This window comes from Cryptomeria japonica, chromosome 6 (assembly GCF_030272615.1).
Source record: "Cryptomeria japonica chromosome 6, Sugi_1.0, whole genome shotgun sequence".
NCBI lineage: Eukaryota > Viridiplantae > Streptophyta > Pinopsida > Cupressales > Cupressaceae > Cryptomeria > Cryptomeria japonica.
In genome coordinates this window covers 169,466,148-169,538,236 of record NC_081410.1, presented here as the reverse complement: position 1 = coordinate 169,538,236, position 72,089 = coordinate 169,466,148, and positions in this window count along the sequence as shown.

Here is a 72,089-nt window from a genome sequence, read left to right as displayed (position 1 = left end):
GTGCTTGTAATTTGCTTGGATCTTAGTTTAGATATCTTACATTTTCAGTTTGAGTCTCCTTTGGCCTCTTTGAGGTAGTTGTAAAGTTGAAATCAGAAGTCTACTTTGTCATTTTTTGCAAGTGGCCCATTGTACACACACTAAGTATAAAGTGACAAATGATCATTTTGGGGGGATGTCTTGTGTGATTGTGCTTCTCTTTCCTTGTGCTCTTTCATTTTTGTTGCTGTGAGTCCTCACAAATTTCCACCTTTAACTCCACATAACTATGCAGCTTGGAAAATTAAAGCATGGAGCAAACTAATGGAAAAAAGACTCACGCATTACATAGATGGAACAATAGCAACACTAGTAGATCCTAAGGCTGATCCTAATGCTCAATTAGAATGGCTCACTAAGAATTGCATGGGTCTTGGAACTTTGTGTAAGTATGTATCAGATGACCTTATTTTTCACATTGAGAAGTGTTCTATAGTCAAAGAGGCTTGGGATATCTTTCAGAAATTGTATGGTCAAGTTGATGAAATAAGAGGCTACAAGATTGACAATGAGCTCACCAATTTGGATCCCAAGGGTTTTGATACAATACAAGATTATGTCACCAAATTAAATGAGCTAAGAGAAAAGATTAAGGATTGTGGAATTCACAAAAAGGATGCTTAGTTGATATTCAACTTTTTGGACAAGCTTTCACCAAAATATGCAGCATTTGTTTCTAGCTTCCAAACTCATCGTTTGAAAATGGGGAGTTCCTACACTATGCCTACATTTGACGCTTTCATAGAAATGTTGATGAAATAATCTAAGTTGTTGAACATGGGGATTCTCAAGTCTTCAAAATCCAAGGTTTTGGTGGCTAATCAAGGGAGTCAAGGCAAAGATTCCAACAAGAAGAAGAAGCAATCTAAGTCAAAGCCACAACAAGAAAAAGGACAATCATCCTCTCCATCACAAGGAGATTTTTTATCATCTTCCAAGAAGGGGAATCCACCTAAGAAGGATAAACCAACTTGTTCTTATTGCAAGAAGTATGGTCATGATGAGCATCGATGCCACACCAAGCAAGTTGATGAGTTGACACATCTCCTTAAGAAGAACAACATCAATTTACCATCCACCTACAACAAGAAGGAATCATCTTCTTCTACTTCCTCATAGTCTAAGGGAAAAGGGAAAGCATTTATGGCTAAAACAGGTTCTTCACAGTAGTGGATACTTGACTCAGGTGCCTCTTATCACATGGGTTCTACAAAGGAGCAATTTTCTTCATTGGAGCCATCAAAGGTACCTCACATTTAGATAGGTGATGATACACAAGTTGAGGTTGAAGGGAAAGGTTTGGTTTCCATGGATGATGGAACATTTGAGAATGTTCTTTATGTTCCTAACTTGTCTACCGATCTTCTCTCTATCTACCAAATCACTCACTATGGGAATGGGAAAAAGGTTGAGTTTAAACCTAATTCAGTTGTGGTAAAAGAACTTGATAATGATGCCTTGGCAGCAGTGGGACAAGTCAATGACAACTCAAGGTTTTATTCATTCTTCCACTTTGTGCCAAGTTCTCCTTCTAGGGCCTTGCTTACTCATTCAAATTCAAAAAGTAATCTATGACATGCGTGGTTTGGTCACCTCAACTACCACTATCTTCAACAGCTTAGCACTAAAGACATGGTCATAGGTCTACCTCGAATCAGTTTTTCAGAGGGTGTATGTTCAAGATGTTGCATGGGCAAGCATCTTGAGGAGAAGTTTGATAAGGGGAAAGCTTGGAGAGCTTTGGAAGTTCTTCAACTTGTTCACAAAGATAGAGTAGGTCCATTCCCATCACCTTCATTGATGACTACTTCTGCTTCACTTGGGTCTATTTTCTTATTCATAAGAGTGAAGTGCTTGACAGATTTCTAGACTTCAAGGCTCATGTGGAGAAGCAATCAGGGAAAGTGGTCAAGATTCTTTGCACAGATAATGGAAGGGAATATGTGAACAAAATACTTGAGAATTTTTGTACATTTGAGGGGATTGATATTCAGCATTTAGTTGCCAACACTCCATAGTAGAATGGAGTTGTAGAACACAATATTAGTACTCTCAAGGAAATGTCTAGTTGTAAGATACATGCACGTTCTCTTGATCCTGCCTTTTGGGCAGAGGCTATCAATTATGCTACACTCATCCAAAATCGGGCTCCTCACAAAGCTTTGATAGGTATTACAAATTTTGAGGCTTGGGCTGGTAAGAAACTGATTGTGAGACATTTCAGAGTCTTTGGGTGTCCAGCATGGGCTCGCATTCCTCCACAGAAACTCAAGGCACTAGAACCTTAGATTCGGCCTTGTATTTTTGTTGGATATCCCGAGGGTGTTAACGCATATTGATTGATGGATCCAGAGACACATGAGGTGTTTATTGAGAGGAGTGCTCATTTTGAGGGAAACTCTCCTAGCTTAACAATCTAAGTCAAAGCCACAACAAGAAAAAGGACAATCATCCTCTCCATCACAAGGAGATTTTTCATCATCTTCCAAGAAGGGGAATCCACCTAAGAAGGATAAACCAACTTGTTCTTATTGCAAGAAGTATGGTCATGATGAGCATCGATGCCACACCAAGAAAGTTGATGAGTTGACACATCTCCTTAAGAAGAACAACATCAATTTGCCATCCACCTACAACAAGAAGGAATCATCTCCTTCTACTTCCTCATAGTCTAAGGGAAAAGGGAAAGCATTTATGGCTAAAACAGGTTCTTCACAGTAGTGGATACTTGACTCAGGTGCCTCTTATCACATGGGTTCTACAAAGGAGCAATTTTCTTCATTGGAGCCATCAAAGGTACCTCACATTTAGATAGGTGATGATACACAAGTTGAGGTTGAAGGGAAAGGTTTGGTTTCCATGGATGATGGAACATTTGAGAATGTTCTTTATGTTCCTAACTTGTCTACCGATCTTCTCTCTATCTACCAAATCACTCACTATGGGAATGGGAAAAAGGTTGAGTTTAAACCTAATTCAGTTGTGGTAAAAGAACTTGATAATGATGCCTTGGCAGCAGTGGGACATTCTAGACGTCATTCCTTTGGGGTTTGGCCTTTGGAATCTAGTGCTATCAGCTTCATTAGCAGGCAGATTGGGTGCATCTCCAGCTACAGGTAGATTTAGGTGATGAGACTCCTTCAACTCTAACTCACAGTGTTACACCTCCACAAGGTCCACTAGCAGTTGAGGAGACTTGTTCTCCTCCTCCACCTAGAACTCATTGGGTTCGACAAACACTTGAGTCAGCGGGTTCTCTTGTGTAATGTCCCCACTTTAGTAGTTGACCAAGTGTATGTGCGTTAGCCTAGCTCTACATGGTCCTGAGGGCTAACAAAGGGTTTAAGGGGATCCTAGAGTGTTTTGGCCTAGTCATTTCTAGTTTGGGCCAAAACGAAGTTGATTTACTTAGTTTCAGGGATACTTACTATTTTTAGTAAGTCAACAGGACACAATGGAGGCTAGTTTTGGTGATTGGATTAGATACTCATCGGCGAGAGATTTCTGATGAGCTATCACTCGTGCTATTCAGAGTCTAATTGCTAATATATTTTAATGCCTGAAGTGTTATTCAAGTAACATTTAGTTTAATTGTAAAATATTAACGTGTTACTTTAATATTTATTTTATGGGGATGTGTGCAAATCAAAGGGGCATCCAAGGGAGACATAAGTGAATATTTTAATATATTTTATATTTCACATCTTTTATCCCACATTTCTCAAGTGAGTTGTGTCGACCCTTGGAGAAAGAATAAAAGGAAGCTTTTGTGGCTTCATTCAACATGTTGAATATGAGAAGAAATTGATGTGTGAGTTGCAGGTCTGTAATTGGCATTAGGGGACATCTATCCTCTCTTGTGACATTCTAGACGTCATTCCTTTGGGGTTTGGCCTTTGGAATCTAGTGCTATCAGCTTCATTAGCAGGCAGATTGGGTGCATCTCCAGCTACAGGTAGATTTGGTGTTTTGCTCATACCTTCTTCACTTCTTGTCCAGTGCTTATACTATTCTGAAGGGATGATTTTATGAAGATATTGGATTGATTGAAGACTAATTAATACTGTAGTAGCACAACACTATTCACGTTACTGTAGCGTGACACTATTCACGTCACTATAGCACAACACTATTCACGTTACTGTAGCATGACACTATTCATGTTACTATAGCAGCAAGATGGGAAGTCATTGTTGGAACATTATGTCAAAAATGCTGGAGTATTTATTGAGTTGAAAAATCTGCTATGTATTTGATTTTATTAATTCTGGAAATAATATCATATCAACAGTAGTTCAATCTTCATGTTGCATATTATTGTAATTTCCTTCTAGTTCATGTTATGTGATTTCAAATCTATGCAAAGACTTAAAAACAAACAAAAATTTCATTTCCAAAGCCATAAGAGGTTTAAACATTAAACGAAGAAATAAGGAGTTGGATGCAAACTGTTTGACTAAATTCCTATCAGCTATTGGTTTAGTTTTTGGGCATTCTAGGGTGTCCATTATAGTGGTATCAAAGCTTGTTTTTCCTGCCATCCTGTGAGGGTTTCATGCGTCCAACACATCAGTATTACTTGAGGAGAAACAGGTCGAACCCAAACTTATAGAATTCACCAGAGATTGAAGAGGAGGGTGACCCTTTTTCAGCACCAGCCATGGGTGACAGAGATGGGGAAAGGGGAGAACATAGCACTAGGGAGATGCTCAGTGATCTTGCTAGGGGTCAGAGGGAGCTCTAGGCTACATTGCAGCAGATGGCTATAGCCATTACACAACATTTGACAAGAGCAGATCAAGGCAATAATGCCAACCAAGGTAACAATGGCAACCAATTTAATAATACCAATCAGGGTAATAATGCTAACCAGGGAGGTGGACAGGGTAATGGAGGTAATGGAGATGCATCGGTTAGCAGGGGAACCAAGACATATGCTAGAGCAAGTTCTTCTACTATGAGACCACTCATGCCACAGTTTCCTCCGAGATAGAATGACCAGAATAATGTCAGTCCTACACAACAAGAGATTCAAGATATGATTATGGATGATTAGAGGGACTCTAGCCCTGAGTTACAGGCTGAGATGACATTCAGGGAATATCTGGATGTTAGACTCAAGAATATGCCCATGAGAGGAAACTGACAACAAAATTATGAGATGAGGAAGAAGTTGGGAAAGTTGTCTATTCCATACTATGATAGTACAGGGAAGGCTTCAACATGGACATGGGTCCAGAAATTAGATACTTATTTCCAGCTTAATCCCATGCTTGAGGAGGATGCGATTAAGTATGCTGCATTGCACTTGGATGGGAGTGCACACAAGTGGTGGCACCATGGTATGGTCACATTGGGCCATAAATAGATAGACACATACGTAGATTTCACTGAGAGGTTGATTGATAGGTTTGATACGAAGGATCCAGAACTCCATTTCAAGGAGTTAACCCAGTTGAGACAGTGGGGTCCTATTGACAGTTACATCTCAAATTTCCAGAGTTTATCAGTGTTGGTTACAGACATTTTGGAGAGGAGGTTGATTGTATTGTTTGTGGATGGATTATCAGAGCCTCTTCATGGTTGGGTGAAGGGACATGATCCCCTCACATTGCAGAATGCCATGCGGAAGGCAAGAGATCTTGCACCTTCTGCTTCTAGGATTAAGTTCACTCCTAAGGATCCACACTTCAAGAAGGATAAGGATAAGAAACCTCTATATAAGGATTCTCAACCTCAAAAAAAAGAATCAAAGAGGTTAGACGATGAGACACTGAATGAGTTGAGGCGGGAAAAACTTTGTTTTCAGTGTAGGGAACCGTGGGATTTATCTCACAAGTGTCCTCTGAAGGCTAAGGCCAACTAGATAGAGTACTTCTCTACTGAGGAGTCATAGTCAAAGGATGAGGAGCAGCAGTCAGAGTCTAATGGTGAGAGCAGTGCCACTGAGGAGGGTTCAGGGGATGAGAAGTCCTTAGCTAGATTGACAGGTGCTCAAAAGGCAATTACTTTTAAGGTGTGTGGCACCATACATGGACAAAAGGTGGTTTCTTTGTTGGACACTGGGGCCACACATAATTTCATAGATTTATAGTTAGTGGCTAGCAAAGGGTGGCAAACTGAAGAACATTCAGGATTTTGAGTCATGGTAGCTAGTGGTCACAAGTTATTATGCACACATAAGATTACAAATCTTTGCATCAGATTGGGAGATGGTTATGAGCTTCAGGATGAGTTCTATGTTGTGGACATGGGTGATTATGATGTTATCTTAGGGATGACTTGGATGGCATCATTGAGAGAGTTTACTCTCAACATGGAGAGAATAGAGACGAGGTTCCAGCATGAGGGTAGGACCATGGTACTCAGAGGATTATCAGATGACAGTTGTAGGGTAGTTTCTTTGAGGAGGATGGAGAGGTTGTTCAGACATGATGATGTTGAGTGGGCAATGGAGTGCTTGATTATGCCAGCATCACCAGAGCCACAAGTTAAGAGTTGTTTGCCTTATATGCAGGTAATCCTTGATAGACATGCCAAGGTATTTGGTAGTATTCCACATGGCATTCCTCTAGATAGGGGGATAGAGCACATCACTGAGTTAGAAGAGGGGGCTAAGCCCATTATGATCATGCCCTATCATCATCCAAACAAACATTAGGATGAGATAGAGAAAGCCATCAATGAGTTGTTGGAGATGGGGCATATTAGGCCAAGAAAAAGCCCTTTTGCTTCAGTAGTTGTTTTGGTTAAGAAGAAGGATGGAACAATGCACATGTGCATTGACTATAGGGCCTTGAACAAGAAAACCATTAAGAACAGGTACCCCATTCTGAGGATAGATGAGCTACATGGGGCATGCTTCTTCACAAAGATAGATTTGAGATCAAGGTATCATCATATCAGTATGAGGTCAGAGGAAATTGAGAAGACAACTTTTTGGAGTCACTATGGTCATTTCGAGTTTCTAGTTATGCCATTTGGGCTAACCAATGCTCCTGCTACTTTTCAGAGTTGCATGAACCAGGTCTTCAGGGGGCAATTGAGGAGATTTGTTTTGATTTTCTTTGATGATATTTTGGTCTTTAGCAAGACATGGGAGGAGCATTTGCAGCATCTTGAGGAGGTGCTATCTATTTTGGAGAGAGAGTCATTGTATGCCAAGGAGTCTAAGTGTGAGTTCGGGATGACAGAGCTTTTGTACCTTGGTCATATTATCAGTGCAAAGAGAGTTTGGGTGGATCCTGAAAAATATTAGAACTATTTTTGATTGGCCCATGCCTACGAACCTTACTCAGCTTAAGGGGTTCTTTGGCTTATGTGGTTTTTATAGGAGGTTTGTTAAGGGGTTTTCTCATACAGCTGCTCCCTTGACAGATCTTACTAAGAAGGGGGCCTTCATGTGGACTAGGGAAACATAGAGGTGTTTCAATCATTTCAAGTAGGTGATGTCTTCATGTCCAATTCTAGCTCTACCGGACTTCATGAAGCCTTTTGAGCTTCATTGTGATGCATCGGGTGATGGGGTTGGAGCAGTATTGATGCAAGAGAAGCACCCCATCACTTTTGAGAGTAGGAAGCTCTGAGGTGTGGAGAGGAGCTATTCTTTTTATGATCATGAAATGTTGGCCATCATGCATGCCTTGGCCAAATTCCAATCCTACTTGGTTGGAGGGAAGTTTGTGATCAAGACGGATCACAACAACATAAATTATTTCATGAGCCAGTGAGACTTGAATGAGAGGCAGCAGAAGTGGGTCACTAAATTGCAGGCTTATGACTTTGACATTGAGTTTGTCAAAGGGAAGAAGAATGTAGTAGTTGATGCCTTATCTAGAAGACCTCACATTTGTACTCTTATAGAGATTACAAGAGATTAGAGGGATAAGATTATAGCAGAATATGTTAGAGATACTTGGGCTTCTGGTTTGATTTTAGGTACTATACAGGATGATTTCTATGAGGTGATAGATAGATTGATCCGATTTCAAGATAAGGTTTATTTGATTCCTTCATCACAGTTGAGAGAGGTGATACTGAGGGCATTTCATGATGCACCTACAACTAGGCATCCAAGGGTCTTCAAGACCTACAGGGAGATCCGAGAGCGGTTCTCATGGAGAGGGCTCAAGGATGATGTTAAGAGGTATGTCAGGGAGTGTATAGCTTGTCAGCAGAATAAGGGAGAGCACACATTTCCTACAGGTTTAATATAGCCCTTGCCCATTCGGGACAGGAAATGGGAAAGCATTTCTATGGACTTCATCACTGGTTTACCACGAGTGTAGGGAAGAGATTGTAGTTATGTGGTGGTAGACAGATTGACGAAGTAATCTCACTTCTTTGCTATTCCTTCTACTTACACACTAGCTCAAGTGGCAGATTTGTTATTCAGAGAGATTTTTAGGTTGCATGGGCTACTGAGATTTATTGTTAGTGACAGGAATAGCAAGTTCATGAGCACCTTTTGGCAGGAGTTGTTCAGGCTGTGTGGTACAAAACTTACACCTAGTACGAGCTACCATCCTCAAACAAATGGGCAGATGAAGATAGTAATTAAATGGGTGGAAGGTTATTTACGGAACTATGTGAATGTGTAGCAGAGAGCTTGGGTTAGGTGGTTACACATGGGGGAGTATTGTTACAATACCACATATCACATGACCATTAGGATGACTCCATTTATGGCATTGTATGGGTATGAAGCACCAAGCTTCATGGATTTGGCTTTGGGGGACAACTGAGTGCCCAAAGCCAAGGATCTATTGCAGGATAATCAAGATATCCTGAGAGCACTCAAGGAGAATATACAACAGGCTCAAAATCAATAGAAGTTGTATGCTGACCAACATAGGGTAGAGCGCAGTTTCGAGGTGGGGGACATGGTGTATTTGAGGCTACAACCATATAGGTAGTCATCACTCAATAGGTGTGGAGCAGAGAAGCTGAAGCCTAGATTTTATGGTCCCTACAAGGTGATTCACAGAGTGGGCGAAGTCGCCTATGAGCTTGAGCTTCCAGAGGGTAGTTGGGTACACAATGTATTTCATGTGTCTAGGCTTAAGAAAGCCATTGGTCAGAGTGTAGTACCTTCTGCAGACTTACCCCCTTAGGATGAGGAGGGGAAGCACGTGTTAGTACCTGAGGCTATTTTGGACACCAGGGAGAGGAAACTCAGAAACATGATAGTGAAGGAGTATTTGGTTAGATGAAGAGACCTGTCGGAGGAAGATGCTACAGGTGATGCAGCAGGCTCGACTGAGATTGCTTAAGGACAAGCAATTTCAAGGGGGTGGACTGTAATGTCCCCACTTTAGCAGTTGACAAAGTGTATGTGCATTAGCCTAGCTCTACATGGTCCCGAGGGCTAATGAAGGGTTTAAGGGGATCCTGGAGTGTTTTGGCCTAGTCATTTCCAGTTTGGGCCAAAACAGAGTTGATTTACTTAGTTTCAGGCATACTTACTATTTTTAGTAAGTCAGCAAGACATAGTGGAGGCTAGTTTTGGTGATTGGATTCGATACTCCTTGGTGAGAGCTTTTTGATGAGCTATCACTCATGCTATTCAGAGTCTGATTGCTAATATATTTTAATGCCTGAAGTGTTATTAAAGTAACATTTAGTTTAACTGTAAAATATTAAAGTGTTACTTTAATATTTATTTTATAGGGATGTGTGCAAATCAAAGGGGCACCCAAGGGAGACATAAGTGAATATTTTAATATTGTTTATATTGTACATCTTTTATCCCATATTGCTCAAGTGAGTTGGGTCGACCCTTGGAGAAAGAATAAAAGGAAGCTTTTGTGGCTTCATTCAACATGTTGAATATGAGAAGAAATTGATGTGTGAGTTGCAGGTCCGTTCTTGGAATTAGGGGACGTCTATCCTCTCTTGTGACATTCTAGACGTCATTCTTTTGGGGTTTGGCCTTTGGAATCTATTGCTATCAACTTCATTAGCAGGTAGATTGGGTGCATCTCCAGCTACATGCAGATTTGGTGTTTTACTCATACCTTCTTCACTTCTTGTCCAATGCTTATGTCATTCTGAAGGGATGATTTTATGAAGATATTGGACTGATTGAAGACTAATTAATACTATAGCAGCACTGTAGCACAACACTATTCATGTTACTATAGTGCGACACTATTCACGCCACTGTAGCGTGACACTATTCACATTACTATAGCATGACACTATTCATGTTACTGTAGCAGAAAGATGGGAAGTCATTGTTGGAACATTATGTCAAAAATGCTGGAGTATTTAGTGAGTTGAAAATTTTGCTATGTATTTGATTTTATTAATTCTGAAAATAATATCATATCAGCAGTAGTTCAATCTTCATGTTGCATACTATTGTAATTTCCTTCTAGTTCATGTTATGTGATTTCAAATCTATGCAAAGACTTAAAAACAAACAAACATTTCATTTCCAAAGCCATAAGGGGTTTAACCATTAAATGAAGAAATAAGGAGCTGGATGCGAACTGTTTGACTAAATTCCTATCAGCAGTTGGTTTAGTTTTTGGCCATTCTAGGGTGTCCATTACATCTTGTTGGGGATCCTTCAGTTACATGGAGGATTCGATTACAACATCAGGACCTTCCACATGCATACATTGCTACCACTTTTGATCCACAAACATTTCAGGAAGCATCAAGGATTCCTGAGTGGGACCAAGCTATGGAGGATGAGTATAGTTCCTTGATAAGGAACAACACTTGGGAGTTAGTCCCTCTCCCTAAGGGGAGAAATATGGTTTGATGTAAGTGGATCTATCGGACCAAGTTTGCAGTGAATGGTAGTGTGGATAAGTATAAGGCTCTACTTGTTGCGAAAGGTTTCTCATAGGTTCTAGGTGTTAATTATACTAAGACCTTTGCGCCCGTAGCCAAGATGAACTCCATTTGCTTGGCACTTGCTATTGTTGCAGCTCATGGTTGGGCTATCCATCAGATGGATGTGAAGAGTGCTTTTCTTCATGAGGATCTTAATGACGAAATATATATGTAGTAGCCACAGGGTTTCTAGTGTAGGAGCACCTCCTCAATAAGCCAATCATGGATTTGATGATGAAGATTAGGTTCTTAGGATCATTGTGAATGTATTTTGGTTGTGAACTTTTCATGTATTCAATAAAGACCCCACCATGTAAACCATTGTCACAAATTAGGCAACTTGATCAGCCAATTTGGACAATTTGGTGTATAAGGGGTATATTGATGTTTGATTTGATGTTTGATAGGATTTTAGGGTTTGTAGGTAATTTTTGGTTGATCCAAGTTGTGTGGATCCCAAATTGGTATGAATTTACAAATTTATCAAAAAGTGCAACTTTTGCAAGCAAAAGTGCAACTTTTCCACTTTTGGTTGTTGTAAACCTCTCAATGGCTCCAACCTCTTCAAAATTTGGTTGGTAACCATTGTGGAAGGATATAAGCCTTGTGGACATGATTCCCAAGTTTAGAGTTACTATTGATTGAAGTTTTAAAGCAATAAATACTGAAAACTGTGTTATTTCCCAGAAATTCTCAGTTTACAGTGGTTGTACATCATTGTACGAATTGGTTCTGACAAAATTATTCATGGAGAAGATAGAGGGTTGAATCACCTTTGTTTTGGTGGTGGTTTGATGTCTTGATCTTCTGGGAGTAGTGAGAACCCTTCAATTTTTTGACTGCCACCTGGAAAGCAAGGGTTTGGCTAGGATTTTACTTAAATATGGCCATATCTTGCATCTCCTTGCTCTAGAAGTTATTTCCAAAATTAGGGTAGTCACCCTAAAATCTTGTAGCCATGGATTCTAGGCATGCAACCCTAGAATTAGAAGTTGTTTTGTAGTGTCCACCCTTGATTTGACTTATTTTGGCTAGAGTTGACTTTAATATTATGCTTGATAGACTTATCTAGACTATATTTTGATGATTTGGATGATGATTACTCATGTGCTTCAGTGACTTATTATTGATGTTAGACACTGTTGTACATATGCTATTTTGATTATCTATATGGATGTCGGTACTATCATGATTGATCATGTGATTTGATGATATATGTACTCGATGGAATTTATATGCTCACTATGTAATGGATTATTGATATATTAGATTTATCATGGTTTCAATGATGATTATGATTACGCTAACCCTACTTCATGATTACATATGATGAGATGTTTATGAGATGTGTTTGACTATTGTTTGAATGTCTTTGTGATAGAGACGATCCCACATCACTCATTGCGAGCGGGATGTGTCATCGCGATTCTCTATCACTTTCCTATTCTATATATGTATATGTATATTTCATTATGGATTTGCTGTATTATTTCATGGAATGTTTAGAGGCTAGTTAGAATGTTAAATAATATTGAAGGAGGAATATTCATAGATTAATAAGTGAATATGTTAGAAGATGTTATTTGGATCTAGTAAATAGGAATGATTCACATAGATGCATTGGTAGAAAGGAAATTATGCATATCATGAGGAATAAGTAATGTTGTAGGTTGCATATCTCATGGTTAAAGAATTAGAATATGATGCATTAATGAAGGTGAAATATACCTATCGTGTGTGTAGTATGTTATTGTGGAGATGAATTAAGTAATGATGTTAAAGTACCCTAGAGAAAGATTATTGATGTTGTGTTCTTTCTGCTTGCATTAGTTGATGAAATGAGAAATGATGTATGTTCATATTGGTTAATTGGTTAATGAATGTAATAGATGGAGATGTTATATGTTGCATTAGTTGTTATTAGATGTTAATTAAAATTTTTTTTATCTTCATTTGTATATTATTGTTTAGTTTCTTTAGGGTATTTTGGTGAGCATTGCATATTTACCATCCCCCACATGCTCACGAAGATGGTTTTACAGTTGGGAATGTAGAAATGGATGTTTCTTTGTAAATTAGGCCTAATCACTCTAATTAGGTCTCTAGGCTCCTAAAGGGTTCAAACCCTTAAAATGCAGATCTTGCCAAACCATTTTGGGGATGAGTGTAAATCCATAAAGGGTATTTGGAATGGTAAGTTGTTTGTTAGGTTGTGTGCAATATTTTAGAGAAGGGAAAAAAACTGGCTAAATAGGGCTACTAGCCTAGGGGGTAGGTTTCCAAAGGAGGTATAGGGTATTGATCCCTAAGTCTAAAACCAATGATTGGAACAGTTCTTTGATGTCATGAGTGGACCAGATCCAAGGCCCCTAAGAGAAGGAATCATGGTGTGGCATGTTGGGAATGTTGAAGCTATTTACTCATCTTGAGTAGGTGCCAGTCTAGAGGAGTGTGAGTAGTTCACACCTTAAGGTGTGGAGTCCTTCTTGTAGGATCATTGTTACCATTTGGAAGGGATCAAAATAAACCTTTTGGACCTGTCCTTACATGTAAGAAGGCCTCTCCATCAAGTGGTATTAGAGCCTAGGAGTGTACTTTGGACCGAAGAAGAAGACAAGATGTCAGAGGAAGAGGGATCCCAAGATATCCCATCAAGGATGACCAATGCTGAGTTGATTGTCTTGGTGAAGAAGCATATGGCAAAGAGAAGAGAAGTCGGGCTGAGAATCAGGCCTTGAGAAATGAAATGGACCAGTTGAAGGGCAATGTGGAGAGGGGAGAGAGAGACTCTAGAGGAGATGAAGAAGGGGATGAAGAGGAGATCTCTAGGTAGGAAGAACTAGAGGTTCCTGCAGACTAGAGACCCCAAATGAGTGTCCTCAAGTCCATGGAAATAAGAACAATGGATGTGAAGTTGGATCTGCTAGTGTTTGCAGGCAAGATGGAGCCTGATACAGTGATGGAGTGGATAGACTCCTTGGACAATTTCTTTGAGAGTGAAGACATACCAGAGCACCAAAGGGTGAAGATGGCCCAATCCAAAATGAAATGGGCTGCACTGACTTGGTGGCCTTTTATCCAAGATAAGAGGGTGAAAGAGGGAAAGAGAAGAGTTGCTACTTGGAAGAAGATGATGGCTTTGGTGAAGGAAGCCTATGCTCCAAGGGACTATAATGTCCAATTGCATAAGAGAAGAAAAAACTTGAAGTAGAAGGAGATGGACGTGAGTTCCTATACAAAGGAGTTCATGAAGTTGTGTGTGAAGACTATGGTAAAGGAGAGTGAAGATGAGAAGGTTGCGAGATATCTCAATGGACTGAGATTTGCCATCCACGAATATTTGAACCTTACACCCTAGAGACAATTCAAAAATGCTTTGAGTTGGCACTTAATGTGGAGGAGAAGCTAAAGAGAAGGAAGGAACAAAATAGAAGAGGCAAAGGGAGATAGCAAAGAGGGGGAAGAGGTGCTTTCAGAGGTAGAGGAAATTGTTTTGGATACTAGGGTGAGTCTAGCCAAGAAGGCACCAGAGGAGAGAGAAATTATAACCAAGGAGGAGGCTACAATCAAAGAGGGAACTTTAGGGGTAGAAGACCATCCTCTAGAGGAAGATCCCAAGGCAGAGGACCTCCTAGATGCTACAACTACAACCAAGAAGGGTACATGGCCAATAGGTGTCCGGAGAAGTCTACAAGCTCCACGGGAGAAAGGAGGAGAAATTTGGTGCAGGAATCTGATTGCCAAAGTGTGGCAAGTGCAAACACCTATCAAAGTGTCAATGCTCCTGATAGTTATGGCTACCCTGAAAGAGGAGAGGCTCTAATGATGAGGAGAGCAGTAACCACCATGTAGGTACTTTACAATGAGCCCCCACAAAAAAAGTCTCTTTTCAAAACTACCTACAAGGCAGAAGGAAAGGTGTGCAAGGTCTTGATAGAATCTGGGTCTACTGAAAATTTTGTGTCACTTGAAATGATAGAGAATCTTAAGTTGAGAAGGTTTCCACATCCTTACCCCTACAAGGTCTCATGGCTCACTCAAGGTTAGCAAGCAGTGGTAGAAGAGTAGGCATGGGTAGAGTTTAAGACTGGATCATACAAGGATAGACTGCTATTTGGTATAGCCAAGATGGATGCATGTTATCTCCTATTTGGGAGGCCCTGGCAGTTTGTTTTGAAGGCTTATCATGACAGGGTTAGAAACACCTATTCAATCACCAAGGATGGTAAGGTGATAGATATTTTACCCCTGATGGAGAATGAGATGGGACCAAAGGGGAAGGATTCCAAAGTATTGTTGATAGAAGGGAAGCAGTTCATGAAGGAGATTGCAGGGAAGGATGCAGTTTGCTATGCTCTCATTCCCGAGTCCAAGGTGACAAAGAAGAAGCAGTTTGCAGAGAGAAAAGAAGAAGGATAGAGGCACATAGACCCTAGAGTCAGACAATTACTTGACAAGTACATAGGCATCATCTCTGATGGAATGCCAAGATCCCTACCACTGGTGAGAGACATAAGTCATTGCATAGATTTGATCCCTAGATCTACCCTACCAAATAAGGTAGCATACAAGCTCACCCCAGATTAGAATGCAGAGATGGCAAGACAAATTAAAGAGTTTCTAGAATCAGGGCTCATTGGAAAAAGTCTAAGCCCATGTGTAGTACCTATTTTCCTTGCACCCAAGAAAGAAGGCACTTAGAGGCTATGCACAAACTCAAGGGCCATCAACAAGATAACCATAAGGTATAGGTTCCCAATCCCTAGGATAGAGGATTTACTTGATTGCTTCGGGAGTACAAAATATTTCACCAAAATGGATCTAAAGAGTGGATACCATTAGATTAGAATAAGGCCATGGGATGAATGGAAAACAACTTTTAAAACCAATGACAAGTTGTATGAATGGAAAGTCATGCCATTTGGGTTGTCCAATGGCCCTAGTACCTTTATGAGGTTGATGAATGAGGTCTTGGTGGAGTTCATAGGCAAGTTTGTGATAGTATACCTTGATGATATCTTGATCTTTAGCCACTCAAAGGAAGAGCACCTTAAACATATAGATATGGTCCTGAAAAGGTTACATGAAGAGCAACTAATGATAAATTTGGATACCTGTTTGTTCATACAAGAGGAGATCATCTACTTAGGCTTTGTAATTTCACAAGGTGAGTTGAAAATGGACCAGGAGAAGGTAAATGCTATACTATCTTGGCCAACACCTAAAACCATGAATGATGTCTGGAGTTTCCATGACTTAGAAACTTTTTATAGGAAGTTTATAAGGGGGTTTAGTCATGTTTGTGCACCAATGCTTGGTACCATAAAGGGAGGACAAAAGTGTAGGTTCCGTTGGACCAAGGAGGCAGATGACTCATTTGAAACTTTGAAGAAGAAGGTTGTAGAACAACTAGTCCTTTCCCTAACAGACTTCAACAGGATATTTCAGGTGGAATATGATGCAAGCCACATGGATATTGGGGTAGTACTCAATCAGGAAGGAAGGCCAATTTCTTTATTTAGTGAAAAACTAAGTGATGCCAAGAGGAGATACTCATCCTATGATTTGGATATGTATGCTTTGGTTCAGTCATTGAAGAAGTGGAGGCACTATTTATTGCCTAAAGATTTTATAGTTTTCATTGATAATCAGGCACTCAATTTCATAAATAGTCAAGAGAAGTTAAACCACAAGCACATGAAGTGGGTAGAGACCCTATAAGCTTTCACCTTCAACCTCAAGCACAAAAAGGGGGTCAAGAACAAAGTTGCAGATGCCTTGAGAAGGAGGGTCTTAACCAACAACCAAATCAAGATGGAAAGTGTTGGTATTGACTCCTTGAAGAACATGTATGATGCTGATGAAGATTTTGGAGAGATCTACAAGGTATGTGAGTCTTTTGGTGAGAGGTATCATGTTGAATTTGAGTTTTTGATCCAAGAGGGATTGCTATTCAAGGGTAGACAATTATGTATACCTAAGTGTTCAATGAGACTGAATATCATTAGGGAGAAGCATTGCGGAGCAATGGTAGGTCATTTTGGTCTTGACAAGACCCTTGATCTTGTGAAAAGATATTACTACTGGCCTAAGTTGTAGACAGATGTAAGGAGGTTTGTAAAGACATGTGTGATCTTTCAAAAATCCAAGGGAAATCCACCAATGCAGGTTTGTACCAACCTTTACCCATTCCTTCTAGGCCATGGGAGATTATAAACATGGATTTTGTGTTGGGTTTTCCTAGGAAAAGGAGGGGATTTGATAGTGTTTTTGTAGTGGTGGAAATATTTAGCAAAATGACTCATTTTTTGCCATGTAAAACCTCTTGTGATGCCTCATATGTTGCAGACTTGTTTTTCAAAGAGATAGTCAAGATACATGGGTTACCTCTAAACATAGTTTCAGACAGGGATGTGAAGTTCATAGGTCATTTTTGGAGGACCCTATGGAAGAAGTTGGGAACCAACCTAGCTTTCTCATCTGCCTACCATCCCCAAACGGATGGACAAACTGAAGTTGTCAACACATCGTTGGGGAACCTATTAAGATGTTTGACAAGACAACATGGAGAGAAATGGAAAAACATATTGTCACAAGCAGAGTTCTCATACAATGACACCATAAATAGGAGCACTAGGAAGCCTCCTTTCCAAATTGTGTATGGCATCCACCCAAGAGGTGTGTTAGAGTTGAGAGAGTTTCCCAAAGAATAATCCATTAGTGCAGATGGTGAAGCTTTTGCATCAGCTATAAAGGAGGTACATGATCAAGTGAAGTCTCATCTCCAACAATCTGCAGAGAAGTACAAGGCTCATGCTGACAAGAAAAAGAGAGATGTATAGTTTGATGTTGGGGACTTAGTATGGGTACATTTGAAGAAGGAGAGACTCCTAAAAGGTAAAAACACAAAGCTTATGCAGAGGAAGATTGGACCATGTTAGATTTTGATGAAATGTGGGCAGAATGCTTATGAAATCCAACTTCCTCCTGATCTTGGATTGCCACCCATCTTTAATGTGTGTGATCTTACACCTTACAAAGGCAATGGAAATGAAGAAGAAGAACCTATTGTAACATATGATGATATTCCAAAGCATGATCCACCAAAGTTGAGCAAGGTTTTGGACACTAGAGTCACAAAGAGGACAAGGAATAGGGAGTACATAAAGTATTTGGTGGCTTGGCAGGGCAAACCAGACTCTGAAGCAGTTTGGATGATAGACAAATAAATTTCTAACCAAGGTGCAGGCCTTCAAACTATGATCTCAAGTGGGCTTGAGATCTCTTCTCCCGAGGAGTATGGTGCAGGAGCACCTCCTCAATAAGCCAATCATGGATCTGATGATGAATACTAGGATCTTAGGATCATTGTGAATGCCTTTTGGTTGTGAACTTTTCATGTATTCAATAAGGACCCCACCATGTAAACCATTGTCACAAATTAGGCAAATTGATAAGCCAATTTGGACAATTTGGTGTATAAGGGGTAGATTGATGTTTGCTTTGATGTTTGATAGGATTTTAGGGTGTGTAGGTGATGTTTGGTTGATCCAAGTTGTGTGGATCCCAAATTGGTGTGAATTGACAACTTTGTCAAAAAGTGCAACTTTTCCAGTTTTGGTTGTTGTAAGCCTCTCAACGGCTCCAACCTCTTCAAAATTTGGTTGGTAACCATTGGTGAAGGATATATGACTTGTGGACATGATTTCCAAGTTTAGAGTTACTGTGGATTGAAGTTTGAAAGCAATAAAATACTTAAAACTGTGTTATTTCCCAAAATTTTTGAGTTTACAGTGGTTGTACATCATTGTACAAATTGGTTCCGACAAAATCATTCATGGAGAAGATAGAGGGTTGAATCACCTTTGTTTTGGTGGTGGTTTGAGGTCTTGATCTTCTGGGGTAGTGAGAATCTTTCAATTTGTTGACTGACACCTGGAAAGCAAGGGCTTGGCTAGGATTTTACTTAAATATGGCCATATCTTGCATCTCCGTCCTCTAGAAGTTATTTCGTTTGGTGGAGTACAAGATTGGCCAGTGTACATTAAGGTTTTCATGTTTTTTTGCAGGGAAGACTCGATTGTTGAGAGTATGATGCAAAACTAGGTAGGCATCTCTATGTGACTACCTTAGACAAAATTAGGACAGTCACCCTAAAATCTTGTAGTGGTGGATTCCAAGCGTGCAACCCCGGAATTAGAAGTTATTTTGTAGTGTCCACCCTTGATTTGACTTATTTTGGCTAGAGTTGAGTTTAATATTATGCTTGATAGACTTATCTAGACTATATTTTGATGATTTGGATGATGATTACTCATGTGCTTCAGTGACTTATGATTGATGTAGACACTATTGTACATATGCTCTTTTGATTATCTATATGGATGTTGGTACTATCATGATTGATCATGTGATTTGATGATATATGTACTCGATGGACTTTATATGCTCACTATGTGATGGATTATTGATAGATTAGATTTATCATTGTTTCGATGATGATTATGATTATGCTAACCCTACTTAATAATTACATATGATGAGACACTTATGAGATGTGTTTGACTATTGTTTGACTATATTCATGATAGAGATGATTGCACATCACTCATTGTGAGCGGGATGTATTGTCGCGATTCTCTATCACTTGCCTGTTCTATATATGCATATGTATATGTGGTATTATCGTTTTGTGGTTGCAGGATTTTGCAAGTACTAGACATCGACTCCACTTGGCTTCACAGGTCTAAGTGTGTCTTTAGTTCCAATGACTTATGTGGTTCGGAGATGGCATGAGTTCCCCTCACATACTCTAGGTCTAAGTTGTTCACTGTGAGTAGTCAACGTCTTGGCATAATTTGCTATGTCGGTTAGTAAGCTTGGTCTTTTGGTATTGTGAGTTCATTTTATGCCAGTTGATTTACTTTTTATGTTAGAGTAATTATGTGGCTCTTGGTGTGTAGTTTTATATTTGGTAATGTTTATTTTAATGTATTTAATTTATAAGTTTTGAATATTTAATTATTTGATATATATTTTTATTTGATAATTAACGTTTATTGATTTTATAATTATTTAATATTGATAAGCCTTATTGATGTTTAATACTTATTTAATATTTGTGATTTAATCTTTAATGGTATTTGATTATTTAATTATTTATTTGACCTTCTATGGTTTGATATTTATTTGATATCTTACATTTATTTGGTTCTTTAATTTATTTTATTAGCTTTTGGTTTATTTGATTTTAATCCCCATTTTGATTATTTATTTACAACTTATGTTTATTTAATAGTTTGACTTTTATTCCTAAGTGGGGTGTATGAACACATTAAATTAAATAAAAATAAAACATTCCCACTTAGCTGGATAAGTATATTTTATATTTACTTTACCTACCCTTTACTCTCATTGCTTAAATTCAAAATGGGTGAATAAATTATATTATATGGTGGGTTAGTAAAATATACTCCAAAATGAAATATTTTGATTTGCCGAGATTGAAGCTAGGGTTTTGGATTATTGTTGCTTTTTATTTTCATTCCCGTGAGGCTTTTCGGGTTGGTTGGCTATTCTCTAGAAATTTCTCCAGCAAGTTTTCTTCCTTGGTTTTGGCTGGAGTTTGGTTGGATTTTGGTTTGGCTTGTGGGAGTTCTTCTTCAGCTACAAACCATTACACAGGTTGCAGGTTGGAGGCCTCTCCATTGGTTTCTTGTTTTGCTTTTAAAGTTTTGAAACTTGTTTGCTCCGTGTTTAACTTGTTTGAAAGTAAAAAAAAAAAAGAAGTGTTTTGGTTTATGCATTCTCTTTAGTCTTGTTAGATTTGGAATGGGTAGCCATGGGATTCAAGATTATTTTGCTTGGTTTATAGTTTGGCAAATAATGCATCTTGTGCATTGTCATGAATGTTAGACATGAGGAATGTCTTGCAGATTTTGTATATGTCTTTGTATGATTTATATTAATAGATTTCTTTTGTTTATTAAGGATATTTTAACCTGGTAGATGGGTTCTTATGGAGATTGTGAATCTGGGAAAGAGGAGAGTCTTTGTGAGCTCCCAATCTGGCTCTGTCGTAGGGGAGACTCACAGGAATTTTTCCCTTCTCATTTCACTCATCCTCTTGTGTATGGATGTTATTTGTTATGTGGAATATCTTTTTAAATGTATTTGAGTCATATAATATTCTTTCTATGTTTTAGATTCAAGGTTGTTGAGTATTGCCTCAGTTTTGATAGTGTTGGAGATGTTCTTCCTCGAAAAGTCTACATTATGTTTTCAATTGGAGTTCCTTGGGTGAATTTTATTGTTTTATTTTGTTCACATATTCTTAAAATTCAATTTGTGCCGATTTCGATGAGTATAAATATATCATATTTGGTTGATTATGTTTCGAGCAGTTTTGATCCCACACTTAAGCAGATTTTTGCCACAATTTACACTTTTTCCTTATGCGCTAAAAGAATGAGTATATGTGCTAAAATAATCACCATATGCACTAAAATATCACCCATATGTGCTAAAGTATCAGTCATATGTGCCACATCAGAAAATGTATGTGCCATTTTGTGTATTTTTAGGGTTTTGTCCAGTTTGAAGTCTGTTTGATGTCAGTTGGATTTTGGGCCATACCAGAGGCTTTTTGAGGGCATTTATGATGTTGTCTAATGTTGATTTATGATTGGTGATGTCTTCATATGATTTATTTGTGAGTTTTGTATGCATTTTACGTCATTTGAGTTGTTTGCACTTCACATCTTGTTGATGCGCTGAGAGAGAGAGATTGAGTTTCTTGTGATTTTGCACCAGCAAGTGAATTGGCCTTGTTGAGACTATCTGATGACTCATTTCAGATTTCCATCGATTTTATTATGGCCCTTATAATGTTTCTTTGGCCAAGAGGCTCACTGGTTTTGGTTCTCATGTGTGATCTTTCACATGTTTCATGCTTATGAGATGAGATTGTTGGTAGCGTATGGATTACTTATGATTTTAGATTCATGTATCTTCTCAGTTTTGATTATGGTTTTGGAGCCTCTTGTGATTATTATTGTTTGGATACATGTTAGGGAGAGTGGGATTCCTTGTGCTAACCAGGGTCACGAGAGATAGGCTTGCATGAGGTTCCTTGTAAGGATGCATGAAGTCTAGACCACCAGGGCACATTGGAGTTTTCTATGATTTGTAAATAAGTGATAACCTAATAATTAATTGGTTGGGTAGTTAGATTAATTAATAAGATGATAATTTGATTTGTGCCTCATGACTTAGTCCTAGGGAGGATGTTTTAGGACAAGTATGAGAAGGCCGTGAAGACGGTAAGATAATCTTCCTTAGTCTCTCATAGGTTGAGATGACTCCACATGTCCATCAGGCTAGTGCCTTGTGTTATTATGTTATTATGTTATTATGTTATTATGTTATAAGGATGGCATGTGATGACACTCCACTCCTACATGTGTTTCCCCCTTTATGATTTATGATTGTTCTTATTGGATGAATTTATGTCTTGATGAGTTTTACGCCTCTGGGAGTTCATTCTTATTGTATGTGCGAGTTCTTGCTTGAGAGTCCTTGTGTGGTTAGTCTCCCTGGTTATAGGTGCCAGCTTAGGTTTAGAGTATGTGTTGGGACCCTATGTCATCTCCTAGCATGGGGGGTGGTTCCATTAGTTCCGCATGGTCGAGAGGTTGGTGCTTTTTAGCCATTGGGTTGTTCTCTTGGATTCTTCTTGCGTGGATGTGGATTCTTCTTCATGATGTACTATGGATGTACCTTGTAGCAGATTTATGTAACAGATAAGATAGAATGCATGTAATGTAACATTCTTGTATATAGTAGATGGATTATTGTAGTGGAAATAGCTATGCTCATGATGTATTTAATGTACTCGTATTTGTAAGATGAATTGTAGTTGGAAATTGGAAATTAGGGATATTGTATTTGTACTATTGTAGAGATGCGACCTTATGAATCATGGAAATAAGTGGATTATAGTTGGAATAGAATGGAATTGCATTATGTATTTGCTGTATTATTTTGTGGAATGTTTAGAGGCTAGTTAGAATGTTAAATAATCTTGGAGGGATATTCGTAGATTAATAAGTGAATATGTTAGAAGATGTTATTTGGATCTAGTAAATAGCAATGATTCACATAGATGCATTGGTAGAAAGGAAATTATGCATATCATGAGGAACAAGTAATGTTGTAGGTTGCATATCTCATGGTTAAAGAATAAGAATATGATGCATTAATGAAGGTGAAATATACCTATCATGTGTGTAGTATGTTATTGTAGAAATGAATTAAGTAATGATGTTAAAGTACCCTAGAGAAAGATTATTGATGTTGTGTTATTTCCGCTTGCGTTATTTGATGAAATGAGAAATGATGTATGTTCATATTGGTTAATTGGTTAATGAAAGTAAATATATGGAGATGTTATATGTTGCATTAGTTGTTATTAGATGTTAATTAAGAATTTTTTTTTATCTCCGTTTGTATATTATTGTTTAGTTTATTTAGGGTATTTTGGCGGGCATTACATATTTACCATCCCCCACATGCTCATGAAGTTGGTTTTGCAGTTGGGAATCTAGAAATAGATGTTGCTTTGTAAATTAGGCCTAATCGCCCTAATTAGGTCTCTAGGCTCCTAAAGGGTTCTGACCCTTAGAATGTATATCTTTCCAAACCATTTTGGGGATGAGTGTAACTCCATAAAGGGTATCTGGAATGGTAAGTTGTTTGTCAGGTTGTGCGCAATATTTTAGAGTTAAGGGAAAAATACCCGCTAAATAGGGCTACTAGCCTAGGGGGTAGGTTTCCAAAGGAGGTATAGGGTATTGATCCCTAAGTCTAAAACCAATGCTTGGAATAGTTCTTTGATGTCATGAGTGGACAAAATAAAAGGCTCTTAAGAGAAAGAATCATGGTGAGGCATGTTGGTTATGTTGAAGCTATTTACTCATCTTGAGTAGGTTTCATTTTAGAGGAGTGTGAGTAGTTCAAACCTTAAGGTGTGGAGTCCTTCTTGTAGGATCCTTGTTACCATTTGGAAGGGATCAAACTGAAACTTTTGGACCTATCCTTAGGTGTAAGAAGGCCTCTGCATCAGTTTCATCCAGGATTCTTCATTGGTTTGCAGACTGAGGAAATCTCTCTATGGCCTTATGGATTCCTTTTTCTCTCAGCAAGGTTCATCAGGTGTCATTCTAATTTGAATGTCTACATTTTGTGACAGGATGACTCACACTTGATACTTGTGCTCTATGTTGATGATTTGATTATTACGGGGAGCACCACATCCATCATTAGCAGTGTCAAATATGCTTTGCATGATAGATTTTCTATGACTGACTTGGGTCTTTTGCACTACTTTCTCGGGATCACAGTCATGTTTCGGGATTACACTTTCATAGCCCAAGTATGCTCTTGATGTACTTGCACCCTTTCATATGGTTGATTGTAAGCTTGCTTCGACTCCCTTTCTTTTAGGAGTCAAGCTTGAGGCTAAGTGATCTTCTCCATTAGTTGATGCCACATTGTATTGTCAGCTTGTGGGTAGTCTCATCTAATTGACTCACACACGCCTTGACATTTCATTTGTGATTGGCATGGTTTCCCGCTTCATGCAAAAACCAAACGAGCTTTATTGGAAAGCCGCCAAACACATCCTTCACTACATCCAGGGTACACATCATTATGAGATTCACTATGAAGCAGGTCCAGGACTTCACTTGGTTGGATACACAGACTCCGATTGGGTTGGCGATCTTGATGATCATAAGTCTACTTCTAGTTACAGCTTCTAGCTTGGTTTGGGCCCCATTTGTTGGGAGAGAAAGAAGTAGCATGCTATTGCTCTCTCTTCGAGTGAGGCAGAGTATCGAGGGGCTATTAATGCAACGAATGAGACTATTTGGCTTAAGAATATTCTCACAGAGTTTGGGTTCTCCACTCCACGATCAACAACTCTTCATTTTGACAATCAGAGTGCTATTGCAATCTCAAAGAACCTAGTTCAACATCAGCAGACCAAACACATCGAGATTCATATGCACTACATTCGAGAGCTGATTCAGGAGTAGGTCATTGATTTGCAGTATTGTCCTACAGTGGAGTAGGTTGTAGACATATTCACCAAACCCTTCACTGAGAGTAAGTTCAAGCAGTTGCGATCTCTCTAGGGGGCACGGGATGTTTCATCAGGGGGGTCAGCTAACTTCTCCTTCATGTCTTATGGGGGGTACTTTTTCCTCTTTGAGGCTTTGTCCTTCTTCTTTGAGAGTCTCTTTGTACATTTATCTTTCTTTTGGTGGGGAGTTTTTTCTCACTGGGTTTTCTCCCTTTCTCCGTTTGTGAGAGATTGCATTGCATATATTTTCTTGCATTTGTATATTGTACATGGGTACCTGTCATGGCCTAGTAGCCGGGACCCATCTTGCATTGTTGACTTGAGTCTTCAGTCCCCTAAGCTGCACTTATGGGGGGTGTTGGTGTAATTATTTATTCTTATAGGATAGTTACACTTTACTTAAGTTAACTTAGGATAATGCATCTCATCATATTTTGGATATGAGACACTTAGAGAAGTGCCCACATAGGGATGATGCTTGTAGGAGAAATTCCACCTTTTGTGGTCTTATCTTGCTGTTACATTCCACATTCAATGGGTGATCTACCTCTTGTGGAATATTATATTATTTCTCCTACCTACCCCTACTTTTTCTTACCTACCCTTGTTTCTCATTGAGCCACATGTCATGATTGTGTGCTCATAGATCCATTTGGACTTTCCTATATATGCAAGCCCATATTCATTGTATTGGTTAATCCAGTTGATCATTTGCATATTGATGAGAATACAGTTTGTTCTTGTCAAACTATTGTCTCTCTTTTGTGTGCTTTTCATTGTGCCCTTGATCTTGGCAAAATCTAACACTATGCATTGCCATAAAATGGTATGTATTTGTTTCGGAGTCTCTAGCTTCATTGTTTACTAGTACCTTGGGTGAATTTATGATTGAGATTATTTATCTTGCTTCTAGGGGCTTGCTACCTTGTTTTATGCCTAGTTGAAGATTCAACATTTTGCTATTGCTAGAAGAGCTTCCCGTGTTGTGTTGAGAGACTTATGTTTAGTGTCTTTTGCTTGTTTATTTCATTGTTGATTGATCCTTCAGATTATTTTATGTATTTTTCCCCTATTTGGTTGTTTTCAGCGTCATTTTGATGGACTTAATGTTCTTTCAGACTTAATCGTAAATTTGGTTTCTATCTCTAAGACTTTTTCGTGTCTGTTGTGAATGCACTAAATCTTTTTTGCATATGAGCTATTTTATCTATCCAATGCACTACCCTATCGGGTATATGCACTAGTTTGTTTGGCATACGCGCTATAGAATTGAGTGTATGCATTGATCTTCTTTTTATAGGTGCTAAAACACTTGGTATATGCATTGATTGTCATAATATATGTGTTGCAAGGTTGAGAATATGCATCAACCTATTATCTATATGCGCTAAACTATTGAGCAGAAGCGTTGAACTTGTTTATGAATGCGTTGAATTATTCTACGAATGCACTGTATCCTTTTGTATATTCTCTAGTATGTTGTCTTTCATTTAAGAGTTCATTTTAGTTTTTTGTGCCGACTTTTCTGAATCTATCCTTCATACCACAGGTTATATTTCAGTTTTCTTATGATTTTTTGAAATGGATTATGTGCTTTAAGATGGTTATTTGAGTATTTTTATGGTTCCAACAAGATGGTTTTGCCTTATTGAGGATTTTTGTATTATTTAATGGTTGAACAAGAGGGATCATGCCTTGCTCATGATTATTGATTTTCTATGAGGCTCTTGATTAAACTTTGTGATTTGGCATTATGGCATTTTGGCTATTGATTCATATTTGAATAGTTATATGTGGATGTTGTTATGTGGATTTAAATTGGCCTCCTTGTTGATATTGTATTGTAGTTTACCCTAAGGTCTTGGAACATGGTTAGGGGGAGTGCACTTTCATGAGTTGGTTGGGGTCATGTGAGAATAGACCACTAAGGGGTTCCTTGTAAGGATGTTTGTGGGTCTATACTGTTGTAGTGTCCCTCCTAGACTTGCCTTTTTATTTGCATTTTGATAGACTTATATGAACATATGGTGGAATAGTTAGATGGTTGTTCATGATTCTTTTTCTATCTTAGATGATATGGATGATGATGCTAGTACTCTATGTGGACTTATAATATTTGATATGACTCATTATGCTTGGAGATTCATGTGATTGATGATGTTAGACATATTATATAATATATGAAATTGATGATTCTTGTGGATGATAGTACATAGAATCACTTTGAAGGATGCATTTACATGATTCATGGATTTATATGTGACTTATGATGATATGTTGGTACTAACCCTATTTCATGTTTATGATTCTATGTGATGTTTGATGATTTATTGTGTGATTGTCTTCGTGTGTAGAGATGATTTCATATCACTTATTGTGAGCATGATATGCCATAACGATTATCTATCACTTACCTGTTTATATGATGGTGTATATGTATTGTATATGCTATGTTACTGTTTGATGTAGGTTTGCAAGTACCAGACATCGAATCCACCTAGCTCCATAGGCCAAAGCGTGTCTTTATCCCAATGGCAAGTTATCGGAGATGACATAGTTTCCCTCACACACTCTAGGTCTAAGTTGTGTACCTTGTCGATTACACCACGACACAAGTTGAGGTTAGAGTCTTGTGTTATGCTTATTTCCTTGGTGTAGGTTGTTTTGAGTTATGTTTATTCTTGATTTGAGTTGTGTGATTATTTAATTATTTAGTATTTATCCTTAAATTGATTGAAGGTTATTTGATTTAATTTACTATTCAATTTTATGATTAATTGAGATTTAATTATTTATTATTTATTCACTTATGTGATTGCTTTATTTATTATTAAATTGATTATTTGATTATTGTTTAATCAATTTAATTTGTTTATTTTGATTAATTTATTGTTTATTTAATCAATTGATATTTATTTGATTTTATTTACTGAATTTTATTGAATTATTATTTAATGGGATTTATAGTTATATTTACCTTATTTTATTTAATGGCTTAATTATTAATATTGATTTATAAATATTTAATATGGGTAAGTAATGATTTTTGTGTGGAGGATTATTATTGATTTTTGATTTATTGACTTACAAAATAATTTATTGTAATATGATTTGATTTTTACATCTTCTATTAAGGGTCCTATTTCTAAGGCCTTATTCATTTAATTTAATCAATTGATTACATAAAGTAATGGATCATTATTTAATGTGTTTATATAAAAGTTATATTATATACCTACCCTTGTGTGTGATTGATTGTTTTTTATTTAGGAGGTAAATTATATTGGGAAAATACTATTTGCCTTGAAACTATACAAGTTAGGTAAATTATATTATTTTAAGAATATTTTGATTGGCTGACGTTTGGCCATAGTTTTGAATAATAACTCTTTTTATTTGCCTCTCTGCGATTGTTGTCGGGTTAATTTTTGTAGAAATATGAGTTTGATTTTGGGATTGCAAATTGGTTTGGATTGCATTGGAGATTGGATTGAAGCTTGCTTGCTTGGATTGTTGCTTGGGATTGCTCTTCATCAAATCTTCTTTGTTGGATTGCGATTCTAGGTTAGATTTCTCGGATCTTCATTCTTTGCAATTTTATTTTTGAAAAGATTGTCTTCAATGGTGTTTTCAGAAAGATTGTTTGGGGGTTCAAATAGGTTACATTTGATTTTTGCTATCAGAAATTTGTAAGGAAAGGGAGTGGATTTGATTTGCGTTTGCTTGGGAAAAATATCCGAGTTGGTGCTTTAACATGATGAGATTGTTCCTGTATTTATCTAATACTTTGTGTGATGTTTAATGGCTTGGAGTTGGTTTTTGATGAGAGTTTATTTTCCTTGTGTATCCTATTTTAGTTTCTATTGTGCTCTTGTTCCTCTTGGATCAGTTATAAGGAAGTCGCTTTGTTTGCAACTCTTCCTATGCAATGTCTTTGTCAATGGGAGTTATTTTTCTTGTGTGTTTGGCTCTATTTTATTTGAGGAAATCTTATTAGACTCTCTTGATGTATTTTTATGAGTCTCGGGTCGATCTCAGACCTTGATTGTCCCTTTACTCGAACCCGGGCACACCTGTTAGTCGCAAACTACTCAAAACTCTCTATTTTTTCCTTTAGCTTCTATGCACTAATGTTTGCCTTCTATGTGATAAATTCTAGGGTGGATGTACTAAAGTTTTAGGCATACACTCCATTCGACACCCCCAATGCATCATTCTATAGTTTGCATGTGTTGAACTATTTCTGCTTTCTGGGTTTTGTCAATTTTGACGGATTTTGACTCTAGAGGCTATATCTTGATATTTTTGATGATTTTTGGGCATTACTCTATTACTTTAAGATTTTTTATGAATCCATTTTGGCTTTGGCAAGTGGTTTTGTGCTTGTCTGTTGAGGGATTGCTATGTTGCTCCAACAAGTTAAGTGTATCCTTGCTGTTGAGGAGGTTTATGTGTAGCTCGAACGAGATGATATGTTGTGCCTTTTTGTAGAGTATTTGTATAGGAGTATTATATATTATTGGATTCATGTGTTTCCCATGTTTATATGTATTTGAAATTCTTGGTGGCTTTCTTATTGTTGCAATATGGCATTTGAGTCCATGGCTTATTTTTTGATGATTAGCTCATGGATTCTATGTTAATGTTCATCTTAGATTTCAATTGAATTAGTTTTGTCTTGAGCTTTATGTTGTTATCATGTTGTACTTTTTATATGCCACCCTATGGTTTTGGTCTATGGTAGGGAGAGTGGGCTCTAATACAACCATAACCAGTAAAAACCCTCAGAAGAGTCAATTGACTTATGTAGCGAGAGAGACACAATGAAAACATAAAAAAATCATATAAAAAAATTATATTCAAGCCATAGAACTTCTGACAATCATTCAGTAATCATCAGATTATCATCAAAGAACATCTGATAGTTAACCGGTTACATGCAGGCTTCAAGGCAGATACAATCCAATCAGGAGTCTAAGAATGCAAAACTCAATCCTTATTCTTAGTTCTATCTCCTCTTCCCTTACAAATGATTATATAACATCATATTTATACCGACCGAAACATATCTGGGTCATCCTCAAAAGATTACATTCACCAATGTAGGAAAATGAAATGTGTAATTAGGTCGGTCCTAAGATTTAAGAAATCTTTCCGGAAAATCACAACCAAGTGATGCGGTTCAGTAGAAAGGTCGGCCACACACCAAGGAACATCAAACAAGACACAAGATGGATCCACATGCCAAGAATTATGCCGATAATGAAGGAAAACCAATCAGTAAGCATAAGAACTATCCCGAGAATCCAGAAACAACCAACCAGAAGCAATAATTGACTAGAGAAGAACCCAAATGAACTAGAAATTTGGAATAAACCACATGAAACTACCAGAAAACTGCAAACAAGATCTTCCATGAAGAACAAGCAACTACCGATACATACCGGTAAGAATACTGAAACTGCACAAAGAACTAAACAAGAAAGGAAATGTTTCTGGTTGATATAAGATTTCTCATCGACTGGGCATTCTCTTGCATCAGACAACCCGGGTAGAAAAAGATGTTCCATGAGAGGCAACTCATGAACATCTAAAAGGATTCAGGATGAAGATGCCATGCTCATTTATGATCCAAACATCTTCTTTATCTCCCAATCTCTTCTTTATCTCTCCCGGTGCTTCAACTAGATTCTCTAACCTATGACTCTTTGTTTCTCTTTCTTTGCTTTAGGTCTGCACATTGCCTTTGCTTTTGCAATTCTAATTTGGTTCTATCACATGAATTTATTTGGTTTGTTACCATCAACTCTTTGTCATCCAGTTCCATTTGTCCATTAGCCTCATCTGCCAAATCCTTCTACCAACTCATGTCACCCTCTAGTATAACCTCTGCAACTGGTTCTATCAGATATTTCTTCAAAACCTCTGGTATAACCTCTGCAACTGGTTCTGTCAAACCTTTCGATATAACCTCTACCACTGGTTCCTTCAAACCTTCCGATATAACCTCTACCATCAGTTTCCTGCAACTTTTCTCAAGACCAAGATTCTTCACCTCCTCTTCTTTCCCCTTCAAAGAAATCAATGTGAATTTCTGCCCATTCTTTTCAATAGTAACTAGGTTTCTTCTACAGTCATAAATAGTTCCTTTATCATAGTGTCAAGGTTTTCCCAACAAGTCATGACAAACATTCATTGACACAATATCACATAAAACTTCATCTCTGAAAGGCCCAATATTGAAACTCACCCAACACTGCTCCTTTATCTCTATTTTCTGATCATCTTGTAACCAACTTACCTCATAAGCACAAGGATGCTCAAGCCTCTTCAACCCAATCTTCTCAACCATCTCCTCAGATGCTAAATTATTAGTACTTCCACTATCTACAATGACCTTGCAGCACTTACCACTTGATTTGGATACTGTCTGGAAAAGATTCCTCCTCTGAGTAGATCTGGTATCCTTTCTTCTGAACATAAGGGATTCTCTTTGTTTTGATGTACAGTAAGATCTAGTACCATCTAGTTCTTCACTTGCCATTCCTTGCTTACATTCATACGATCTATGTCTAGTTTCTCCACAATTGAAACATTTTCCAAAAAATTCTCTACCAGTACTACTGCTACCCTTCCTTGGTGTCTTCTATTCTGGTTCTTTACTCCACTTAGGTTTTTCCTCCTCTCCTTCGATTGGTTTATTCATACTATCATTCATCTTGAATTTATCCTTTCCCTCATTCGGTTGTCTTCTTCTCACCTTCTCCTCATCCTTCAAAGCATACAGGTAAGCTTCTTCAACTATTGAAACCTTTAACATACTCATCTCATCTTGAATGTTAAAAGCAAGTCCATTCATGTACCTCGCCACCTTTTCTCTGTCCATCTCTCTATGTCTAGATCTGATTACCACCTTGTAGAATTCCTCAGTATATTCCTTCAAAGTCACATTTCTCTGTTTCAGGTTCTGTAACTTCTTGAACAACTCTAGTTCATAGTCTTCCGGTATGAACTTGACATTCAACCTTGCAACCATCTGTCTCCACCAGGTGATTTTCAATTTCCCATTATCCACTCTATCTTTCTGAAACTCTCCACCACAAGGTAGCATGCCCTTTCAGTTTGGTCTGTGCCAACCGGACTCTATGTGGGTCCTTGACATCCTCAAACTCAAAGTAGTCTTCCAACTCTCTAATCCAATCAATCAGATCCGATGGGTTCAACATTTCGGAAAAGTTAGAAACCTCCACTTTATGCACTTTACTTGCTTGTGCCACTACTTTCAAGAATTTTTCCTCTCTCTCATCTTTTGCTCCTTCAACTTCCTCAAGATCTTCACCGACTTCCTCATACTCATCCTCAGAGTCAAGGTTTCTTCACAAATAGGCCAAAGCATTCTGGATTTCATTCCTCATTTCATTCTTGAAGTCTTCCATCATTTGTTCTACCCTCCAATGGTTTTTTTCTCCTTGGCAACATCTCTCCTTCCACTTCAGCGAAGTGCCTCAACTCAACGATATGACTACCGGTTTCAATTGCCTCCCCTCGATGATCTATTGAAAACACATGTAGCTTGCCTCCAATCAACGATCTATCCACCTCAAGGAATGCCTCAATGTTCACAAATGATTCTTCCACTAGCCAGTCCATAACCAGTTCTGATACCAATTGATGAAACAATAACCAGTAAAATCCCTCAAAAGAGTCAACTGTCTTATGTAGCAAGAGAGACACAATGCAAATATAAAGAAAACATAACAAATTCATATAAATAGATCATATTCAAGCCATATAACTTCTGGAAATCATCCGGTAATCATCATATTATCATCAAAGAACATCCGGTAGTTAATCGGTTACATGGAGGCTTCATGCCAAATACAATCCAACTGGGAATCTAAGAATCAACCAAATCAAAACATGTGAAACTCAATACTTATTCTCAGTTATCTCCTCTGACCTTACAAATAATTACATAACATCATATTTATACCCACCCGAACATATCCAGGTTGGCCTCAAAAGATTACATTCACCAATGCAGGAAAATGAAAGGTGTAATTAGGTCGGCCCTAAGATTTAAGAAATCTTTTTGGAAAATCACAACCAAGTGATGCGGTTCGGTAGGAAGGTCGACCACATGCCAAGGAACATCGGACAAGCCCCAAGATGGATCCACATGCCAAGAATCATTTTGGTAATGAAGGAAAACCAATCTATAAGTACAAGAACTATCTTGGGAACCCAGAAATAGCCAACCAAAAGCGATAACTGACTGAAGAAGAACCCAAATAAACTATAAATTTGGAATCAACCACATGAAACCACCAGGAAACTGCAAACAAGATCTTCCATGAAGAACAAGCAACTACCGATACATACCAGTAAGAATACTGAAATTGCACAAAGAAATAAACAAGAAAGGAAATGTTTTTGGTTGATGCAAGATTTCTCATCAACCGGGGATGCTCTTGCATCAGGCTCTTACATGTGTGCACTAGGGTCTTGATCATTAGGCCTCTAGGAGGGGGAATAGAATTGATGGAACCACATGAAGAGTTTATTTGTATTTGTAAGTGATAACCTTAATAATTGATTAGTGGATTTGGGTATTTAGAAATTCACTAAAAATAATAATAATTGGTTTTGTGTCCCACCTCATATCCCTAGAAGTGTGTACGCTCGGGATGAGTTTGGGAAGACTGTTGGAATGGTAAACTAATCTCCCTTGAATGGCTCCAAGGTTGAGATGGTTCCACATGTCTATCAGGGTGTGGCATGGCCCCTTCTGTTGTGAGGATAGCATGTGATGACACTCTTTCCTTACATGTGTCAATTATCCATATGCATTTGGAGATTTATTGATTTGATTTAGCCTTGTGATGTGCTTTTCATATTGTTGATGTAAATAATTATTCATCTTGGATATTATTACACTTACTTAAGTTTACTTAGGAAATGCATTTCATAGTAGTTTGGGTATGAGACACTTGGGTGTTTGTGCCACATTGGGATAGTGTGTGTAGGAGAAATTCCAACCTTTATGGTGTTGATCTTGTTGTTACACTCCACATTCAGTGGGTGATCCACCTCATGTGGACTATTATATTATTTCCCCTACCTACCCACACCTATTTCCTACCTACCCTTGTTTCTTATTGAGCCACATGTCATGTTTGTGTGCTCACATATCCCTAGCCTTGTCTATATAAGCAAGCTCATCTACATTGTATGTAATCATTATTATTGATCATTTTCTATTGATGAGAATACAGTTTATTCTTGTCCTATATTGTGTCTCTATTTTGTACATTTCATTGAGCTCTTGATCTTGGCAAAATCTCACATGGTATCAGAGCCATTGGGGCTTCATTGATTCGTCTTGAAGAGGCATTATTACGACGTCAAGAGGCAGATTTGAGGAGCAGCATCTTTTGGAGGCGTCCTAGACTAGATCCGACCCCGCCATTGCGTCCAGAAGGCCGTTTCCATGAATTTTGGTTATAAAGTCAGCCTATTTTGGTTAGAAATTTTTTTTTGCCAATTTGTAAGGATTTCAAAAAATTTTATTAATTTTTTGAAAAAAATAAAATAAAATTATTTTCTGAAAAATTTTCGAAAAAAAAAAATTAATCAAAAATTTCGAAAAAAAAAAGTGTTTTTGTGGGGTCCGCAGACCCCCCCATGCAGTGTGTACTTGCATGTCGTAGGTTGTTAGCGTACCACCTATCGCCGCTGCCAGTGCCATATCCTCCTCCACACCAGTTCTGTGCTCCAGCCATCCACCGCCCGTGCCGCTGCCAGTCTACGCCGTTGCGTCGTGTACCCGTAGATCGCTCGCTGCCGAGACCCGCCGCCGCTGCCCGTAGGTCCCCACCGGTCCCCCTGGGAACTCCACCACCGACGACACCCCAGCAGCAGCACCGCCTGGCACCACCACCAGCGACTTCCTCTGGCATCTTCCCAAGCTCCCTCCGTTGCAGCCCAGCGCCTACTGCAGCCTCTGCTCTCCAGCCTCCCGCGCGCCTTAGCTCCTCCGCTATAGCCCAATGCCCGCCGCAACCTCTGCTTCCCAGCCTCCCGCACACCTCAGCTCCCCCACAGCCGCCGGCCATCCCGTCCTCACCGCTCGCTGCTGCCACCGCCACCTGAGTGCCCAGGTCTCCTCGCCGCTTAGCGACGGCTCGCCCGCCGGTCTCTGCACACCGCTGCTGGCTTCCCTCGGCTCCGACCGCTTCCTCCGCTAGCGACCACCAAAGACAAGCGGCCCCGCGTCCGCCACGTTACAGGAGACCACTAGCCCGCAGGCTAAACCGTACCTCCGTACACAGATTGCCACGTCATCCGTACGGCCTGCACAGTCACATGCCCAGTCAGTAGTCTATACAGTACAGATGCCCAGTCAGCAGGAAGGCAGAGTTTTTGTGACGATCATACGGCCATCAAATTTAACCCCGCTATTTGCTGACATCATCATTTTTCAAAAATTTTGTAGGCCCCTCTCATTGAGCTTTTTGATTTTGCAGTTCAACTTCAAATGGCCATAACTTGCTCATTTTTGCTCCTTTTTGGGTGCAATTTTTTTTGAAATGGGCTAGAATTTTGTTTAATTTCACGTGGTGGAATTATTTTCTAATTTTGATTGATAGATTTTTCAAAATTCTCAGTTTTTGGTGACTGTACTTGTCCAATCCCCGTTTCTGCAACTTCCAGGTCTCCGTTTGAGCTCATATGACCTCCTTTTCATGTGTCATTTTTTTTGAAAGTGCTTATTTTTTTGTCTACTTTTAGAATCTATGATCAGATTTTAGAGATTTTGAGTGGAAATTGTACTTTCAGATATTGGTCTTATTTGGCCTATTAGGTACTTGTAAATTGCTTGGATCTTAGTTAGATCTCTTGCATTATTAGTTTGAGACTCTTCTGGCCTTATTGAGGTAGTTGTAAAACAAAATCAGAAGTCCACCTTGCCATTGTTTGCAAGTGGCCTATTGTACACGCACTACATATAAAGTGCCAAAATCATCATTTTTGGGGGGGTACTTTGATTGAGTGAATTTGGGGGGGTGTCTCTTGTGCTTTTGTGCTCTTGTGTTACTTCCTTTTTGTTGCTATGGGTTCTTCTAAGTTTCCTCTCTTAACTCCTCATAATTATGCTACTTAGAAAATTGATGCATGGAGTAAACTTTTGGAAAAAGTACTCACTCATTACATTGATGGAACTATTGTTGCTCCCACAGATCCCAAGGTTGATCCAGTTGGTCACTTGGATTGGCTCACTAAAAATATCATGGCAATTGGTATCTTAAGAAAGTATGTATCAAAGGATCTCATTTTTCATATTGAGAAGTGTACTCTAATCAAGGATGCTTGGCAAAAGTTTCAAGACTTGTATGGTCAAGTTGATGAGATTAGGGGATATCAAATTGATAGTGATCTCACCATGTTAGATCCCAAGAACTTTGATACTATACAAGATTATGTCACTAAGGCAAATGAGTTGAGGGCACAACTCAAAGATTGTGGCATTGATAAAAAGGATACTCAATTGATATTCAACTTGATAGGCAAGCTTCCACAAGAATATGTAGCATTTGTTTCTAGTTTCCAAACCCATAGGATGACAATGGGTTCAAGATACAAAATGCCTACATTTGATGCTTTCAATGAAATGTTGATGATGGAACAAACTAAGCTGATAAGCATGGGCATTCTTAAGGCTTCTAAGTCTCAAGCATTAGTGGCAAATCAAGGGAACAAAGGAAATCAAGGAAAAGACAACTCAAACAAGAAGAAATGGCAATCAAAGCATAAAGAAAAAGAACCATCTTCTCCACAACAAGGAGATTCATCCTCTTCCAAGAGAGATAATTCACCAAAGAGGGAGAGACCTACTTGTGCTTATTGTAAAAAGATTGGTCATGAGGAGCATCGTTGCCATTCTAAGAAGATTGATGAGCTTACACATATCATCAAAAAGCATAACATTGATTTGCCTAAAGTCTACAAGAAGGATGATTCATCAACTTCCACTTCCTCACATTCAAAAGGAAAAGGGCAAGCATTCATGTCTTCTACAAGTGGAAAGACTCACTCTTTTGGAACAAGAAAAGGAAAAGCTCTATGTGCTACTATCAGTCATGATTCAGAGAGATGGCTTCTAGATTCAGGGGCTTCTCATCATATGGCATCTTCGTAGTCTATGTTCTCTACATTTGAGCCTTGCACCATGCCACAGATTTTGATGGGCAATCATACATACATGGATGTGATTGGGAAAGGATCTATTGACATTGGGGATAACTCCTTCAATGATGTGTTGTGTGTACCCCACTTGACAAACAATCTCCTTTCTATCTATCAAATCACACATGGCGCAGCTAAGAGGGTTGTGGAGTTCACACCTGAGTCAGTTTTCAATAGAGACTTGGAGACTAGAGCTATCATTGCGACTGGGGTGGTTGATCATGCATCTCAGTTATACTCCTTTTCAGATTTTGTTGATGATGATGATTTCACATTTGATGATTCTACACATGTTGATCACACTTCTTGTGATGGTTCAGATTTTGAGGAGAACTTTGGGCACTTGAACATGGGGATTCTCACATGTGAACCCGTTATTGAGTCTTGTATTTCATCTCCTCATATTGATATCACATCACCTATTGCACCTGATGATGCGGATAGTGCAACAGTTTTGCCTTCTTGTGATTCAGTGCAACAGGATATTCATTGTCTTCCAGCTTCAGATTCATGGGATGATTACTTGACAGACATTGCAGGTTTATTTATGGAATCTTACATTGTAGATTTGGGAGACATCATTGATGACATTCATCTTCTCGTTGATGAAGATGATCCTTCTTCGATTGTTGCGAGGGAACACTCTGACCCTCTTGTGCATTCTCTACATGATCAATCTTTAGAGGTTGACATGATTGTGGATATTTGTGTACAGTAGTTGGAGGAGGTCTCTTTATTTTTTGAGGAGACATGTGAGTCTTTGGGACATGTTCTACATCCATCTCCACTAGATCTTGGAGTGCCTTTTTCAGCAGTGTGGCACAATTTACCACCTTTGGAGGGGGTATCTTTCAGCATCGACATTGGGACCCTTAAGCAGTTTTCAGAGATTCCTTTCATCATGAGTTTTCTTCATACATCTTCCCTTCATGATTGGGGAGACTTCATGGATACACCTTTGGTTTTGTTTCTTCCTAAGGGGAGGAATGTTGTTCGACATTCATGGAGCAGTTTCTTCATACATCGAGCTTCTATCATTGGTGCAGATTCCACATTGAGGGGGGGCTTCCTAGCTTCTCTTCTTCTCTCATATGGGGGAGACTATTTCCTCACATGGGGTTTTGTTCCTCACATTCTTCTATGAGAGTTCTCTTGTATAGCTTTCATCTCTCTTTTGGGGGAGGGTTTTTTCCCATTGGGTTTTTCTCTCTTTCCCCACTTTGTGAGAGATTTCATTGCATTGGTTTTCATGCATTTGCATTTGTACATGGGTACCTAACATGGCCTAGTAGCCAGGACCCATCTTGCATTCCTTAGTTGTATTGTAGACTTAAGTGCATTTCCCTAAGTTGCACTTAAGGGGGAGTGTTGGTGTAAATAATTATTCATCTTGGATATTATTACACTTACTTAAGTTTACTTAGGAAATGCATTTCATAGTAGTTTGGGTATGAGACACTTGGGTGTTTGTGCCACATTGGGATAGTGTGTGTAGGAGAAATTCCACCTTTTATGGTGTTGATCTTGTTGTTACACTCCACATTCAGTGGGTGATCCACCTCATGTGGACTATTATATTATTTCCCCTACCTACCCACACCTATTTCCTACCTACCCTTGTTTCTTATTGAGCCACATGTCATGTTTGTGTGCTCACATATCCTTAGCCTTGCCTATATAAGCAGGCTCATCTACATTGTATGTAATCATTATTATTGATCATTTTTTATTGATGAGAATACAGTTTATTCTTGTCCTATATTGTGTCTCTATTTTGTACATTTCATTGAGCTCTTGATCTTGGCAAAATATCACACATATTATGTTTGTATTGGAGTCTTGTGGTGCCATGTTGTATCCTATGGTTGTTAGGTGTCAGATTAGGTCTTGAGTGTGAGTTGGAACCTTTGTCATCTCCTATCATGGGGGGTGGTTCCTATTTAGTTCCACATGGTTAGGTGGTTTGATGCCTTCTTCCATTGGGATATTCCTCTTGTTGATTGGCATGCATGGATTGGATTCTTGGATTCTTCATGTGACTATTCATTGGACATGATTTCTATGTTTATGGAAAGAAGACCCTGTATCATGATGCTATGTAATTGTAAAAGAGATTATGTATTTCCATAAATGTAATTTCATATGATTTTCGATGTAATAGTTACGGAAAAGATTCTCTTGTATATTCATTGCTTATTTGGCTATTCATTATGTAATAATAGACCATAAACCTATGTGAATGGAAGATTAATGTTTATATAATCATTTTGTGTTGAAATGCGTGATAAATATGTACTTGTGATGGCTTGTAGGAATTACATTGATAGAGTTGTAGTTTCTGTTATAAATCTGATTTTGGTGATAAATATCATACAACTGTGATGGTTTATATTTTATAAAGATTATATTTCTTGTCTTAAGGAAATTGTAGAGATGTTTAGAGGATGCTTAAGTATTAATAAAGTGAATGGTTAGGTTGTCAATGATGCTTTCATAGTGATTAAATGATGAATAATAGGAATGTTAGTATTGCTGGTTCTAATAGAAACAAAGACATATTATGGGAGTTTAGATTATGATTATAAGATAATGAATTGTTATAGCTGAATAATTAGTAAATGGAAGAATTGTATACTATGTTATGAGCTCTATGTGCTTATGTGATGTGTCAAGTAGTGACGTTAAGATACCCTAGGGAATGGTTATGCATTGTATGGTTTTATTTGATGTTAAGTAATGAGTAAATGAATTTTCCGCTTGCATAATATGTTTCATATTTATGGTTATATCCATGTAATCATGTATATAGTAATGATGCAATAATGGTTAATGGTAGAATGGTTGTATCTTAGATGTTGATGTTATGATGTAATGAATAAAAAATAAATTATTATCCCTTTTGTTAGTAGATATTTGCTTATTTCTCTAGCGTATTTTGATGGGCATTACATCTGGTATCAAAGCCCGTGTTCATACACTGAGTACTCTAGTTTTATATGAGCCCATTGTGCAAGTTAGCACATTAGCATGGAGTAGCCGAATGGTGTATCCCTGCTTGTTAATTCTTTTGCATTAGTTGGCCTAGATTCTGTCTTATGGATTATTTTGCATCTTGGTTAGAGAAGATGCTTGCTAGAGGTAGAGGTCATGGCTATGGTCATGGTGGTCACATGGGTACTTGTCGAAATCCTCATCCTAAGATTTATTAAGATTCACACCATGATGAGAAGTAGCAACAAGATCAACAGGGTGGTGATGTGATCCTATAGTTGGTTATGACACTTTAGGATCTCCTTGAGCGATTGGGACCAAGGCAAGTGAAGAATCGTCAGGAGGAGTCTCATCATTCAGGTCATGAGGATAGAGTTGAGTATCAAGAGTGCGAGAGGGAGCATTCACATTCACCTCATAGGAGAGAAGATGTTCTAGTGGATCAAGATGCAGTTGCGGCAGGTCATATGAGAGATCTCCTTAGGTCTCGTCCCCCTAGTTTTGATGGTTCTGGCAGTGGATTTGAGGCGAATACGTGGTTTCTTGACTTGGGTAGGTATTTTGCTATGCACCCATATGGTAGTAACACCAAGGATAGATGTGTGATTATGCATCTTTGAGATTTTGCTTCCACTTGGTGGCATACGGAGGAGAAGAAGCTCCATTTGGATATTGTGATAGTATCGTGAGAGTTGTTCCTTTAGTGTTTCTCAGTTTATTTTCTATCAAATCTTTGGAGGCAACATAGGGCTGATGAGTTCCATAATTTGAGGCAGTAGAACATGATAGTTGAGCAGTATGAGAAGAAATTATTTGAGCTTAGGCAGTACTCTGGGATTGTAGATAATGATGTGATTCTTGTGCAAAATTTTATTAGGGGTCTTAACGACCGCATTGGTGGTGATGTTCGGGTTCTCGAAACCAAGTCTACGAAGATAGTGTAGACACCTAAAAATGTCTCATTGATCATGTACTAATTATTCGTCTAATTGATTAAATAATTCTTTAATTATTTAATTAAGTTAATTAATCATGGTCTTTGAATTTCATATTTCCTCATCATCTTACTAATTATTCTATTTCCTATTCTATATCATTTAATCATTTTAACCATTTTCTAATGTTAATTAAATATTTATTATTTAATTAATTCTAATTAATTCCCTAGTTTAAATAATCTTTATTATTTAATTAAAGTTCATTCTCAATTTCTATCTCTAATCATCTAATCATTAACCATTTTCTAAATATTTATTATTTAATTAATTATGATTTAATCCTTTAATTTAAATAATCTTTATTATTTAATTAAAGTCCATTTCTAGCATAATTAAATAGTTTCTTTAAATTATTTAATTAACTAATTAATTCTTCCATTTCCAAATCCCCAAATTCTAATTTCATTTAATTTCATATTCTTCTAAATTCTTCTAATTTCAAAACCAAATTGAAAATCAAAGTCAAGTTCTAAGTATATTCAAGTACTAAATTGAATTTAAAATAAATTCAATATTTGAATTAAAATCTCATGCAAAGATTAAATTGAAAATCTAAGTCAAAGTGCAAGCACATGCTAAATTAATTAATTAATTCAATCAATCAATTAATTAAATCATTAGCTTTCCAATATCTATTTCTATCTTCCACTTTGCTTTTTTCTAAATAAAGCTCTCAATCAGCTTTCAATCACTTAACTATTCCATCTTACTTAATTAATTCAATCAATCAATTAATTAAATCATTTATCTCTCCAATCTCTATTTCCATCTTTTAGTTAGCTTTTTCTAAATAAATCTCTCTTTGTCATCCTCTTAATTTTCCTCCCATCACCATTTTTCTTCCTTCAGATATCTTTTTCTCAATCAGTTGACTCATTTAATTTATTCAATCTATTATGTTCCACCTCCAAATCAATAGTTCAACTATCAATCAACATGTGAGCTCACATGAGTTCCACCTCTTGATCAATTTATTCCATTTTTTCAATCAATCTCATCCAAAAATCTATAAATTGAGCATTCAATCCTCACAATTCCTCTAGATTACGAACTTCAAATCTTTGTGTCAATTGCAGGTTGCTAGTGCAATATCTGAGAGCCATCATACCACAGAGAGAAGAAGAACAATGGAAGCCATGATGCACAGAAGGGAGTTTCATATTGTTTAAATTTAATTCCATTTTGCATCTATTTCATTGGTTTTATGTTTGAATTGCTTAGATAGTTAAGGAATTCATGATTGTCCTTATTTCCTATTTAGGAATTGTGTATTTGAGCATAGCACAAGTATAAGTGGAGAAGGCCTGGTTTACTGTGGAGAAGTTTTCTTTGGCATTGAGAGGTTCTACAGGTGCATAGACTATTAGTGCTCCAAATTCAGGATCACAATAGGATAGGGACCATGGCAGACAAAGTGATAGATGATCAGTTCCCTCTCAACCATATCAGAGTGTTCAGTAGTCTAGTAGAGGCAGTGTGCAATAGCCCAGTGCACCTCCAGTTGCTTGAGGTTTCACTAGAGGGAGTTGTTTCACATTTGTTCAGTTAGGTCACTATGCATCTCAGTGTTCTTAGAGATCCATATAGACGTCAGGATAGAGACCCACAACTTCAAAGCCTATAGTTGATGATGCTAGTAGATCCCATCATGTGTTTGTAGTGGTTGATAATCGTCAGGCCAGACATCAGGGCACAATTGTTGAGACTAGAGGTGAGATAGGTGGTATCTCTTGTTTGGTATTATTTTATTTCTCCTTCTTTAGTAGAGAGATGCGGGCTTGTTGTGGCAAAGCAAGATGATAGGTGGTAGGTTGAGTTATCCATGGGATCCAAGGTGGATGCAGATTCCCTTGTGCATGGTTGTGTTTTGGAATTAGGTGTACTCTCTGCTAGATAGTTCAAATAATCGAAAGACAACTGGGAGAGGGGGGGGTGAATCAGTTGTCACCAGATTACTAGAACCTTAAGAAATTTAAACTTCAATATCAGAACCCAAAAGTTAAATACCAAAATGCATAAACCAATTAAGAATAAACAATAATCAAAGAATAAATACCATCCACATGACACCAAGATTTATACCTGGAAAACCCGGTAAAAGGAAAAACCATGGTAGGAAAGCCTACCCATAGTCAGATAATATTTCTGTAGCAAGTATGTAAATTAAAATTGAGAGACCTAAACCTACAGGAAGGCCAACAACCTAAAGCACATTGCTCATCACAAAAGGAGTCTCGCTAACTACATAGAAATCAAGACTACAATATGGAAGAATGAATGAACTGCAAAGATAGCATCTCCTATGCTTGAATACAGTTCCGGTTAAGCTCAATACCGAAGGACTAAATCCTCTTACATAAACCCAACTCGATCACCAATGATCAACCAAATCCTCTACCTGAATGATTATTACATTATTCTCTCCTTACATATCCATATCCCTTTCCTATACCATGATCTACAATGAGATCTTATATCATATATACAAACCCTCGACCATAAACAATAATGTCGGACACCAGATAATAAAAAAATTATATAATTACAAAACATGTCGGCCTGAGACCAAACAAATAATATCCAACCTATAAGACATCCAAGAAACATATCAAGAAGTCCAATCCACACGTTACATTAAGTCAGTCCATAACCTAGACAATACCGGAGCCCAATATAGGTCCACACATGCTAAAGCAATGAGCCCAATCAACTAAGTCTCAAACATGATCACCATCAGCATCTTGAATCTCTACTAGAAGTCACACCAAGACCACTTATGCATATCATCAAAGATCTTCAATAAAGCTTTGTCGGTGACCCCCGCCGGAACAACAAACCAACCTTGCCAACATACATGATAGCATCCGATCACCAAATCAAAATCAACTGACTGAACATGAGCATGAATACGACAATTCCATAACCGAAACATACCGGATCATAATTATCCAATCCAACCAGAAACCAAACATCTTACTAGGACTGAAAGCATACCGGTAAAGCAACCAAAACAACTAGTGTTGACATCAATGACAAAACATCAATGAAACACATAATCAATTCCTCTGAATGGCCAACACTCTCTTGATAGTTTTGATACTTAATATAAGTACAGATCCAAATGCCAACAAGATGAGAGGGGGGGGTGAATCATACAAACTTATTCATCCATAAAAACATCAAATTCAACCTCGGTAACATATATCAGTCATATAATCAAAAACTGTCAAACATGCAAACTCAAAAGCATATGAACAATATAAACCTCATAACACCTAATTTAACGTGGAAACCCAAATAAGGAAAAACCACTGTGGGATTTCAGACCCAGTAAGAAATATACTCTTCTAGAGTATGCTCGGTTAAAAGCCAATCCTGTTAAAGATTACAAAACACATTGTTAGATGTGACCCAGTTAAGGGATTTCCCTCAGATTTGTTAGGATCTTCACTTTGTTAGAAGTGACCTTGTCAAAGGATTTCAAACACTCAATCAGAATGTCACCTTGTTAGAGGATTTACATATAAGACTGTTAAATCCACTTGGTTAAGAGATTTCCTATCACTTTCACAAAATAATAGTAATGAAAATCTATCTGCAACTTCACATCTAAAATGCTAAAGCAGATTCCTATTTTTTCAATACATTCTAGACAGAACTAATCTTGTCTATCTGCTGGGCATCAATACTCTGTTATTCTAATAGGTCTTCAAGCTTCTGTGCTCGGTAATAACTATGTAGCATCCCTGTGCATACACTTGCCTGCATACATTGTTTATCAATAGTTCCTTATTTATAAACAATCTTCTAACCGCTTAATCTCCTTGATCACATTTTCCATGATCAATCATAGCCATCAGATCTTCAATCTTGTCCAGGTTCATTGTATCTTTCGATCTGAAAATGTTTTACCCTACCTCAGAACTTGCACATTCATCTTGGAACTTGTGTTAGCGTAATGCAGTTCAATCTAAGCTGTAGATCTTCTTGCCGACTTTCCATTGCCTTAGATTTGTTAACAAACTTTTTCTACGGCTTGCCAATCATTGATCCACTCCAGCTCATTAGCATCTTTCATTAAATATCACATGTAAACATTTAATGCATTCTATTATATCTCGGTTACAATCAGTGAATACTAAACTTTACTCGGTAGACATTCTATCTTCATTAACTAACTACGATAACCTTGGGGTTTACCGGCTAGGTTCTTTGATTGATAACATAGTATAGTATTAACCTTTACATTTTACAACATATGTATGATGTTAGAACAATCTAAAACATCAAGATCTTATCATTGTCTGACTCGGTAGAGTTGCCCATTGAATAACTTATCCCTTTATTCATCATATTCTTTAAAGTGTCTTTACCGACTTCTTTATAATCTTCATATCATATTTCTTAAGATATGGCAACATCATACTGAATTAGAAAATCAATTTCTTGACATCAATGACAAAATAATAATATCAAGATAGTAAAACATCTTTAATCAGTTATGTCCATAATCATCAACAATCTTCTCAATATCCTTGTAATATTGCCAACAATCTCCCCCTTTGGCATTGATGGAAAAACCAATTGATTTGACCTAAAAATTTGGATTGATGTGATTCTGAAATCTTGAAATGCTCTCGCCCATACGTCAGACTTCTCTTCTATTTTCAGTCTTTATTTCAATATGTAGTCTTGTCTCAGTTTCCTCCCCTTGGGTAGGTCTTCTCCTTGGTCTTCTCCCCCTTTGACAACAATGCTAAAAATAATAGAACTAAAACATAATTTCTTTCTGTAAGAAGTTATTTCCTGTTGTTTTGTGTATCAACTGAGTCTCAGTCAGAGCATTTGTTTACAATTCCTGTTCCCTGTATCATTTTCTGTATTATCCCAGTATTATTTCTAGTACACTTTTAGAAAAACATTCTAAAGTGTATCACTCCAGCATCGGCTCCTTAAAATATATTCAATAGATTCATCGAAGTAATTCTTTCACCAATCTCGGTCAGTGAGTAAAAGATATGGGTAGGACGCCTGACTTACTTTTGAGATATTCAAAAGTGTCCTTTGGTAGTGGCTTGGTGAAGATATCAGCTATTTGTTCCTTTGTGTTAACATATTCCAACACCACTTTCTTCTCTTGAGATTCTTCTCTAAGATAATGATATTTGATAGATATGTGCTTTGTCTTAGAGTGCATAACAGGGTTCTTTGAAATATTAATGGCACTAGTATTGTCACAGAATATAGTTACTGGCTCGGTAACTTTCTCATTTATACCTTCCAACAATTGTTTGATCCATACAATGTTGGTACAATTTAGTGTTGCAGCAACATATTCAGCTTCGGTTGTTGACTGAGAAACACATCCTTGTTTCTTGCTAAGCCAACTCACTAGTCTTTCTCCTAAGAAGAAAGCTCCTTCACTTGTGCTTTTTCTGTCATCAATGTTGTCTGCCCAATCAGCATCAGTATAAACTTTTAAATCAAAATCATTTCCTTTCTGATATACTAAGCCATAATCTTCAGTGCCTTTCAAGTATCTGAAAATTCTTTTGATTGCTGTCATGTGTATTTCTCTAGGATCTGTAGAGAATCTTGCAACAATACCTACTGCATGTGCTATATTTGGCCTGCTGTGAACAACATATTGTAGTTTTCCAATCATGGATCGGTAGAGTGTCTCATCAATAGATGCAGATTCATCATTCTTTGATAGTTTGCAGTTTGTAGTCATAGAAGTACTTACTGGCTTTGAATCCTCCATTCCAAATTTCTTCAAGATTTCCTTTATGTATTTGGATTGAGTAATGAAAATTTCATTTTTCATTTGTAGTATCTATAAGCCTATAAAATACTTTATCTCACCGATTAATGACATCTCAAATTCCTTGCTCATTTCATTTTCAAAGTTCTTGCATAAAGAGTCATTTCCACAAAATATAATATCATCAACAAATATGGCTGAGATTAGTATTCCATTTTCATCATTCTTCATGTACATGTTGTTGTTCTCACTTGTCCTTATAAAACCAATCTTAATCAAATAAGAGTGCAATCTTTCATACCATGCTCTAGGTGCTTGTTTCAGACCATATAAAGCTTTGTTCAATTTACATACCTGATCTTTATTATTGTCTTCAACAAATCCTATAGGTTGTTCAATGAAAACTTCTTCTTCTAATATTCCATTCAGAAATGTAGATTTGACATCAATTTGCTATACCTTGAATTTTTTGAAAGCAACATATGCCAACAATGATCTAACTCCTTCAAGTCTAGCAACAGGTGCAAAAGTCTCACCATAATCAATTCCTTCTTCTTGGGCATAAACTTTGCAAACCAATCTTGCTTTGTTCCGAATGACCTCACCTTTCTCATTTAGCTTGTTTCTGAAGATACATTTTGTACCGATTACATTTTTGTCCTTTGGTCTTGGGACCAGTGTCCATGTGTCATTCTTCTTGATTTGATCAATCTCTTCAGTCATAGCATTTATCCAATCTTCACTGTTAAATGCCTCTTTCACTATTCTCAGTTCAAATTCAAATATCAAACATGTGTTCTGTCTCAATTTGTTCCTTGTCATCACTGGATCATCCTTATCTCCTATAATTTGACTTGGTGCATGGTGTCTTCTGATATATTTGGATAATACAGGCTCGGTAGGCTCTATATGATACTCTTCATCACTCGGTAACTGGATATCTTCCTCATTTCCTTCAATAGTTATCTCGGTAGGACTTCTTGGTTGCACATAGACAAATTCATCATAGTCTTCTGGTTCTTTGGAATTCCTGTCATCAGTTCTTTCTGCAAATTCATCAATTTTCACATTTGCACTTTCTACTATTTTGTTAGATGATTTGATCAAACATTTAAATGCTTTTCTTCTAGAAGAATATCCTAGAAATGTTCCTTCTTCCCTTTTCTGATCAAACTTGCCATTTCTATCATCTTTATGAACATAGCATTTTCTTCCAAAGATCTTAAAATAACTTACATTAGGTTTCTTGCCATACCAGATTTCATAAGGTGTCTTCAAAGTACCTTTCTTCAATTGAACTCGGTTCAAGGTGTAAACAGTTGTGCTTATTGCTTCTCTCCAAAATGTTTGTGGAACCTTCTTCTCAATCATCAGTGTTCTAGCACAATCCACAATAGATCTGTTTCTTCTTTCAGCTATTCCATTCTGCTGTGGAGTTCTTGGTGCAGAGACTTGTCTTTTAATACCATGATCATTACAAAATAGGTTGAAATCATCAGATGTGAACTCTCCTCCTCTATCTGATCTAAGACATTTCACTTGTCTCCCTATTTCATTTTCAACTCTAGCCTTGTACCACTCAAACATTTGAAAAGCTTCTGACTTTTCTTTTAAAAATATTATTGACATCATCTTTGAATAGTCATCCATAAATAATATGAAATACTTATCACCATAATAACTTTGAACTTTCATAGGACCACAAAGTACTAGGTTATGTTCTCACCTTCATTCATCCTCATAGATTCAAGTTGTCCTCTTAGACTATCAACTTTTGCTCTTTGAACATGTTCATCTCCTCCATATACAGATATGAGCCTAGTCCACATTGCCTTTGCATCATTGCAGCCTTCTAGATCTTTAAACTCAGAATTGGTCAATGCAGATGTTATTTCAATCATTGCTTGAATATGTTCTTGTTTTGCCTTTATCTCTTCCATAGTCAATGGATAGGTGCTCGGTGCAACAAAATCATTCTCCAGATAGTATATAGCATATTCTCCAACTCCTGATAAATGTAGTTTCATCCTTTTCTTCCATGTAGAGAAACTTGACTTATTCAGCTTAAGTGCATCCCTCTTATACATCTTTGGATCTTTAACTCAAGTGCCTTTAAACTTTCCTTTCAGAGTCCAATGCTCTGATACCAATTGATAGTTCTGATACTTAATATAAGTATAGATCCAATAGCCAACAAGATGAGAGGGGGGGGGGGGGTGAATCATACAAACTTATTCATCCATAAAAACATCAGATTCAACCTCGGTAACATATATTAGTCATATAATAAAAAACTGTCAAACATGCAAACTCAAAAGCATATGAACAATATAAACCTCATAACACCAGATTTAACGTGGAAACCCAAATAGGGAAAAACCACTATGGGATTTCGGACCCACTAAGAAATATACTCTTCTAGAGTATGCTCGGTTAAAAGCCAATCGTGTTAAAGATTACAAAACACATTGCTAGATGTGACTTGGTTAAGGGATTTCCCTCAAACCTGTTAGGATCTTCACTTTTTTAGAAGTGACCTTGTCAAAGGATTTCAAACACTCAATCAGAATGTCACCTTGTTAGAGGATTTATATATAAGACTGTTAATTCCACTCAGTTAAGATATTTCCTATCACTTTCACAAAATAACAGTAATGAAAATCTATCTACAACTTCACATCTAAAATGCTAAAGTAGATTCCTATTTGTTGAATACATTCTAGACATAGAACTAATCTTGTCTATCTGCTGGGCATCAATACTCTATTATTCTAACAGGTCTTCAAGCTTCTATGCTTAGTAATAACTATGTAGCATCCCTGTGCATACACTTGCCTGCATACATTGTTTATCAATAGTTCCTTATTTATAAACAATCTTCTAACCGCTTAATCTCCTTGATCACATTTCCCATGATCAATCATAGCCATCAAATCTTCAATCTTGTCCAAGTTCATTGTATCTTTCGATCTGAAAATGTTTTACCCCGCCTCGAAACTTGCACATTCATCTTGGAACTTGTGTTAGGGTAATGCGGTTCAATATGAGCTATAGATCTTCTTGCCGACTTTCCATTGCCTTAGATTTGTTAACAAACTTTTTCTACGGCTTGCCAATCATTGATCCGCTCCAGCTCATCAACATCTTTCATTAAATATCACATGTAAACATTTAATGCATTCTGTTATAGCTCGGTTACAACTTGGTGAATACTAAACTTTACTTGGTATGATGTTAGAACAATCTAAAACATCAAGATCTCATCATTATCTGACTCGGTAGAGTTGCCCATTGAATAACTTATCCCTTTATTCATCATATTCTTTCCTATGTCTTTACCGACTTCTTTATAATCTTCATATCATATTTCTTAAGATATGGCAACATCATACTGAATTAGAAAATCAATTTCTTGACATCAATGACAAAATAAAAATATCAAGATAGTAAAACATCTTTAATCAGTTATGTCCATAATCATCAACAATATTCTCAATATCTTTGTAATATTGCCAACATCTCTACCATAGTGGATCTTCATGTCTTATCTTTGGGATCCTTTATAAAACTAGAAGATCCGGTTAATACTAAGAGGGGGCTGAATCAATATTAACAAAAACTGAAACTTTCAACACCAAAACAAACTTATCTCAAATCTGAAAACATTCAACATTCAAACCAAATCTCCATAATAGAATTCCTTATCAGATCTAGATAATCATTTCCTCTTATGAAAACTTATTAATCAGATCAACCATCAATTCAATATCATATCAATACACATAGTTACCAACTTATTAACTGATCAGAATGCTTCATCAATCATATAATCATCAATATCGGTAACCACTTTAAGATCTCTCATTACCAAACATAAATTATCTTTACGGTTATCAAAAATAAAACATAACATCACAAGAAAAGCATACCACACATGAACACCATGTTTTTCATGTGGAAACCCAAATAGGGAAAAACCATAGTGGGAATTGGTACCCACAAATATTTTGCACTCTTTCAAAATGCAGCATGTTAGGAGCCAATCCTGGTTAGAAGCTTACAATGATGCCCTATTAGGAGTCACTCGGTTAAGGTATTTACCTCAACCTCGTTAGAAGCTTTGATTTGTTAGGATCAACCTCGCAAGAGGATTTGGAACTCAGATATTGAGTCACCTTGTTAGGGGATTTTTCAATGTGAGGCATTTTAGGACCTACCCGGTTAAGGAATTTTAGCTACTATAATTGTTAAAGAATAACAATGAATGATCTATGTATAGAACTCTACTGCTTGCTTGATCATATCCAATTAAGTTCTAAGTCTGCATCTCTCTGTCAGATCTTCTCACACACACTAGTATGACTTCTCACACTTCTCAAAATCACCGACACTACAAAAACATCAACCTTGCTGACATATATAACTTTTACAACTAGGTCAACATCAAAACCCTATGAATTACTACATAAATCATCACATATCTTTACAACTCATTACAGATCATCATAGGGATCTTTACAGTCAATAACAAATCAATATCGGTCATTGAATAATCATAAATCGTCACATCCAGTCAATCTAGTACAAAGTCAAAGTGTTAGCACATTCCGCTAAGCACTTTGCACATTCCCAAGAAATTCATTCTCCAAACGTGCCAAAACATCTTTCAAACTCATCACACAGTTTGTCCTGCATTATCATCAACACATGAACTTTATGTAGATCGCTGCCAAACCAAAAATCATTACCGGTTAAGAGAATTCTTTACCGGTCCTTAAACTGTGGCAAAAATTCATCAGAAATTAAAAACATACCTCCTAATAAGCATCAAAGGATGCGGTTCTATTTACATACTCAAATCCATCATAAAATCTTATGTATCAAACCACAAGTCCCCAAACATTGCCAATCACCTGATTCCATCAAAACTTATCTGCTTTACCGGTTAAGGTCCTAATTCGCAATCTTGCCGGTAAACTCTATCAAACTGTCAACCACTTACTCCGGTAGACCAAATCACTTAGCCAACAAGTCAATCACCAAAAAACCAACTGTAAACATCATTAAACATCAGTTGAACCTAGTTGCCATCAATGATAATATAAATAACTGATCATGCCATCTTCCTCTACCGATACAGTCATCCGCCATCATCTCATCTTCATCAATTATGCCAAACATGCCAACAATCTCCCCCTTTGGCATTGATGGCAACACTAAATATCAACATACTCAACTCATATTGTTCTGCTCTATTCTAGACCTTCTCTGCAACTCTTCTCTTCTCTGCTACACCTCATATGTCAGTTACACTATATCTACTCCAACTAATCATATGTCTTCTCTTAATCATATTTCTTCTTCCCCTTTGACAACAATGCCAAAGGTGTGTAAGCATCACAAATCATCAAGTCTGCTACAATTGTTGTCTTCAACATGTCTGCAAACACATCTAAGTTGCTCCCATTGTGGAGTAGCCTGCATCTCATCAATCTAAAGGAAAAAATAGTCATGAAGCCCACTGGATTCATGCATCATGCATTCTAGTTTTGTCTGAGTAGGGTTCTGACCCCAAATTTACCTCTGAGATACTCAAAGGTTGTCTTCGACAATGGTTTTGGGAAAATATTTTCTACCTTCTCTTTGCTTGTCACATACTCCATACAGACTTGTTTTTCCTGTACTCTTTCCCTTATAAAATGATATTTCAATTCTATGTGCTTTGTTCTTGCATGTAACACATGATTTTTTGAAATATTGAATGCACTAGTATTATCATAGTATATAGTTACCGGTTCAGACATATCAAATCTGAATCCTTCAAGCATATGTCTCATCTAGATTGCCTGCGTGCAATTCATTGATGATGTAACATACTCTACCTCTGTTATTGACTGAGAAACACAAGTTTGGTTCTTACTTGTCCAAGCAACCAATCTGCCTCTGAGAAGAAAAGCTCCACCGATAGTGCTTTTTCTGTCATCTACATTGCCTACCTAATTTGCATTAGTAAACACATCGAAAGAGAAATTTCCTTTATAAGGATACCACAAACCATAATCTATTGTACCTTTCATGTACCAAAATATCCTTTTAACCACTACTAAGTGAGTCTCGTTGGGATCCTTTTGAAATCTAGCAACCAATCCAACAACATGTGCAATATCTGGTCTGCTATAAACAACATAATGCAATTTACCAATCATAGACCTGTATTCTTTCTCATCCACAGATGGTGAATTATCTTGCTTAGACAACTTGCAGCCTGTCACCATCAGAGTATCAACCAGTTTACAATCTTCTATACCAAATGTTTTCAATACCTCTTTGACATAGTTACTCTAACAGATAAAAAATCCACCATCCAACTGTTGGACTTGCAACCCAATAAAAAAATTAATCTCTCCAATAAGAGACATCTCAAATTCCTTTATCATCTCCTCAGCAAAATCCATGCATAAGTCATCATTACCACCAAAGATAATGTCATCCAAAAATACTTCAACAATCAATACTTTCTCTCCATCAGTCTTTAGATATATGTTACTATCCTCACTGGTATGATGGAATCCTATCTTGATCAGGTGTGCATACAACCTTTCAAACCATGCACTCTTTCTTCTATGTATACTTCTTCTTCAAGGATGACATTGAGAAAAGTTGATTTAACATCCATCTAATAGACTTTAAATCCTTTAAATGCAGCATAAGCAAGTAGCACTCTTACTCCTTCCAATCTCACCATAGGTGAAAAGGTTTCACCATAATCTTCTCCTACTTCTTGTACATAGCCTTTGCAAACCAATCTTTCTTTATTTCTCACAACCTTTCCTTCTTCACTTAACTTGTTTCTAAAAACCCATTTTGTTCCAATCACATTCTTGTCTTTTGCTCTGGGAATAAGTGTCCATGTCTTTTCCTTCTCTATCTGATCTACCTCCTCATTCATTGCACTAATCCAGTCATCATCATTTAATGCCTCTCTTATTGTTCTTGGCTCAATAGTAGAAATCAAACAAGAATTTTCTTTGATTTTCCTCCTTGTTTGTACTCCAACATGTTTATCTCCAATTATTTGTTATTCTGAGTGATTTAACCTAACATACCTTGGAATAACTAGTTCCAGTGTTGTTCTTCTTGCTTCATGTTCTTCATATTCTTCATTGATCTCTGCATTTACCAGTTGAGCACCTATTTCTACAACATTTTGCTCATCAGTCTTCTACACTTCCAGTTCTATGAACACAAGTCTTTCTTCATCTTTCTTAGGCTCAAATCTGCTAGACTCACCAAATTTATCAAGGAGTTCATCTATCTTCACATTAGCACTCTCAATGATCTTCTTAGTTCTCTTGTTATAACATTTAAATGCCTTACTCTTTGTAGAGTAACCAAGAAAAATGCCTTCATCACATTTAGCATCAATTTTTTCAGTGTAATCATCTCTCTTAATATAACATTTACTCCCAAATATTTTGAAATAGATTACACTAGGAGTCTTTCCATGCCATAATTCATAAGGTGTTTTGTTATTACCTTTTTTTGTCAAGTACCCGGTTCAAAGTATAGACAATAGTGTTGTCTTCTTCTCTCCAAAACATCTTGAGTACTTCACCTTGAATCAACATGGTTCTAGCAACTTCAACAACTCTTCTATTCATTCTCTCTACTATCCCATTTTGTTGTGGAGTTCTAGGAGTTGACATTTGCCTCTTAATTCCTTATTCATCACAGAACTTCACAAACTCATCAAAAGTAAATTCACCTCCCCAGTCATATCTCAAAAATTATAGATTCTTCCCAATATCTTTATGTTGGCAATTGACACTCGGTTGGTTTCACTATGTTGTAATTGATGACAACATGGTGTCTTTTTCCAGCTTCATGTTTTGGGTTAGTTGTGTACCGACAAGCACTTCACTGACACCAACATTGGTAGGATGGAAGGATTTCTTTGGTTGCCGATAATGCAGACTGACATGGTTTAGAATCAGGTTATCAGTATTGGAGGTCGACATCTCTTAGATCTGGCATCAATGATCATTTTTGATATTCATGTATTTATGTTATCTAGCTGACATGTATTTTGATATTGTAATTATCTTTGTAAGCCAACATAAGGCATGATAAATTGTATAGGGTATATAAGTCAGTTGGATTAGATCATTTTGTGATATGTGAGATCATGGAATATGTGGATGTGATATGATGCAAATATGTATTAAGAAGGAAATAATGAAGGAGATGCAAAATATATCAGAGAGATCAAGTATGTGAGGATATTTATGTAAGGGATATTTTGGTAAAAGGGTTTAGGGTTTCAGACTGGAACAGACAGAGCTTAACCAAAATTGTATTCTGGCATAGAAGATGTTATCTTAGCAGTTCACTCATTTCTCTAGATTGTAGTCTAGATTTATATGTAGTCAATGAGGCTCCTTTTGTGATTGAGCAGTGTGCTCTAGGCTATAAGCCTTCCTGCAAGTGTAGGCCCCTTATATTTTATAATATCTCTTCATATGGCCAGTGAATTGATATTGTGGGTCACAAATCCCACCATGGTTTTTTGTCTTTGAGGTTTTCCACATATAATTTTGTGTGTTATGGTTCTCATTTATGTGATTGGCTTATTGGTTTCTTTACTTCTTTCAATTCTTTATGTACCGGTATACCAGTTGGTGTATGCATGTTTTAATAAGGTTAAAATTTATAGATTTGGTATAACACTGATTCACCCTCCCCCCCCCCCCCCTCATTTTTATTGGATTCCAACAATTGGTATCAGAGCCTCGTGCCTCGAAGGAAGTTTCACAGCTTGAGGGAGATCCTGAATCCGGAATCCATGGATATGGGTTTGGAAAAACAACTTGGGATGGCACTTAAAGATTATGATTTGAAAGGATGAAGAACTTAAAGCTACAAGATAAATTGAATTTTTCTAAGGAATTCATTCTTGTCCTAAAAAAGAGGCTATCATCTGTTCAGGCTAGGAGGAAGGTACTTTTGCAAAATCAAGATGATGAAGATAAAGATGCACTTAAGAAACAATGTCAGAACCTGAGTCAAGAGAACTTGGTTGAAAAATGAAATGCAAGCTATAACCATGAGAATGTCTAAAGAGATTGAGGACTGGAAGAAAAAGGAAGAAAACTTGTTGTATCTTTGAAGAAAAAATTTGAAGAATGTGATAGGTTGGTTCATGAGAATGATATATTGAGAGCTGATTTAGTACAATCCCAGAGCAATGAACAAGATATTAAGGGACAAATGATAATTCTGAGAGATGATCTAACTACTACAAGTGAGTATAAAGAAAAAATCAAGCTTAGTTCAACACAACTAGATGAGTTATTGAAGAGACAAAGGCAGAATGGAGATTGTAGTGGACTTGGATTTGAGCAAGGACATAGTTTCAGTACTACTAATGAAGATCAAAACCATAAGGCACTGTTAAGGCAGTTTAATGGTTATAAATTTAATGGTAGATGTTTTGTTTACAATAAATTTGGTCACATGCCTAAACAATGTAGAAACAGAGAAAATTAGAACCTTGATTCTACTCCTGATCAATGTTCTAAATATAATAAGTATGGTCATAAGACAAAAGATTGTAGAATGAATGTAAAATGTTATCCATGTGGAGAATTTGGACATATGGCTAATCAGTGCAGGTCAAACAATTATATCGGTTTTAGCAAAGAAATTCAAAGGAACAATGTTACATGTTATGCAAGTAATGAGGTTGGACATATTGCTAAATTTGGTAGAAGTATAAATCCACCGGTTGGTAATAGAGGATCAAATGAGAAAGGAAAATAGAAGGTTAATGGAATTTGGCAAGATCATACCCAGAGATGGGTCAGGAAGACTGAAGACCAGTCTATAGATGAGAATGCACTGGTTACTTATCCAGTAGAGGAGGTTGCTCTTGCACTGGGAGGAAGCTCAATCGGTAACTGAAGCAGATGCCTTAGAGGTAGGCAAAATTCATGAAGATGTTGCATATGCCTCGGGAAGAGGTTCTGGAAGTTGTTCTAGACATTGGAGATGCTTATCCAACATAGATATGTTTTTTTCCAGATCCGGTATCTTTCTCCGGAAGTTATTTATATCAATGAAAGATTAGAGTATTTCTTGGAGGATAAAAGGTCAAATTCACTTCATTTTTTATCACCTTGCATTCAGTGTGATTAAGAGCAATTCAGTGCGATCAGAAATATTCTTGAGCGATTTCACTAGCGACTGAAAGAGTTTGTTAGGGTTTTATCGAGAGTGATTAACATGTATTTTTATTTAATCATGGAAGCGAGATCATCATCTATTCCTATCTTTGTTGCAAATCTGACTGTTGTTGAGGTCAAGGACCATCCCAGCCCAACTTTCAAGTGATATCCGCATGTGGCTACCCTGGATGACTCGGTTGGAGTATTTTCCTATGTTCTAGAAGGTGTTGTGTATGTCAAATATGTTAGAGCATATATACACTATCACATTGAGGATTTGGGGACATCTGATATAAAGGGCATATGCTTGAGCGAGCTAATGGTAAATTATGGACATTGAAGACTTAGGGTTTACCGACAGTTTGGACATTTTGGAATTCAAAGATGAAGTAGTTAGGTATGTTTTAAGTAGAGTACATGGGGGGTTTATTTGGCTAGATAGACCATACAAGATCACCAAGGAAGCCATCAGGGCACTCACTAGTTTACCACAAGTTGGAAAACATCCAGATAAGAAGGTTTCTAATGATTATGTAAACAAAATCATGGGCACAACATCAAACAGGTGATCCATGAGAATCAACACTATTACGGACACAGACATAAGATTCGGTAGCATGGTCATCGGTTATAAGGTAACTCAATCAAACTGACTGAATTATATTTCTAGCTCCTGCATTTAGCAGCTTACAAGATGATGAGAGAAAATGAGAAATTGGATCTATGTGGTTGGATGTTAGATAAATTATTGATAAACCTTGGAAAGATTAAAGGAGAAAAGAAAGGAACTTTCTAGTATGGAAGCTTAATTGTTTGTTTAATGCTATTTTTCATAAATGAGACTCTTAGTTTTGGGAAGAGGCAATGGGAATCTTATATCCTAGTAGGGAGGCAACTAAAATAGTCTATTGCTACATTAGGCAGTCAGAGAGATGACAAAGTATGGGGATATTTTAAGGTATTCTAGAAGTCTATGAAATCTAGAGAAAGGGTTCCTAAGCACATTATTGAGAAATACTCAACCGACATATGCTTCATGGTAAAGAAAGAAGAAACACTCATAGAAGCAGTTAGGCTCTGAAAGATCTGGATTGAGGAAATGGGCTATGAAGTTGATGCACAAATTTTAGATGCCTATGCAAAGATGTTAATTGATGCACGGTAGATAAAACTATCAAAATTTTTGGCACTACAAAGAAAAAGACACAAGAGGTTGAAAAAGAGTTCAACCAAAAGAAAAGAGAGAAGGAAGAAGGAAGGGCAAGTAAGTTTGTTGAGAAGGTCTCATAGGACATTAAATCATTGATTGATGTTGCCCCAGAGAAAGGCAGGAAGAGAAAAGAACCAGAAGTGCTCATTGAGCCTATTGCAGCAGAGTCTGAATATGAGGATGACACACCCCTGGATTTCAAAAGGGTTAGAAGGAAGAAGAAGGCTGACATTGATATGGCATTTAATTCTGTAATGTATCTACCATTCCACCAAAAACTTGTGCAAAATTAGTTAATGAGATCACTAAAGATGGTATGTTAAATATGATAACTTAATGATGAGCGAATAGTACCAAACCGGTATTGAGAGGAGGGGGGTGAATCAGTATAGACAAAAATTTAGTCCAAAATCGGTTTGACAATAGACACTTCAAATGACTAGCAGACAGTGACACCGGTTTGAAACAGAGTGCAATTGGTAAAGCTAAGAATGTCTGAGACAAGCATTAACCAGTTACTCACTTAGATTTTCACTCAACTTGAGACTACACTACCATTTCACCCTTATGCATAAACAGGTAATCTATCATCAGATCATAATAACAACTAGTTCAACATGTTTTATGGATAGGCATAAAACACAAAACCATCATATGCTTGACAGACAACAACAAAGCATCACAAGATAAAAGCATCACACATGACACACATATTTTTCACGTGGAAACCCAACTGGGAAAAACCACGGCGGGGATGAATACCCACAAGCTATTTTTGAACTCTTTAGAAGTCCACTCTACTAGGAGCCTTGTCCGGTTAGAAACATTACAAAAGGTTCTGCTAGGAACCAATCCTGTTAGAGATCACCCATTTAAGGGATGGCTACAATACCCGGTTAAGGGTTAAACCCTATTAAAGGTTACCTTGTTAGAGGATTTCAAGAACTCAATAGCTAAAGGATTCCAAACACAGTAGCTTTGAGTTACCCTGTTAAAGGATTTTTAGCAAGCCGGTTAAGGCTACCCTGTTAAGGGATTTTCCAACTATTGAGGTGGTTAGAGATCAAAATGTATTACAATGATCTGGTAACAACACTTAATGCCAATGCAGATCCGCTTAAGCTCCTCTTCACCTTCTGCACTTACACTCTATAGGTATCACTTTTCTCCTTTTGGTCTAGCAAGAATCATGTATCCCTTCTCTTGGATACACACACACAACTTTTGTCAACAACCTCAGAAAGAGACACAACATCGACCTTATAGGAAAATAGATAGGTTGGTAGCGTAAACCCTAAACCCTAAACTTGTTAGGCTAAGGAATTCAAATGGTTCAATCCTGACCGTTGAGCACACTGCATTAAATGCAGCAGATCTTGATCCAAACTCAAGACATTCTCCATCATCCATTTCCACTGATTTTATGGCAACTGATAACCCATCACATGTTATCACCATTTTACAGACTTCACGCATTCCCGAGGTAGATAGGAACAATCTCCCTCATGCAAGATCCTTCATGCACACAGGCTTGCATGGCAACATCATCTGTTCTTCTTTACAATGCTTACTCATCACACAATATCATCGGTTGAGCCACACAGGCTTGAAGCACATCAACCAGAAACCCTAAAGTTGAGACTACCAACCGGCAATCATACAATACTTCCATATGTCAGTTCCCATAACTATATGTCGGTTCATCATGAACAAGCACACCGCTTCACTTTGGCACAAGTACCAGTTCACAGTGTTATACCAGTTCTCACATATGCCGGTTCACACCTCTTCATCATATTGACATCAATGACAACCTACAATGTCATTATGTAGTCATACTGGTTCACATAATGCCAAAAAAATATTGTACAATTTTATTATGAAAAATTAGAGGATAATGAACAAAGAGATATAGAGGAAGTAATCTTGTTATATTTTGATATTTAGAAGAAAGCCTCGATAGAAATTGAAAACCAAATACTGACAGAATTGTATAATATAGTAGATGCTAGGAGACTATCAACAATACAAGAAGATAGGCATATAAAGATACAAGAGTTGTTATCTGTTTGTATTTCTATTACTCCGGAGGAAACGGATAAGACACTTGAGGTGGTAGATAGAAAAGTATTTAACAACAAATGTAGAATAACCAATCTGATGCTAGGTAGAGTAAATGAGATAATCAATGAGACCCACAAGGCATGGGTTAAGTTCTTTGAAGAGAACCAATGTTTCTTTACTTCACCGAAATTAAAGACAGACACTGCAAACATCCCAGTTGAAGGGAAATGAAAGGGTATTATGGGTACTCACCCTCACTCTTGAAAAACATTAAGATAGTGAAAATTAAGCCACCAGTAGATACAAATGTATAGGCAAATGTTGAGATACTGACAAATACAAAGAGTTTAAAGGTTGATAATGTACAAGATACTAATGTTGAGGACAACATTCCTCTGGATACAAATGTACAGGATGAGGTTACAGTTCCTAGGGAGGAACCGACAGTTACTGAGACTACACCAAGTGGTGAAGCCACCAGTGCAAGTGAGGAAACTATAAAGGATAAATCATCAAAGGAGAAAGGGGAATCCGACAGAGAATCAATAGTGAGTCCATCATTGTTGTCAATTGACACCTTATAGGTTGTAAAAAAAAAGATAGATGAGATGAGTTCTATTGAACTCATGATGATGGCTGCACAAAAATTGATGAAGGAGGGATCTATGGATAAAGGGATTATTGATCAATCTATCACTGTTTTGCATAGACTAGTCTTGGATTGCAAGTTGGACAAAGAAGAAAGCCCATCCGGCAAGCTTAAGACAATTAAAAAGCATATTTCAAAGGATTTTCAATCCTTGTAGTAGATTTCAAACCAACAAGCACTGGAGAGGTTCACACAGGCTAAAAGAGTTGCATTTGATCAGATGATTGAGTCAGAGAGAAAGGAAATTAATGAGAAACTGAAATTGATAGATAATTCTTTAAATCAGTGTACAAATATATACAGAGTATGTTGTAACATAGATGCTCTTACATTTAAACTGGATAAGAAGATAAAGGAATTCCAAGAGAAAATTGCAAGTATAGCTAATTCTTTTGATGTATTGAATTCATTGACTACATCCATTGAAGGTCAAATTTTGGTTTTGGAAGCCCAAATTTTTGTTCTTGAGAAAGAAAAAGATAAAATCATATGAAGGGCTAGAAGTCTGAGAGGTTTGGTGAGTCCCTATTGGATTCACTCAGTATACATAAGGAGTATATGGATATGGTTGGTAAGCCCACATCAGTAGAGCTAAATGAGAAAGCCTTTACCCATATGCTAAATGGACTTGCATCTATTTCAGGCACTTTAAAATCTGGCTGGGATACTTACCTTGAGCTTTTGGAGAAGGCATACCCAGATATTTTTGGGATATTCAGTGTATAGTATCTTTCATTATTTCTCCCGGTTTTGGATCTTTTGAATTCTTTTTGGAATTTTGGTGGCATTGAAGTCAAAGGGGGAGTGATATAGATGTGAAAAAGAAAAGAGGGAGTTGTATACATTAGGAGGAGTATGAAGTATTTTTTATTGATGAATATTCAGCTCATGGGGAGCAGGTAGGATGAAACCATGATCTTTTTTCACATGAGAGTTTCCATCAATGCCAAAGTGGGAGATTGTTGGCATTAATTGACACTCAATTGGTTGGTTTCACTATGTTGTCATTGATGGCAACATGGTATCTTATTCTGGTTTCATGTTTTGGGTTAGTTGTGTACCGACAGGCACTTCACCGACCCTAGTACTAACAAGATGGAACGATTTCTTTGGTTATCGGCAATGCAAGTCGACATGGTTTAGAATCAAGTTATCGGCATTGGAGGCCGACATCTCTGGGATCTGACATCAGCAATTATTTTTGATATTCATGTATTTATGTTATCTAGCTGACATGTATTTTGATATTGTAATTATCTTTGTAAGCCACAATAAGGCATGATAAATTGTATAGGGTATATAGGTCAATTGGATTAGATCATTTTGTGATATGTGAAATCATGGAATATATGGACGTGATATGATGCGAACATGTATTAAGATGGAAATAATGAAGGAGATGCAAAATATATAAGAGAGATCATGTATGTGAGGACAAATATTTTGCACTCTTTCAGAATGCGCCCTATTAGGAGCCAAGCTTGGTTAAGGGATTTACCTCTGCCCTATTAGAAGCTTTGATCTGTTAGTATAAACCTCACAAGAGGATTTAGAACTTAGATATTGAGTCACCCTATTAGGGGATTTCACAATGTGAGGCCTATTAGGACCTACCCGATTAAGGGATTTTAGCTATTGTAATTGTTAGAGAACAACACTGAATGATCTGTTGGCCATTTGGTGGAATTGATTATGTGTTGCATTGATGTTTTGTCATTGATGCCAATGATAGTTGTTTGGATGTTTTACCGACACCCTTTTGGTCCTGGTAGGTTGAGTGGTTTTTGGTTGATTTGGATATGGCATGATCCGGTAGGCTCTAGTATGATTTGGTTATGGAATTGGCTTGTTCATGATACTCATGCTCATATTCAGTCAGTTGGTTTTGGTCTAGTGATCAGATGCTATCCTCTTTGCTTAGAAGCTTAGTTTCTGGTTCCGGCGAGGGTTTCACTTGTAGATCTTTTTATGAAGATCCTTGATGAATCGCATAATGGGTGTTGGTGTAGCTTCTGGTGGAGTTTTAGGATGTTGTTGGTGATCGTGTTCGAGACTTTGTGGATGGAGATCATTGTTGTAGCGTGTGGACCTATACTAGGTCCTGGTTGATCTAGGTTATGGACTGACTTTAATGTAACGTGTGGATTGGACATCTCGATGTATTTCCAGGATGTCTTATGTGTTGGATATTATTTGGTTGGTCTAAGACTCACATGGTTTGTAATTATGTAGTTTGTTTATTATCTGGTGGCTGACCTAATTGTTTATGGTCGAGGGTTTGTATATATAGATGTAAGATCTCATTATAGATTATCATGGTTATGGTAGAGGTCATGGTCAAGGAATTTAATTTGCGAATAATGTAATATCATTTAGGCAGAGGATTTGGTTGATCATTGGAGATTGAATTGGGTCTATGTAAGAGGATTTAGTCCTCCAATATTGAGCTTAACCGGAACTATACTCAAGCATAGGAGATGCTATCTTTTGCAGTTCAACACTTCTCTAGATTGTAGTCTGGATTTATATGTAGTCAGTGAGGCTTCTTTTGTGATGAGAAATGCCCTCTAGGCTGTTGGCCTTCCTGCAAGTGCAGGCCCCTCAATTGTAATTCACATACTTACTGTAGAAGTATTATCTAACTATGGGTAGGCTTCCCATCATGGTTTTTCCCTTTATTAGGTTTTCCACATATAAATCTTGGTGTGATGTGGATGCTTTTTATTTTGTAATTATTGTTTATGCTTAATTATTTTGTAATTATTGTGGATGCTTAATTGGGTTATTTCAATTGTCTAATAATTGGTATCAAATCTTTGGTCCTCTCTATGGAAAGATTAACCACTTGAGGAAGATCCTATGGTGACTAATAGTTCTAGTTCATCCAGTTCTTCTGGAGCTATCTTTTGGAGGGATATTCCAAGGCTTGATGGAACAAATTACACGGTATGGAAGATTCAGATGGAGACTCATCTGAGATTTCTTGGCAAGGAGATTTGGGAGATCACACATAATGGTGTCACACCTTATAATCTGGGATCTGGCAATCCTCCTCTAGCAAACCTAGACAAGGAGCTTGAGAATGATTGTAGAGAAAGAGAAGCCCTCTTGTGCGCAATTTCTTATCAACAAATATTGGGATTAACTGACAAATCATCTGGAAAGGCTATATGGGATAAGTTGGAGACTCTTAATGAAGATGACCCTATAGTGAATATTGCTAAACTTGATGGTTACTAGGTGAGATATGAAAACCTGAAAAATGGAAGAAGATGAAAGGATTACTGCATTCATGGAAAGGGTAAATGAGATTGTTATGGGAATTTAATGTTTTGGTGGAACTCAGAGCGAAGATGAAATTATTTCTAAAGTTCTGAGAGCCCTACCACTGGCTTACAAAATGAAGGCTACTACTATTAATGAGTTTAGAACAATGGCTAATACATCTGTCAACAGAGATACTTTCATTAGGAAACTATCTGTTTTTGAGCTTGAAGAATTTAGACCTTCTGGAGCTGTGAAGTCTGAACTTGCTTTTTATGCATCTACATCTACAACCGGTAAGAAAGATTGGAAAGCTTTATATGCAAAGGAATTAGAAGATATGAAGAGAAGATGATGAGTTTGAGCAACTTGAAGCACTATTTGCTAGAAGAGTACCTAAAGGACTGGTAGGAAGTAAGTATGAAGGAAAGGCACCTTTCAAATGTTTTGCATGTAATAAGATTGGTCATTTTGCATCTAGATGTTCTGAAAGGAATTGAAGATTTGAAGAAAGAGTTAGAAGATCATTTAAGCCTAACCCTGGATATCAGAACAAGTATAAGTACAAGAAAAACAGAGACAAATCATGCTACATAGCGGATGAGGAAGCATTACTGATTCTGATGATGAACTGATAGAAGATTCTGCTAGTGGTTCTGGCAATGAGAAGGAATGGGTGTTCTTGGCTATCAAAGAAGATGATCCGACATTGGAAGAGAATGTACCTGAAGAGAAGGCACTTGCTACTAAAATTGAAGACAAGGATGAATGGGTAATTGACAACGGTTGTTCACATGATATGATGAGATAAAGGGAAGTTTCTATCTTTGCAAGAATTTGATGGCGGTCTAGTTAGATTTGGAGATGATAAAGCATGCATGATCAAAGGAAAAGGAATAATATCATTGGATGGTAAGAACAATACTGACAATATTTATTATGTTGAAGGTTTAAGGCATAATCTTTTGAGTGTAGGACAATTGGTAGATAATAGATTTCAATTACAGTTCAAGGATGGAAAATGCAAAATCATTAACAGATTTGGTTTGGAGATTGCAACCGGTAAATAGACAAAAGGTAATATATTTCATTTGAACTCTAGTGAAAAGACATGATTGATTACACACATTGATGAGTGTTGGCTATGGCATAAAAGACTGTGTCATGTGAATTTTGATTGCATTGTGAAGATCAGTTCAACTAAGGTAGTAAGGGATATACCTAAGATTATGAAGCCCTATAATTTGGTATGTAAATAATGTCAAATGGGTAAACAAGTCAGAACCTCTTTTAGGAGTATACAAGATAGATCAAATGATGTTCTTGATCTTATTTATACTGATTTATGTGGCCTTGCTAGAGTTAAAAGTTTTCAAGGTGATAGATATTTCATGATAATAATTGATGATTATTCTAGAATGATGTGGGTTACTTTTCTAAAACAAAAATACAAAGCATTTGAACTAAAGAGGAAACTGAGACATGATTAAAGATTAAATGCTTGAGGTCAGATCATGGTGGATAATTCACATCCGGTGTGTTTAATAACTTTTGTGAGAAGCATGGTATAAGAAGACAATTTTCTGCTCCCCAAACACCTCAACAAAATGTAGTTGTGGAAATGAAGAACATAACTATCTTGGATGCTACTAGAACAATGATAATATAAGCTAGTCTACCTCATATCTACTAGAGAGAAGTAGTGAGAAGAACAGTTTATATATTCAACAAAGAACATATCAAAGGAGAAAACGCTAAGACACCTTATGAATTATGGTTTGGAAATACACCTACAATTAAGTATTTTAGAATTTTTCATAGTAAAATGTTAAATCAAGAGAGATGATATCATTAGGAAATTTGATCCTAGATGTGATGAAGGCACATTTCTCGGTTATTCTAATGAAAGAAAAGCATATAGATGTTATAACAAGAGATTGCAGAGAATTGTGGAGAGTGCTAATGTCAAAGTAGATGAGTTGAACAAAAGTCAAATAAGAGTTTATGAGAAGGAACCTATAGTGGAAATGATTATATCTGAACTGGTAACACCTTTACCGGAACAAAGTGTTGAACTAGTTACTCCAGTAGTATCAAAGAATTCTACAGTGACTGAAGAACAAGGAAGAGGATCAGAAAGTCAGAAGACTCCTAGGTATGTGAGATTTAATCATTTAGAAGATCAGATCATTGGGGATAAGAGAAATGAAATAATGACAAGAAGAATATTGGCAGCTAATGAGGTATGTTTAATTTCACAAGTTGAACTGGTATCAGTAATTGAGGCATGTAAAGATGAATATTGGTTGAAATCTATGGAAGAAGAATTAGATCAGATTGAGAAAAATAATGCATGGACCTTGCTTCCCCGGCCTAAAAATAAAAATGTTATTGGAACTAAATGGGTTTTTAGGAATAAATTGAATGAGCATGGTGAAGTTATAAGGAATATGGTTGGATTGGTTTGTAAAGAATATTCTCAGAAGGAAGGAATTGATTATGGAGAGACTTTTGCACCTGTAGCTAGGATTGAAGCTATAAGATTATTTCTTGCTTATGTTGCTTATAAAAACTACAAGGTTTATCAGATGGATGTTAAATGTGCATTTTTGAATGGGGATCTTGATGAGAAAGTTTATATTGAGAAATCTAATGGTTTTTCACTATCAGATGATACAAATATGGTTTGGAGGTTAAGGAAAGCTTTATATGGATTGAAACATGCACCTAGAGCTTGGTATGCAAGGTTGGATAAATATCTTTTGAAGCTTGGTTTTACTAAGGGCAGTGCTGACAGTAATTTATATTATAAGATCATTGATGATGATATATTGATTCTTGAAGTATTTGTTGATGACATTATTTTTGGAGGTGAAGATAAGTTATGCATAGAATTTTCTAAGAATATAGAGAAAGAATTTGAGATGTCTATGATTGGTGAGATGAAATTTTTCTTAGGTTTACAGATTACTCAGACTGACAAAGGTATCTTCATCTGTCAACTAAATATGCTAAGGAATTATTGAATAAATTTGGTATGGGAGATTCTAAACCGCTAAGTACTCCTATGGTTACAAGTGAGAAATTGACAAGAAAAGATATTTCCGCACCGGTAAATCCTGCAAGATACAAATCTATGATTGGAGGTTTGCTTTATTTGACTTAGACTAGGCCTAACATTATAAATGTTCTTTGTATTGTTTCAATATTTTAGAGTGATCCTAGAGAAAATCACAAGATTGCGGTGAAAAGGATTTTTAGATACTTGCAAGGTACATTAGAATATGGCTTGTGGTACCCTAAGGATGAAAAGTTTACCTTATGTGCATATACAAATGTTGATTGGGCTGGAGATATTGAGGACTAGAAAAGAAATTTCGGTGGAGCTTTCTTTCTTGGAAAGAAGTTGGTTTCATGGATTAGCAGGAAACAATCATGTACCTCTTTATCTACTACTGAAGCTGAGTATGTTGCTATTGCTACTATCTGTACACAAGTTTTATGGATGAAACAAATGTTGAAGGATATAAAGGTGGATTGTGATGCACTGGTAGTTATTCACTGTGATAACTCTGTTGCTATTAATATATCAAAGAATCTGGTATTTCATTCTAAAATAAAGCACATATCTATCAAGTATAACTTTTTGAAGGAAAAGGTGGAAGCAAATAAAGTTAGACTAGTTTATGTGAACACTAAAGAGAAGATTGCAGATATTTTCACTAAACCTTTGCCCAAGGAATCATATGAGTACCTGAGAGATAGATTGGGAGTGTCTGCCCCTCTGATAGAGACTTGATTGATGCAGTTTGGCATCAGTCCGGCTTGCACTATCAGAGATACCACTCATTCTAGCACTGGTGTGGGATGCTACTACTCAGGGGTAGTAGTCAGCTTTGTGATTCAGTGGTTTATGTTTTTGCTTTGATATTTTTGTCAGATTTCTGGAATTGATGTCAAAGGGGGAGAGATATTGATGTCAAAAAGACAAAGAAAGAAAAAGAAAAAGTCATAGGGGGAGAGATATAAATAAGAAAAGTAAAGGGGAGAGATATTGACATTTAGAACTATATGTGGGAGATTGTTAGTTGTCTTCCTTTGGGGGATACTTGTTTGGCATTTCTTGGTACTTAGATGTTTTTCTCATCTAGTGTTGCCATCAATGCCAAAGGGGGAGATTGTTGGCCATTTGGTGTAGAATTTATTGTGTGTTGCATTGTTGTTCTGTCATTGATGCCAACACTAGCTATTTGGATGCTCTATCGACACCCTTCTGGTCCCAGTAGGTTGAGTGGTTTCTGGTTGATTTGGATTCGACATGATCCAGTAGGCTTAGGTATGATTTGGTTATGGACTTGGCTTATTCATGATACTCATGCTCATATTCAGTTAGCTGATTTTGGTTTGGTGATCAGATGCTATCGTCTTTGCTTAGAAGCTTAGTTTCTGGTTCCAGCGAGGGTTTCAACTGCAGAGCTTTTGATGAAGATCCTTGATGAATCCCATAAGTGGTGTTGGTGCAGCTTCTAGTGGAGTTTCGGGATGTCGTTGGTTATCATGTTTGAGACTTGGTGGATTGAGATCATTATTGTAGTGTGTGGACCTATACCAGGTCCCGGTTGATCTAGGTTATGGACCGACTTTAATGTAACGTGTGGATTGGACATCTTGATGTATTTGAACTGTCGAACATGATCTGTGTATAATAATCTACTGTTTGCTTGATCACATCCAATTAAGTTCTAAGTCTACATCTCTCTGACCTTCTCACACTTCTCAAAATCATTGACACTACAAAAACATCAACCTTGCCGACATAAATAACTTTTACAACTAGGTCAGCATTAAAACCCTAAGACTTACTACATAGATCATTATAGATCTTTACAAATCATTACAATTTATCATAAGGGTCATTACAATCAATTACAAATCAATATCGATTGTTGAATGATCATAATTTGACACAACAAGTCGATCTAGTATAAATTCAAACCCTTAGTACATTCTACTAAGCACTTTGCACATTCCCAAGAAATTCATTCTCCAAACACGCCAAAAAATCTTTCAAACTCATCACATGGTTTTAGTCATGTTATCATCAACACATGAACATGATGTAGATCATCGCCAAACCAAAAATCACTATTGTTTAAGAGAATTCAATACTGGTCTTTAAACCCTGGCAAAACTTCATCAGATATTTAAAACATGCCTTCCAATAACCATCATAGGACGTGGTTTTGGTTACACACTCAAATCCATCATAAAAGCTTATTTATCAAACCACAAGTCTCCAAACATCACCAATCACCCGATTCCATCAAAACTTATTTTCTTTACCGGTTAAGGTCATAATTTACAGTATTGCCAGTAAACTTTGTCAAATCGTCAAACTCTTTCTCTGGTAGACCAAATCACTTAGCCAACAAGTCAATGACCAAAAACTAACTGTAAACATCATTAAACATCAGTTGAGCCTGGTTGCCATCAATGATAATATAAATAACTAATCATGCCATCTTCCTCTACCGGTATAGTCATCCACCATCATCTCATGTTCATCAGTTATGCCAAACATGCCAACAATCCTATGGAGTGGTGTTAGGTATGGATAGGATTGATTGTCGGGGTATGAGAGTGCAGTATTTGGATGATAGCAAGAAGAGTGTGGAGGAGGTAGGTATTCAATGACCTATCTCTCTTTGCATGATTTCTATGATGCAGATGAAGCATTGTGTGCATAAGGGTTGTCGTCTTTTTGTAGTAAAATTGGATGAGTTGGATGAGGGTGAGAGTTGAGATGATCTCTTTGCTCGTCATCATATCTTACAGGAGTTTGTTGATGTGTTTGCAATTGAGATTCCAGGTATTTTGCCTAAGTGCGAAATTGATTTCAGGATAGATTTGATTCCAGGAGCAAAGCCTATATCTAAGGCTCCGTATCAAATGACCACTAAGGAGTTGGATGAGTTGAGATTGCAGCTAGAGAATTTGTCGATGAAGGGCTTCATTCGGCCTAGTGTTTTAGTTTGGGGTGCGCCAGTGTTGTTTGTGAAGAAGAAGGATGGATCCCTTTGGTTGTGCATTGACTATAGGCAGTTGAATAAGGTGTTGGTGAAGAACCTTTATCCTTTGCCGAGGATTGATGATTTGTTTGATTAGATTAAGGATGCGAAGGTCTTTTCTAACATAGACCTAAAGTCAGGATATCATCAATTATGGATTCATGAGGTAGACATTCATTGCACAACTTTTCGCATGAGGTATGGTTATTATGAGTTTACAGTGGTGCCTTTTGGGTTGACGAATGCACCATCGATTTTCATGAGTTTGATGAATGGAGTGTTCAAGACCTATCTCGACAGATTTTTTCTTGTGTTTCTAGATGACATTTTGATTAATTCGAGGACACAGGAGGAGCATATGTGGTAGGTTTTATAGTGTCTCCATGAGAGCTAGTTGTACGCCAATGTGGCAAAGTGTGAGTTTTTCCATTCTAAGCTGAAATACCTTGGCCATGTTATTTTAGGAGAGGTTATCATTATTGATCCCTTTAAGATTCAGGCGATTGTGGATTGGCTAGCACCCACTAATGTGGGAGAGGTTCATAGCTTCTTGGGTCTTGCGGGCTATTATCGGCAATTTGTTCAGGATTTCTCTAGGATCACTCATCCTATTATTTTTGTTTAGAGGAAAGGGAAGAAGTTCATTTAGTCAGAGGGATGTGAGAAAACATTTTGGATCTTAAAGGGGCGTTTGACCAGTGCACCTATTCTAGCAGTTCCAGATCTTTTGGGTAATTTTGTGGTATGTACAGATGCATCTTTGGAGGGCCTTGGAACAATTCTCATGTAGGATGGATGTGTGATATCCTATGAGTCACGTAAACTCAAAGATCATGAGTTGAACGACCCCACTCATGATTTAGAGTTAGCGACAGTTGTTCATGTGTTGGTTAGGTGGTGGCATTTCCTTCTTGGGCATCGATTTGAGTTGCACAGTGATCATCGTAGTTTGTCGTATATATTTACACAACCAAATCTGAATGCCAAGTAGTGGTGTTGGATGGATTTTTTGTATAAGTATGACTTCAAGGTGAAGTACATACATGGCAAGGAGAATGTTGTAGTAGATGCATTGATCCATATTAGGCATGAGGTGTCAACATTATCCCTCAGTGTTGATTTGAGGAGTTGTATTATTAGTGCGCTTCCATCTGATGCTTGGCATGAGGAGGCTAGATAGGAGATTTCTTCAGGGAGGCCTTTGGATGGAATGTATACAGGATATTCTTTGGAGTCTGATTGCATTCTTTTTCATTTAGGATGTATTTATGTTCCCTCTTTGGATGGTCTTCGAGCATTGATTCTATCAGAGGCTCATTGTGCACCTTACTCGACACATCTAGGTATCAAGAAGATGCATGTGGATTTACGACACTTGTATCTGTAGACGTATAAAAATGACCATATTCCTAAATGAATATCTTATGTTCATTTCTCTATTTAATTAAATCCAATTTAATTAAATAACCCACATTCATCTATTTAATTAAGTAAATTACTCAATTAAATTCACTATACCATTTAATAGGATAAATTCATTTTATTCAATTAAATCTCCTGTCCACTTTTTAATTAAATTCAAATT